This window comes from Sciurus vulgaris (assembly GCF_902686455.1).
Source record: "Sciurus vulgaris genome assembly, chromosome: 5".
NCBI classification, from domain to species: domain Eukaryota; kingdom Metazoa; phylum Chordata; class Mammalia; order Rodentia; family Sciuridae; genus Sciurus; species Sciurus vulgaris.
Window position 1 is genome coordinate 161,216,969 of NC_136465.1, and position 72,089 is coordinate 161,289,057.

The 72,089-nt window shown below is 37.5% G+C and overlaps 1 protein-coding gene across 1 annotated transcript; it reads right to left on the reverse strand.

Moving 5' to 3' along the window:
* Nucleotides 1–4,607: 4,607 nt before the first annotated feature.
* Nucleotides 4,608–50,959, reverse strand: LOC306661131 (sodium-coupled monocarboxylate transporter 1-like; the record flags this gene model as incomplete). Its single annotated transcript, XM_079139919.1, has 5 exons — nt 4,608–5,005; nt 7,310–7,375; nt 12,342–12,825; nt 46,594–46,648; nt 50,863–50,959. 5 exons carry the CDS (start codon nt 50,957–50,959, stop codon nt 4,943–4,945), a joined length of 765 nt encoding a protein of 254 aa, XP_078996045.1. The 3' UTR covers nt 4,608–4,942.
* Between the last annotated feature and the right edge of the window lie 21,130 nt (nt 50,960–72,089).

Genomic DNA, 72,089 nt, shown 5'->3' on the forward strand with positions numbered 1-72,089 from the left:
GTGCAACCAATATAAAACAATATGGACGAATCTTAGAAATGTGATATTGGGCAAAGAAGTCAAACACAAAAGAGAACACATGATACAATGTGTCAAAATGCATTTTACTGTCATGCATAACTAATTGGAACAAATTTTTTTTAAAAAGAGAGAGCACATGGTATTATTCCCTTTACATAAAATAAAGAAATAAGCAAAACTAATCAATCCAGGACCATAGCTATCCTGGATAGAGGTGGAGGAATGTGGATAATATTCTTAATATTTCTGATCTGAATGCTGATAATAAGATGCAACTTAGTTCATAAATATTCATCTACTATATTCACATGCAAAATAATACTACTAATAAAATTTATCTATTCTAATAATAAATTTTTAAATCATTGGAATTATTAAGAAATCTATATTCTGCATTTATCAGAGTTTCTTTTGAAGAGACCTGTGTATACAGTTGGAAGCAATATTTTTATGAGATGCTAGGAAGAAAGTAGTATAAGAGTTATTGTCTTGCCTTCCCTTCTTGCTCTTTTGGAGACAAAATCTCAGTTTTTCTTTGGATAGCTCTCTATTACATGATGAAGCTTACAAATGTAATATCCTTTCTCCTTCCCCACTCTATGGGTAGGCATGCCTCTCAAGTCAATCATTCAGGGAATCCTATATATCAGACGCAAAGATTGGACCTAATCAGGGCATGTATCCCAAAAAGTGTTAAATAGAATGCTTTTTAGTAGAACTGAGATTGGGCGTGCTTGGTACACTCAACCTTTCAGGTAGGCAAATCAATAAATCTTGTTTTTATTTAAGCTAGTTAGGGTGGGTTTCTTTCACTTGCAGCTCAAAGAACATACAAAATGGAATATTAGTCCGCCATAAAGAAGAATGACTTTATTATAACAGCCAGTAGATGGATGAATCTGAAGACTATCATGATAATTGAAATAACCCAATCCCAAAAAAACCAAAGGTCAAATGTTTTCACTGATATGTGGAAGCTAAACTACAATAAAGGGGGAAAAGAGAAGAAGAGAAGTGCAGTAGGTTAGACAAAGCAGAATGAAGGGAAGGGAGGGAGGATAGGAATAGGAAAGATAATAGAATAAATCTAACATAATTTTTCTATGTACACATCTGAAAATACCTAAGTGAATCCCACCATCTTGTCCACACACATGAATGGGGTCCTAATTAGAATAATATATATTCCATGTTTGTATAATTTTATCAAAATGAATTCTGTCATGTATAACTAAGAAGAACCAATAAAAAAGTGGATTGCAAGCCTTATTGATTTAACAATAGTTGATACCTGGTATGACACATCAAAGAATGATCATGTTTGTTATGAGATTATGCCTTCTTCATATACAGTAATTCACAGCTTTCTTATACTTTGTTTTAAATTAATATTAGTGTTTAAAATTGGTATTATAAAACTTATGTGTGTCATTATACTGGATAACTTCTTGATGTGATTTGACTTAGTCTTGTCTCAGCATGTTCTCATGGAAAATAAAATTGAATTAGACTGTTAAAAAAAAGTTCTGACTATAAAGATGGTGAGATCTCTGATGTATATGTTCAGCTATCACAGTTGCTAGCCAAATTATCTTTTGAAAAAGATTTTGTAGTTGTAGATGGACAGAATGCCTTTATTTTATTTGTTTACTTATTTATGTGGTGCTGAGGATCAAACCCAGTACCTCGCACATGCTAGGCAAGCGTTCTGCCACTGAGCTACAGTCCCAGCTCCCCAAATTATCTTTTAAAGAGTGTGTTTCTAGTTGTCTTCGTCTATTTTCTGTTGCTATAACATAAAATCACAGACAAGGTCATTTGCAAAGAAAACAAGTTTATTTAGCTCATGATTCTGGATGACAGGAACCCCAGGGCATAGCAACAGCATCTGGTGAGGACTTTCATACTGCATTATATCATGGTAGAAAAGCAGAAGGGTAAGCGAGTACATGCAGAAGAGGCAAAGTACAAGGGGCAGTACTATTTTATAACACACAATAACAACATTAATCCATTCATGAGTGTTCCGCCCCCATGACCCAATTCCTTCTCATTAGGCCCCTACCTCTCCATACCAACTCACTGCAAATCAAGCTTCAACACATGAATGTTGGGGATACATCTAAACCATAGTACTTGCTAACAATGAAGCTTTGGCTGGGTACTGCATGAAGCTTCCCCAATCCATACTTGTATTAATCTATCATTGTGTAGCAAAACTACCACAAATTTAATGGCTTAAAACAACACATACTTATTGCCTCCCAGTTTCTGTGATTCAGGAATCCAGGTATGGCTTAGCATGCACCTGGGCTTTAAGGGTGCTCACAAGACAGAATCAAGAGTCAGCTGGGGAGGGGGTCTTATCTGAAGGCTTGACGGGGGAAGGACCTGCTTCTAAGCTCACATACTAAATTCCCAGCTGGATATTGGCTGGAGGTCACCCTCATTTCCTTGCCATGTGGGCCCCTCTAACACATCTACTTATTTGATCAAAGTGCACAAACTGAGAAAGCATTGAAAGTGTCTGTTAGTAAGACAGAAATAAAAATTTTATGTAACAGAAGTGACATCCCATCCATTTACCATATTATAGAGGTTAGAAGAAAGTAAGCCAGCTCACATTCAAGAAGAAGCAATTGCACAGGAGAGGGGATACCTCCTTGACTATCAGGAAACATTGATGATTGGGGACCATCCTACAGTCTGTCCACCATAATGTTCAACTGTGTGATTCAAATTTTAACAGTAATAGTTCAAAGGCACAGCAAATTATTAGTCTATCTGGAACTTGTTTCTTGGCCTAGTATATAATCACAGCTGGTTTAAATATCTATTAATGTTGGTAGGGGGTCCAGAAGATCAAGGAACTTGTAAATAATGCATATTAAATTAAATTAAACTTCCTAACTAATGTGGAAAAGCACTGCGTAATAAAATATTCCTGTTCTCTGAAACCTTGAGAAGTCATAGGAGCATCATAAATTTTATGGGAGTTTTGCTATGACAACACTGTCAGTCAAACAATTTATTGGCAGTAAATTTTCTTTGCATTAGTCACTTATGTGGATTCCCCCCATCAATTCCTACTCATGCATCAGAAAAGATAAGACAAATTAGTTAAGATCACAAGTTCTTATACTCCAATTTAAAAACTTGAAAAGAAAGTTATGAATATAATACACATAATTATTTTATTTATGATGTAATTTATATATTTCTACAGAAATATATTGCACATTTTATATAAATTATATATATAAGGTTATATTTTATCCACATTGTATATAAATTATAGATATTGTATATATAGTATACATTACTTTATTTTATAAATTCCTTATTTCTCTTTTACCTCAAGTTTCAAGGTTATGGGAAGGAAGAAGGGAAGGAAGAAAGGAAAAACTTCTGTATCCATAGTCAAGTGGTTTAGGACAAGAGATTTCCTATCAGTCAAACACAGTGATAAGAACATGAACTTTGCTGGTAAGTGACCAATATGGCTTGTTTAGTCAGTTTAATACTGGAGTAAATTTCCAAGGTCACAGACAATTGTAAGTTTATGAAAAGACAGTGTTCTAAAAGCTCATTTGTAAGAATTCACTAAATGATGACTATTGATATTGTACACATGACCTACAGTAATTATGAGACAATTCTGAAGATATAGTTAGTAGTAGTGCCCTTTGTCAAATGAAGCACATGTATGTTCTGGAAGGTCTGAATCAACAATTTACGTGATCCCTGATACCATGGAGACCTTGGCACAGGTCCTTTGCACTAGGATTTACCAATAGTGTGATCTATCTGAAGTCCTGGTGTGGAATATCTATGAAATCCTATGCTATGAATCTACCTCCCCTCCATTAATTGAAAACCTGTTAAGACCAGGAGGTAAAGAAATAATGGTAGCAGGAATAGAGAGGAAAGAAAGGGGCACTGTACAAATCCAGGGTCTGTATTCTCATTCTGGTCTAAATGAATGCTACCCTTGGGGCAGATCCGAAGTTTTGATGCAGTTATAAAGAAAGGAAAAGTGAAAGAGAGAGGTTCTTTTTGGAGGCTTGTAATGAATTCCTGCTGTTTGCTTCCTAACTCTTCTTATAATGATAGTGTTGCACTTTGTAAGCTTAGGTGGTAATAACTATCAGACCTATCATAAAATCAAGAAAACAAAATATGGGCTTAGTAGGTTTTCTCTATATTAACTCCAGGAATTGCACCACATTAGAGTCCACGTGTCCATTTTACAAGGAAGTTTTAGAGATAAATTCACTTCCAACTGATAAGTATTCAAAGGACATAGGGTTTCCCCAAAGTCTTTTAAAGATAAGACTAGCATGAACCTTTGCCTCAATAAACTGTCCCAATATCACTATTTTTGTCTATCCAACTCTAGAGTCTAGGGAATCTGTTGATCAGTATGATCTTCACAGGTGTTTTATAATAATGGTATAACCATCTGTCTTCCATCACCAGGAGCCTGATATTTCAAACCACAGGGCTTTCTCTTCCAATATGAACCATATTAGAAGTAGAAAAGCTGCTCTCCCTGCCAGATTTTACCAGGAACCTGAGCAGTACACAGAGGCCTCTTGGAGATGGTTTAGGTAATAGACACAAAGGAAGAGTACAGTCATTCATGATTTAACCTATAGGGGGCGTTTGTTCTGAAGAAATGGCTGCTGGACACATCCCAGAGTGACACCAGCCACTGAGGCTGCCCTGTTACTGACTATAGACATTCTGGAGTTATCCATCCAGAAACCCAAAGAAGCTAGTATAGACACTAAACCCACCCCACTCCTCTCAAAAAGCTAATATGGTAACTGGGAAAATTGCTCTATCTCTCCATTTTCCCAAAGAGAGATCAGGGCTTACTGAAGATGAATCCCAAACGTGAGTTATGTGATTGGGTGATCTAAAATGTACCTTGATTCAAAGCCAGGGCAGGAGCGTAAATAACAATTCCAGTATAAAGAATCTAGGAGGAGAAAAAGAAACTCAAATAATTATATGAATTATATATGAACTATAGGACAAAATATTGATTATTCCTATAAAATCAATTAATTTAAAACAACAGTTTCAATATATCTAATAAACTTTCTTATAACTTGAAAAATTTTAAGTAAGGTTGATTGTTCTTTGGTGGTATAGTCATACAAAAATCATTTATGAGCGGCTTTTTAATAATATGATTTTTAATGTGGTGATTTGTCCAAATGTTCACTGACCCACCAACTCAAGCTTGGAATCAACTTCCCTAGATTTAAAACAATTAACAACAAGGAAAAACTATAAATTTAGAAGAGAATGCTCTTAATTCTCCAAACTATTGCTAATCGCCACCTAATTAATGTTTTAAAAAGTAACATTTTTGGAAACTGAATTTTAAGTTTGCGTGTCTATTAACTAGATAAAGTATAAATTTACACTAAAAGACCCTGAAAGCCAACAAAAAACATATTCCATCTTTTTTATATTACTTTTCATTCATACACTCAACAAATATTTATTGATCTTGTATACACTAGTAAGATAAATTTAGTCTTTTTCTCAAAATATCAGATTCATTGCATTTGATCTTTTAAATATATCACACAGAAGCTAATTCCAAGAGTATTGCATTAAATACACATTGATGAAAACATTATGTACCATCTGAATGCTTGATTGTAAGGGTAGATATACAGAAGTAAGTCCTTCAAGTGGGAAGTGATAAAACTCCCCTCTTTTTGCAAGAAGGAGCCAGCTTTCTAAAGTCATTATTCTGTCCAAGTTGAAGATATGAATGAGACAGACTGCCTTCCTAATAATGGTCCCCAGTTCTTATTTCTGTTGACATAGATTATGTAGAGGGAAATGAGAAGGGGGAGGGGGCAGGAGTATGAGAGATGGTGGAATGAGACAGACATCATTACCCTACACACATGTATGATTACACGAATGGTGTGAATCTACATTGTGTATGATCATAGAAATGAAAAGTTGTACCCCATTTGTATACAATGAATCAAAATGCAGTGTGTAAAAATAAAAAAAAAATTAAAAATTCATAGACGTTCTGAACAGTTGGCAAATGCAAGCTACCAGTCTCAGCTCTGTATCAGAATCCCTGCTAGATCCTAATAAGCACCTTCCTTTTACACTGCAAGTCTTAGAAATGGATGAAATTTAAGTTGCATGATTTGCAAAGATATAAAATGGAATTGAGTTAAGTAACTTAGAAAGGCGCTCTGTCCTGCTGGAGCAAATGCTTAAGAAGCTTTGGACTGGAGAAACGGAATTGTTAGGAATGAGAATGAAAACTCCTTCCTCAACCTCAATTAGCAAAACCAGGCTTTAAAGTGCTTAACTGCCAAGAGAAGATGTATGTAAATGATGAGACAATGATTATGAAAATCCTCCACAGCCGGATGTAGAATAGGAAGTATTCTCAGTCACTGACTGCGTGGCAAATTCTTGCTTTCCATTTGTGTCAATCAGTAAATCTATACTTGCATAATCTTGAATTACTGGATTGTGTATTTGTCTTTAAAAACTCCTCCAGATCTAATGATCACTCTGCTTTACATTCTGACTGCTTCATTTGGGTCTTACAGTTCAATATTTTAAAGAGCACTGATCCTTTTCTAAAGAATGCTTTCATAACAATCAAATTGTTTCCTAATGTCTTACTACCAGTTTTTTTTTATTTTTTGCTCAACATGTTTTTTTTTATTGCTCAAAAATACTGTGAAACATACAACTTATTTTCCCTTTGTTAGAATTCCTACTGTTACTCACCATAGCTCCCTCAAATATCTTTGCCCTTACTGTCAGCTTGGTTGAGTGTGAAAGGGGAAGCATATTTTCCTGAATCAACATAGCTATTGCTTGATCAATACAATATTTAAGTTCACTTAAATCATTCCCATTTTTCCACAAAGTAAGGCATTTGCTGAAACACCATTTAATGATTTTCAGGTTTAATGCTGTGTAGCGCTGAAGTTTTTTTCTTTTTCATTTCCTCTTATTTTCAACATCTCTTTTAGTTTATTTTTATTTTTTTAGTTGTTGATGGACATAATACCTTTATATTTTATTTTATTTATTTTTATGTGGTACTGAGGTTCAAACCCAGTGCCTTACATGTGCTAGTCAAGTGCTCTACTACTGAGCTACAACCCCAGCCCCAGCCCCAACATCTCTTTATTCTCATGTTTCCTAGAGGTTCACTAAAATGCCATGGATAAAAATATTTTATATGACAAGAGAGAAAATAAATTAATGGAGAGCTACTTACTGTTTGAACGATGAAGAGGACTGTTCCACAAAGGCGAACAAATCTGTTAAATCGAAGTTCTAAATACTATTGCCAAAAAAAAGAAAATAGTTATTATGTGAATCTTCTGGACATTTTTTAAAAATCAGCAGCTTAAGAGGTAAAGAGTTAGAAATCTGAAGCAATTTCATGATGATTTGTATTCTGTATTTTATTTTATTAATATTTTATTTACATGCAGCAAAATTAACTCTTATTTTAGAGTACGAGTCAATGTTTTAACACACATATAGATTTGTGTAAGCTCTGTCACAATTGGGATACGAAACAGCTCTATCACCCCAGAAAATTCCCTCATACTGCCCCTTTGTGGTCAGACTTTCCCCATGCCCTAATCCCTATTAGTCATTGATCTGTTCTCCATCCCTAGTTTAAACCTGGAAAGATTAGAAAAACTGTCACATAAATGAAATTATAGCCTTTTTTTTTTTTTAAGAGTAAGGAATCTTGTTTTCCCTTTCTCTTAGTATCCACTCTGTACATTTCCTTTGATTCACTTGGGGAATCAACCCTTTCCTATTGTAGGCAAGGGTGATGGTCAATAAAGGTTCCCAGCCTCTTTTGTGCAAGAGGAAGTCACATGATGCCAATGGCAGAAGAAACCTTCTGGTTCTGTCCTTTCCAAGACCTACTTACTCAGTTTCTCATTCTGTTTAATGAACTATCCTCATGCCCTTGCAACACACACACACACACACACACACACACACACACACACACACCTCTTTTACTTGTAGTACCTGTCAAATTCTGTTAAGAGCCAACAACCTGCCAATTTCTCCTACTCTCCTTGAAATCTGCCTATATCTTATAATATATCTGCTTATTTAAATAAGATATAGCAGATACTGTGTAGTATATTACAGAGTTAGAATTGCAGAGCTGAAATCCAATATATTTAACCTGAATAACATAACTACACATAGGGACAAGTTTAAGGCTGAAAATAGTGTTGTCACATACAGGAGAAAAAATAGGAAGGAAAACTAGCATTAGGTAATAATCTGAGGAAAGACATCGAAGATTTTTGCTCCAATCACAGCTAACACTATAGACTTGTATGCATTTTCCTCCCCATAACTCAATGAGGCAGGAACTATGTATAGGCCCAGGTTGGAGAGGAGGACGCGGGGCTCAGAAAGGACACCAAGATTGCAACCTAGTTATTAACCAATACACAACTTTAGAGTCCTCGGTGTTGGAATAACCACACTAGGTAAACAATCTGACCATGTGTTTAAGATTTATAGGAAAATAGGTGACACTGACACATAATAGGACCTTTAAAAGGTAACAAATACACAGCTCAGTGTAAGGGCTTTGGGAGGAACAGAGTTTCAGTCACTGACCCAGTCCCACTCCTGACTCATGAGCTTGAGGCAATCACTCTCCAAATCTCTGGTTCTTTCTCTTGAAAATGAGGATTATAGCAACTATTCTTTCCTCTCTTAGTTTGTGGGAGTTTAGAGACTATCCAATGATATAAATGGATGGTGAAAATACTGTGAACTAATGCATTCAAAAATCCAAATCCATGAACCTTATCAATTACATGTATCAAATTCATTCAAGGACCTTTTAGAAGACATTTCAGAGACTGGAAACAGGGCAACATTATTTCTTCAGAATTCTTTAGTAAACCTCTTTTTCATATATTGATATATAATTTTCCCCCTAAAAGCAGCTGATCCAGGAAAATCAATGTATTTAAAACCCATGTAAGACCAAAGCTAGCTGAGCATGGTGGTGTACACCTGTAATCCCAGAAGCTTAGGAAGCTGAGGCAGGAGGACCCCAAGTTCAAAGGCAGACTCAGCAACTTAGTGAGGCCCTGTCTCAAAATAAAAAAAATAAAATGGGCTAGAGATGTGACCCAGTGACCAACTTAACAAAGAATCAAGAAGTCTATCAGTAGACTTGGTCAGTCATCAGTGGTTACTAGAATGCAGAGGAAATACCTGGAGATCCAACCAGAAGCCCAAATCATTATAGGTCTAGGGTTTCCAGACAGAGCTACAGGATAACAATTTCGACAGTCAAATGACATTTCCAAGTCTCAGAACTTTGACTAACTTAGGAATACTACGACTTCTTTTAATAGAAATAAAATGTAAAAAAAAAAAAAAAAAAAAAAGTAGAGTCTGCACAACTCAGCTAGGGACACTCAGATTTGGCTGGATCCCTAAAGATACTAAAGATGTGGTGGATTGAATTAGATTCCTCAAATATACTTCTTGCTAGTCTATGGTTCTGGAAGTTGTTCAACACCTACCAGGCTACATTTTGAAGGCAGTGACAAGTAGAGATTAGAAATGCTTATTAACAGTCAATTTTACCGATAGAAGTGTAAATATGGAGTGATTTCCTATTTGAGCAAGAAATGCCAAGGTAACCAACACTCAGTGTTAAAGTGTACATTCTGTATATGTGACTCCATCTTTCAGCATAAAACTAAAAAATATTCCACAGGAAACCTATGCTGAGGCCAGTCAATAGGAGCACAGCATGCTGCCTAACTTACCTGTCCCTGATTGCCTAGCACTTCTAGTTGTGGACACTCACAGTGTACTCACTAGTGTCCTGTATTGCTTCCCTGGTTCTCCCTGCACTAAAAATATAAACCCTGCTTAGAGTCATAACAGACTCACCAGAGCCTGCAGAAGCAGCCAGTAGCTTCTAGGTGAGTGTCCACTTTGTTTCTTACTCTCTTACTAGCTTAACTTACTCTGGATTTCTGTCTGCAAAACAGGACTCTGAGAGGACCTCCCTTATAACGATGTTTTGAGTGTTGAGTCAGATAATGTATATAAAACATGTAGCCTAGTGCCTGGCATGTATTAAGCATTCAATAAATTGTTAGTTTTTGCCATTTGTAGGCTGGAATCACTGCTCACTTAGCTTCTATCACTAGAAATGTATGGGAAATCTGTTTTTTGCTTGTGTTAATATTGTAGCCCCAAAGAGGCATGGGTCAGTGATTACGAGAGCAGCAGTCATCTGCCAGGACTGAAATCCTCTTGCCAGATTATTCAAACACGTTCCAAGTTTGGAGTTGGTTAACTACAGATGAGAGCTCACAGACTTGAATGTGTACAGGTCCCATCAGGCAATACACATGAGTGACAGAGGCCAGGTTTCATAAGTTTAACATTCTAGAATATTCTTACATCTTGAAGAACTAACGCTCTTTCATGTCTCCTTTGAACTAATAATTTCCTTCTCCCGTATCCATTTTCCCGTTTTGGATTTTTGATAAAGACATAATTGCAGATAAGAATTTCTCTACCATAAGAAGTAACTGTGAGACAAATAGTCTGAGTCTACATCGTGTACAATCATAGAAATGAAAGTTGTACCCCATTTGTGTACAATGAATCAAAATGCAGTCTGTAAAAATAAAAAAGAAAGAAAGGAAAGGAAAAAAAAAAAGAAAGTAACTGTGAGAACACAATGAGGCCTCACTGTAGAAATGAAGACAGTGAGAGCACTGGTTTGTACCCTGGAGTCCCTGTGGCCACAGGGAATGTCACGCCAGCATTATCAGTCTTGTGGATTTTCAAAAGAAGTCTGAGTCTGAATTTTATTTGAATTTTCCCTCATCATTAAATGCTAAATTAATTTAAAAAAAAAAACACTAGAAGAGTTAAAAAAAAAATACACAATCAAACTGAGGACTGAATTTATCCAGTTTGTCACTTCCCAGCAAAACAGAAAATCCACCCTGCTCACTTCCCAGATGATGACTGAGCCCTTTTGGCGCTTCCAAACAAGGTGGCCAGAGAGAGGAGGCAATGCTTCCCTGGGGTGCTTCACTAGAGCTCAGGCAGAGTTTGTTGCTAACAATTCTCAGGCCATTGGGGTCCATCACCAGCACCAGGTGAACCAGCCTCACTGAGAAGTCACCTTCCAGAAATCCCAGGTCGGAGCAAACACTTCATAGACTCTAGGACAGTAGAGGTCACTGAGAGGAGACACCAAGCCCTCTGATAATGGCCTACTAGAGAAGAAACTTCTGCAGCCTGTCCATGGCACTGAGGGTCAGTGCTTGGGTGAAGGAGACCACTGAATGCACTGAATTGGGGCCCACCATTCCCTTGAGATTTTACCCCACCCTCCATTTAGCTCTCTAACATAAACCAACATTCATCTTTTTGTAAAACCCTTTCCTATAGACAATTTAAGAAAACCTATATCCAGGGGATCTGTGAAATAGAAGAAATGGTTTTCCTTAACCACTTTTCCATAGAGATGGAAAAGCTGTTTAAAAATCTTACTACTATTTTTTTCTAGTGATCCCATGACTACCACCACCACTGCACAACAATTACGGCCAACATCTGCCCAGCACGTACTCTACTCTAGGCACTATTCTAAATACTACACCTCGCACCATCTCATTTAATCCTTCCAACACTGAAGTGGATGGTACTATTTTCTTTCTGAGATGAGGAAATGATCATAAGAGACTAATTAAATAAGTGATCCAAGGTCGTCCACCTAGTAAGTGGTAGAAGTTGGTCTCATTGCAGGTACTGGGACAAGAGCTATATAGTACCTTAGCAATTTGACTTACCTGAGTTGGTGCAAATTCTCTACCAATCATCCTGCAAAAGTAATGGGGCCGAGTGAGGAGGAGTTGGAACGAAGAGATCCATTTGAAGAAGGAGGAGCTGGGACTTCATCGACTTAACCCACCCCAGCTCCTCATGCGCAAAGTTTTAAAAATCTTTCCCCTGACTGGGGATCAAAGATGTTAAAGGTAGAAAGGACCCTAGGAGCACAAGTCCAATCCACTCCATTTACTTTGGAAGACTCTATTTTTCACTGAGCTCAGGAGAATATATCTTGAGGTTTATTGTCATTACAACACTTTTCCCTCAAGGGAAGGGTGACAGATGATGAACCTGGAGAGGGAGAGATTCAGCTGTGGTGGTGACAATCCATCCCCCAAATTCCTCCAGGAGCCTGAAGAGTCCCCCACCTTCCCTTTTACCTCGTAGGTGCTGGTAATGCCCAGTCTGTAGAATACCGGCACGAAGACCTCTGCGCTGATGACCACCACAAAGAAATAGGTGAGGCCAAAGATGCTGTACATGATCCCAAATCGGTAGATCTCGGCGGGGGTGCCCAGGATGGTGACCGCCGACAGAAACTGGCGGTGAGGGACAGCGCCACCGGCACTGCGGTCATGCTGCGAACCGCCCATCAGAAAGTCCTTGGAGGTCTGCTGGCCGCCCCCCGCGAAGGCGTAGTAGAATGCCAATGGCTGCAGAGATGAGCAGCATGCCCGGCGAACACGACGTAGTCCCACACCACGAAAGTGCCAATGCTCCGCTGCGCGTCCATGGTCTGGCGGTGGCCAGCGCTCTGCGCGGAGAAACTGGTGCCCCACGACCGCGCAGCCCGCGCCCCGAGTTTTAGCTCTGCTGCCGGCGCTCGCTTCTATTTCCTGGGCGCCGCGGGGCGGGCGTGGCGCCCTACGGCGTTAGAGGCGTCCTCCAGGTGTCTGCGCCAGTCCCGGGCGTCCCGCGCAGGTAAGAGCAGAGGAACCAGCTGGTAGTGGTCCCAGCACAGCACCGATGCTAGCTGCGCCCCTGAAGTCTTGGACTTCGGAATCTGCCCGCCGCGCTGAGCGCTCACCAGGTGCCCGACCCGAGCGCCAGGGACACTCAGGCAGTGAAAACTGGGAGCCTTCTGCGCGTTCAGCGAATCCACAGAGAGCGCTCAGCACAACGTATATCAGTGACAACTCATGGGACGCACCATTTAAATAAGCAGGCGACGGGTGGGAGAGTGTGGGTCGAAGGGCAATTGTCACGCCTTTAAGTTTAGCTTTTCAGTTCAACAGTTCAGGGCCTTACTGGGAAGTATGCTGCAGTTTATTTTTAGATTGCCTTACTTGACAGGTTAATTGGGTGATGCGGTTGACAACTGCAGTGAGCTGAGATCATAGTCCTTGGACAGGTAAGCAATTATGAAGGAGAGGAAGAAGTCTGTGTAATCAGTCGCCTGCGTTTTCATTCACAAACACTTCTGATTCCCTGCAGTCTGATCCCCTACAGCCTGTGATGGAAATGGTAGTTTCTGCCAACATTAATAATAACAGCTCTGTTAATGAGACTTAGGATGTGACGCATGCATGACCTGAAACCTTTTCCATTAACTATGTAATTTTTACTATTACCTTTGAGATAGGGATTATCTCCATTTTCAAAGGAGGAAAACTGCTTTGGAAAGATGAAGTCACTTGCCCAAGGAAATGGTGAAGATAAAGATTCTCTTACTCTTTACAAAGCACAGTGGTGTGCTTTGTAAAGTCCACATGTAAATGGAAGTTAAAGGCAGGCACAAATGTACACATTAAATGAAGACACCTGAAAGCACATGGAAGAAAAGATTTGTTTGGGTGCCAGCACCTGGAACATATTTTTAAGTGTCTTGCCTTGAAAAATTGCTAACATTACATGTGTTACCTCATAAAGAATATGACTTTGATTTTCCTTCTAAAATAGGCCCTCCAGCCAAATGTGCCCAGTCATAGATCTATTTCAGGCCGTCCTTGCTCATTTTCATACATCTTATAATTTACCAGTTGATCCTTGGTCAACAATCACAAAATGGCCTTTAACCCAACATGGCATGTGAAGAAGAAGCTGTATCAAATTCTACTTTTATGAAACAGGTATTTTTTCTATATCATTTGCAGAGAGAAATAAAGAAGGAAATAGGCGCTAAATCCAAGTAATCCAATTATTTAAACAAATATGTGGCTTGGAATTAAGTCCCACCTGTGTGAAATTAACTATACCTTTATATCTTTGTGTGTACATGTGTGTGTGTGGGTGTGTGTGTGGTGTGTGAACCTGTAAGAAATAACACACAGAAGAGTTCAGCTCAATCCTTCTAGAAATTGAATCTGCTTCTGAAAAATTCTTTAAAGCCAATAGTTCTGGGTTGGAGCAAATATTTCATAGACTCTAGTACATAGACTCTAGGACAGCCTCTGAGAGGAGACACCAAGCCTTCGGATAATGGCCTAGCAGAGAAGAAACATTCGCAGCTTTGTCCATGGCACTGAGGGTCAATGCTTGGGTAAAGGAGACCACTGAAGGTACTGACTGGGTCCCACCGTTCCCCCTGGGCTTTATCCCAATCTCTCATTTAACTCTCTAACATAAACCAACATTCACCATCTTTGCAAAACCCTTTTCTGCAGACAACCTATGCCCAGGAGATCTGTGAAATAGAAGAAACAAAACTTATCTTCTTTTGGATCCCTAGCATTAAGGGCAGAGCCTCAGGTAGCTAATGATCAATACATGCTCTAGTCATTAGAGGTCACTAGGTTAAGGTTAAACCTGACATCCTGATTTTGCTGCCTATTAGCCATATTTTGTAAGCAAATTTATTAGTAAGCAAATGCTTACTTTCCATTTCTTGGTTTCTCTTATCTAAAATGGGGGTACTGATTCTCATTTCACAGAGCTGTAGAAGGTTAAACGAGATGATATGTATATAGCCCCTGACGCTGTTGAGTGCTGCCATTGCTGATTGTTTTAGCTGCTTTCCAGTTTGTTGAGAATGGGGCTGTTATAAGTTATAACTTGAAAGTACTGATTCTAGACACAGCCTGTGATTTCCCTAAGTATTTCCCCTTGCCTTATAAAATCTGCATAGTGCTATGAACTCTGTACAATCTATACTCTGTTCTTTTAAATCTTTCAGGTGTTCTGATGTATGTCATCAAATTATATTTCAAGAATAATACATGGATACTCTATTTTTGAGCCTTTGATGTATAAGGTTTTCATGTGTGGTGTGGAAGACCTTCTCCCAATCTTTCTCTTCAAAAATTTTATAGGTATTTATTGTTTCTTGGCATTTCTTTTTAGAGAAATTGGAGAGTTATTTGAAGTCAGCCAGACTTCTGTTTCTGTATAAGTAATTTGCTTTATGGCTGAATGTTAATCATTTTTCCCCATACTTTCATTCCCAAACTTTTGCCAGAATATTTCCAGAATAGCATACTTTTTATTGCTATCATCTAGCTATCATCTACAATGGTGAGTCCTTTCAATTGAATAGTCAGGCCTTTTTTTTTTTTTTAATTGTTGTCACTGTTCCAATTGTTCTGGCTTCTGATTTCAGTGACTCCAAGATATGCTACACTTAACTAATTTCAGTGTGGATTCTACTTGTGCTTCTACATTCATGCTTCTGCTCAAATGAAACCCCCTCTAAGAGGCCTTCCCTAACTTCTCCATCTATAATTTAAATCTATCATTTTCTACTCTCATACCTTGCATTGTTTTTCTTTATATATTTATATAATCTGAAGTGATATTTCTTTTTTTTTTTTTTTTTTTTTTTTTTTTTTTTTTGTGGTCTGTCTTCTCCCCCTGCAATGGAAGGCCTATGAAGGCAATGATTTTATCTGTTTTTTGCTTTTTTTTTTTTTTTTTCTTTTTCCCACCACTATCCTGCCTGGGTCTACAGCAGCTAGTACCTAGTGGGTATTTTTTTAATTTGATAAACAAGTGTGTGAGCAAAAGACAGGAATTATTAGAAAATCCTCTCAAATAGGTAGACAAGATCCTGATTGGCGATGATGTAAATTCCCTCCTTTTCTGCATTTTCATACACATTCTGGAGGACAAATGAGAGAAACCACATCAGAAAGTACATTTTATTTTAAAGCTGCATTTAAACTAAAAGCAGTTTTCTTTCATTTATAATCACGTTTTCCTTACCCATTTTTATCAAGCAGTATTGATTGACCCAGAGTGACAGAAACTAAAATAACAATGGCCTAAACAAGTTAACAGTGTATTCTCTTTCGTGATTAAAAAATGTATAGAGGTAAGTAGTTCAGGCTTGGGGCAAGAAAGGGAATGAGGTTATATAAGTTTGTTTGGGATCCCAAGTCCTTTCTCACAGTTTTTTCTATCCCCTTCAGGAAGAACAGGTCAGAATAGGACATGGCTATACTTTTATGGACATTTAGCATCAATTTTACATGATGGTTCCACTTATATCTTATTGGACAGAACTTAGTACATGGTCACATATACTTGCAAGGGAAAGACTGCTGGTCAGTCTCCAGTATCCCTTCTCCCCTTCTTTCCTAGAAAGAGGGCCCTCAGTTTTTAGTTGGGTATGTGGCCCTCTAGCATAGGGCTTCATTTCCCAGTGAGTATTTGTGGCTGAGAAAAGAACAACAAACTCTCAACTGTTGAAGTACATCCCTTCCCAAGAGAAGGCTAGATTATTTAGACATAACCAAAAATTGATAAGAAAACAGAACATTTCCCCATGAACAGCACAAGGGAGCTGTGCTGTTAAATCACCATTTAATTGGTTTCCCATCTGCTACCACTATTCTGGAATAGAAAGTTAGCACAGAATAGGTGGATTCTGAATTCAAAATGTAACTTATGGCCCTACCTGCCATGTCCAAGGTTGTCCTGGTCTGCATCCGTTTGATGGCAGTCTCTGATGTGGGAACTGACTAAAGCAGAGGGCACCTTAGTCCAGAGCCATCAATGGTTGGGGGCCTGACTTGCAATCCCTATGGATGCTCAGGGCCTTTTTGTCTCCATACATTTGTTTTTCCAGTGTCTAGGTTTTCTTCAGCAATGGCAGTTTCCTTGGGGCAGGATCTCCCATGGACAACCTGAAATCCATGTTCTTTTTCTCTTCATCCTGGTCTCAGATATAAAAGATTGAGGAGGCTGTTTTAATTAGATCTACAGCAGGGGTGTTAGGTTCCAAGCCCAGCTTTTGTAACTGTTGCCATATGCCTGGATTAGACTGGTTGATGAATTTATCATTTATAACTAATGCTCCTTCAGGATAGTTAGGGCTTAAGGTTGTATATTTAATAAGGACCCTCCTGAAGCTTCTTATAAAAGGCTGCAGAATTCTCATTGGGGTCAATTTGTTATAGTTTACAGGCTTTACCTAGCTCTGCTTTATACTTTCCAATAGACAAAATACCAGGTGGTTTCTTACTCGGGGGTATTGTAATCCCAGGGGGGATCAGATAGAGGAACAACTGTTGCTCCAACAGGATCCATTATATGGGTTCGATCCCCAAAGAGAACTGCAGCATGTTCCACTGCATTTCACTTTCTGTGTAGAATTTTGGTTTAAAACAATTTTTAGATCTTTCCAGGTGAGGTTAAAGGCAATAGTTAGCCTCTGAAACCCTTCAGGATATACTCAGGGTTATCTGAGAATTTACCCATCTGATTTTACCTAAGATTCTATAGGCAAAGAGAACCTAAACCCTAATAGATTGGCCAGTTGACCTTATGACCTCTTGCAGGTCCCAGAGGCTGTGGGGAGCTTCAGATTCAGTTGTTAGGGATTTTTAAGGCCTACTTGTAATTTATTCAATGAAAGAGCAGAAGGCTCTAATTTTATAGTTGGGGTCTCCTTGGCCTCTTGGGGTTGTTCAATTGGAGCTTTCTCCTTCTTTTCCACATTGGACTTTGAAGGAAGAGATGGAAGTTTTAAACAAGGCCATAGCACTTTGTCCAGTTTGCAAGTCCTACAGAGGTCTTATTTATTGCTAGTGTGTAGAAATACTACCGGTTTTTGTGTGAGATGTGATCCTGATTCTTTGCTAAATTCATCTTTTAGTTCTAATAGGGTTTTTTGTTTTTGTTTTTGCTTTTTGTGGAATCTTTAGGGTTTTGAAGTTATGTTGTTGATTTGAGATCTTTCTGATTTCTTAATATACGTATTTGCAGTCTAAATTTCCCCATTAGCACTGCTTTCTGCTGGGTTCCATAAATTTTAGTATGTTGTGTTTTTATTTTCATTCATTTAAATAATTTCTAATTCCCCCTGTGATTTCTTTTTTGAGTCATTTGCATTTAAGAATATGTTGTCTGGGACTGGGGATGTAGCTCAGTGGTAAATCACTTGCCTAGCACATACAAGACTCTGGACTCAATCCCTGGCCCTGCCCCGCCACCAAAACAAAGAAATAAAGAAAAAACAGTGAGATATTTAATTTCCACGAGTGCACAAATTTTCCCAGTTTTACTTTGTTATTGAATTTCTAATTTTATTCTGTCATGATTAGTGAAGATACTTTGTATGATATCTATCTTTTTCAAATCCATCAACCTAATTTGTGGCCTAAAATGTGGTGTCTCCTATAACATGTTCTATGTGCACTTGAGAAGAATGTATCTACTAACGTGTGTTTTTAGGTAGGATCTGTATGTGTCCTATTAGATCTTATAAGTTTATTGTATGGTTTAAGTCTTCTATATCTTTACCTACCTCCTTTCTGGGTTTTTTTTTTTTTTTTAAATCCATTATTGAAAAGATGGTATTGAAGTTTTCAACTCTTACTATAGAATTTTCTATTTCTCCCTTCAGTTCCATTCTTTTTGCTTCATATATTTTGATGACATCTATCATTCAGTGTGTAAAGGTCTAGAATATTATATCTTTTTGCTATATTGAAACTTTCATTAATATGCAATAGCCTTGTCTCTTTAACCTTTTTGGATTTAAAATATATTTTGCCTGATCTTAGTAACAGTCACTCCTTGCTTTCAGTTACAATTTCCTTGAATATTCTTTTTCTATCATTTCAGATCTAAACACAAAGGAAAATGTGTTTTGCATATTCAGATCTAAAGTGAATCTCTTATAACCATCATATGGTTGGAACATGTGTTTTTATCCACTCTTCCAATCTCTATATTTTAACTGGAGAGTTTAACTAACTTACACTGAAAGTAATTACTGATAAGGAGGGGACTTCTGTCATTATTTGTTTCTATATGCCTTATACCTTTTTGGTCATGCATTTGCTGCATTTTTATCTTCATTTGGGTTTAGTTGATTATTTGTAACAATTTTTTTAATTTCTCATTTTCCTTTGTGTATATTCTGGAACTATTTTCTTGTGGTTACAATGGAGTTTACATTTAATATCCTAAAGTCATAACGTGATAATTTGAATTTATACAAGCATAATCTCAATAACATATGAAAGTCCTGTTTTTTACAATTCCATCCTCATCTCTTTCAATTGTTGATAGCATGAAATTAACATAAGTTGATTTCAAGTGCACATAGGACATGTTCTAGGAGACACCACATGTTAGGCCACAAATTAGGTCGATGGATTTGAAAAAGATAGATATCATACAAAGTATCTTCACTAATCATGACAGAATAAAATTAGAAATCAATAACAAAGTAAAACTGGGAAAATTTGTGCACTCGTGGAAAATTAAATATCAACACTGTTTTTTCTTATTATGTGTGATGTCCCCCAAATATAAACTTGTAATTATTTAAATGCATCAGTCCCTTAAAAGCTATGTGGAATTAATACACTAAAATTGCAATAATACTAGTTTATAGACTGATAATTGACGTTTTAAAATGTAGGAGCATCTTAAATCATGTAGAAAACAAAAACTGGAGTTACAAACTAAAGTTATAATAATATTAACTTTTAATACTTGCCCATGTGTTTACTTTTATTGAGATCTTTATTGCTGCGTACAGACTTACGTCATTTCATTTCATCTTATAGGACTCCTTAAAGTAATTCTTGCAGGGCAGGTCTAGTGGTAACAATTCCTCAGCTTTTGTTTATCTGGGAATGTCTTCATTTCTCCCTCACTTTTGGAGAACAGTTTTGCTATATATAGAATTCTTGTTGAAAGCTTTTTTATTTTTTCAGAACTTTAAATATATTGGGTCTACTGCCTTTGGGCATTTTGGTATGTCATGGGCCACTTATCTCTTACTGTGTTCAAGATTCTTTTTCGGTTTTGGTTCCATGAAAGTTTGATTATAGCATGTCCCACAGTGGATTTATTTGTGTTCATTTTACTTGGAGTTTGTTGAATTTTGGATATTGTATTTGTGTATATCATCTAATTTGAGAAGTTTTCAGACATTATTTTATCAAATAAAATAATGCCCTTTCCTTATTCTTTTCTCCTTCTGAAACTAGCACATGAGTATATGTTTCTTCTACTTGATGCTGTACCACAAACCCCTTGAGTCCTTCAATCTTTTTTGTGTTCCTTAGACAATAGTTTAATTTTCCTGTTTTCAAGTTCACCATTCTTTCCTCTGCCTACACAAACTTTCCTTTGAAATCCTTCTAGTGAATTTTTCATTTCAGTTATTGTATTTTCAACCCCAGAATTGTTTTTTAGGTTTCCTATGTCTTTACTGATATTTACATTTTATCCATACACTATTTACTTTCTCCATATCTTCTTTTAGTTCTTTGAGCATCTTTAAAAAGAATCATTTTAAGGTCTTTCATAGCTCAGCCTTAGGTCTTTTGCAGGAATGGTTTCTTTTTAATATTTCTTTCCTTTGAATAGGTCATACTTTCTTTGTGTGCCTTGTGCTTTTTTTGTTGAAAACTGGATATTTGAGTCCAACAACGTGGTACTCTGGAAATTAGATTCTCCTTTCTTCAGGTTTGCTGGTTTTTGTGGTTGTTATGGTTTTTAGTTGTTGTAGGCTATCTTTGGGTCAAGTATAAAGTATAAGCTTCAAGTCTTCTTAGGGTCTTTTCTTAGCCTTCACTTTTCCTGGATATGCAGTTGTTTTTTAATACCCTAGTCTTTAATGTCTGGCACCCAAAAGAGGAAAAGAAAAATGAAGGGGAAAAAAAGGTGTCAGCCCTTTAAATCTCCTAGAAGTCACCACAGCTACAGGAAGAGAGGTTTGCATCAATTTGGGAATGTGAACAAAATTGGTTGCCCAGGCTTTTTGTCTGTACCTCTGTGACCAGAAGCAGTGATCAGGACACAGATTTCCAGAATTTGGTGGACAGTCCTTTCTATCCTGTGGTTTCCACAAACTGTAATGCTAGATGATCTAGGAACAGAATGTGGCCTGTTTTAATGCCAGAATTGAAATATGATGTACTTTAAAAAAAAAATTTGCACTGTTTTATAAAAACACTTGACATGTATGATAGAGTCGAAATTCATTAAGGCATTATCCCAATTCTTTTTTATGTAAACTATAATATTTTAAGTAAGAAAATATTCTATAATATTTTAAGCAAGAATCTCTTCATGATACAGCAAATGTTGCAGTGATATCTATTATAAAAGAATTATATCAAGTGTTGAACAGTGAAGGAAGGACAGGATTTGAGCATACAGAAGTTCTAAATGCAAGGCTATGGTACAAATTGGTTTGGGGAGTAATTAGTATTTCAAAATGTTAATAAGTCAATAGCTAAATGAGTAACATGAGTTGCCTTCAAATGTAAAATTTTCATTGTCTTGCTATCTAAAATTATTATAGTATAAAAACCACATCTTACCTCAATAAGTTAGATAATATTAGCTTTACAGTATAAATGCTTACTTTTTTGTTTCTCTCCAAAACTTTCCCACTGAGTTTAGCTTTATTCATCTTACTAATCGATGTACTTGTAAACATATAATACAATAACATATGCCTATTTATGTTAATACCTTCTAACTGCAAGGTTCTCCCAACTTTCAGATATATTCCCATTTAATATTATATGAAACCTGTCAGCTTAAACCAAATTTTTGTTCAGTGTCATGTTTTGGTATGTTTTAAAAAGTTTGTCAAACATCTTTCTCCCAGAAAAAGTAATCTGTGACTTACCTATGAAAGTCAAGATATAAATATTGATAAGAGGCCAACAGAGTCAAACAGGTTTTCCTAGAGTGAAATTAGGTTTGCATTTCCTATAAATCAAGTCTCATTACTTGGAAATATTTATTTACCACTTATCCTGTAATAAGAAAACGGGGATAAAGTTTATATAGAAAATTACAGCATTGGCACTATAAATTAATTCACATCATTTTGGAAGAGGTTTTTATTTGTAGAAATATAGAACTCTTTCTGAATGTCCTCTTTCAATGGGAATGACTGGTAGTTGGTGATAATTATTTCCAAGTGGAAAAAGGACAAGGATGTGTTGATTTGTGCCATTGCTTATGTAAGGATAGGATTCAACTCAAGAGCTCTTAACTTTCACCAGAAAATGGCCATCTCCATTTTATTATAGTCTCCTCAATTTCTCTCTCCCAAATATTTTTAAATTAATGTTCTCAACCCATCATTTAAGATCATTTAAGGCAGACTCAATTGTCAAAATTTTCATGAAATATTTTGCTATCCCTAATCCTACCTACTCCACAACCAATGTACTCCCCTTCTTCGAACCCCCTTAGCATGTTTGTATTCATTTATTAGCCTTCATAGTGGGGACAGTATTAGAGTTGTTTTAGGGTTGAGGATGTAGCTCAGTGGTAGAGTGCTTGCCTAGCAATGCCTTAGACCTTGGGCTTTAAAAAATCCTTTAAAAGTACTTGTTTGGGGGCTGGGGTTGTGGCTCAGTGGTGGAGTGCTTAGCTTGCATGTGTGAGGCACTGGGTTAGATCCTTGGCACCACCATAAAAAAGAAAGAAAGAGAGAAAGAAAAGAAAAAGAAAAGAAAGAAAGAAAGAAAGAAAGAAAGAAAGAAAGAAAGAAAGAAAGAAAGAAAAAAAGAAAAGAAAAGAAAGAAAAATAAAGGTATTGTGTCCATCTATAACTAAATCCTTTAAAAGTACTTGTTTGAAGACTCTTCATGCAGGATTAACTCATGGGTCCCTGAGGCCAAAAGCAGCACTCTGCCTGCCTGCTTCTTTCTTCCCCCTGGCTCTCCAGGTCGGTTCTCTGCATTACCATTGATATGTGAAAAGAAATGTCTGAGTGAGTGCTTATATGTTTTTAATTCAGTGGACAGCAGATAACTTTGGATTCTAACTCTAAATCCTTTGGAGAAGAAATTCAGTTGATAGTTATGGACCGCTAATCAAATCAGCAGTGGCCAGGAGAGAGCACTCATTGTGGTTGCCCTGATTGACCCTGAGGGTGGGGAAGGGGGAATGAGGTATCCATGTAGGAGGGTGATGAGCTGGCAAGACAATGAGAGGTGTCCCTATTAATCACCTGTGTCATTTTATCGTCTCCTGTGAGTGATCAGAAACTCCTTGGGAAAGGGGACTGTTGTTTGCTCATCCTTGTAAATTCCCAGACTGCAGCACTGTGTGTTGCATAAATAAAGTGCAAATGCGAAATCAAGAAATTCCCAAAGTTTCTAAAAGCAAAATTTGGAAATCTAAGAGTGATCTTATTGAGTCCTGTACCTAGGCTTATTTGTGCTTTCCTCTAAGAAAAAAATAGAAAGCCTCTTTTGTCTCACTTTGAGAGGAAAATTAAGAAAACATACTCCCCAAATAACCTCCTATTGTCAGATTCCTTGCCTAGAAATCATGATCATAGGAGTCTAGTATGATTGATACATGGTCAGAAATATCCAGGTCATTGTTTATATACCTTAATTCAGTGGACAGAAGAGCTTATAAAAACATAGGATTGCAATCTCTCTCTCTCTCTCCCCCCTCCGTGTGTATGTGTGTGTGTGTGTGTGTGTGTGTGTGTGTGTGTGTGTGTGTGTATGTATGCAGAAACAGGACTTGGCACAAAGTATGCATAAGGATTATTAATAGTATTGTGTTCTTCTTTTCTCCCACATATCACATGTAACTCAAAGCAGATCCTGTTAGCTTTATATTCAAAACGCAACTACAACATTACTATTTCTCTCCGCACCAGTGTAACCCTGACCCAAGCTACCTTTGTCAGTTAAATGATGGTCTCCTAATTTATTTCCCTGATCTACAGTCTGTTTTTCCATATGAATCTGTGTCACTCCTTGCTCAAAATCTTCTATCTCCTAAGTACTCAGGTCTTGAGCATGGCAACCAAGGTCCTCTGGCCACCAGGCAAGCTTCGGCTTCTTCCACTTTGTCTTTCACTGGGCCCTCTCACACCAAAATTCTTGCCATTACTTGAGCAATCCAGCAAGTCCTGTCACAGGGTCTTGTACTTACTGTTCTCTTCCCAGAATGCTCTCTTCCAGATAGTCCTGTGGCTCCCTTTCTCATCACAGCTGTCCTGAGTGTCGCTTGAGGTATCGGACCTTTCTTTTCTCTGATTATTCTGTATAAGATACGCCCCTCCTCACTCTACCCCCGTGCTCTTTATCTGGTTAATCTTCCTGCCACTGTCATAACCTTCTTTTACACTATTCAGTTCTGCTGAGAGGAGTGGCGGCAGGTGCTGAGTGATACGAGAAGTTTGTCAAATCAGTTTACGTCATACCTCAACTTCAATTCATGAGACATTCTTCACATTTAAGAGGATGGAGTTGGACTTCCTGAGCTTAGGAGGCCACAGAGCACATTCAGCCTGTTACTACGCATACTAAGTTTAATATGGTCACTTTGTGCGCATAGCTGTAGGTCCTATGAGATAATTTTCACTATTTTAATGTGGTTGGTGTTGTTTCAGGATACATGGGTGTTAACTTGGGGGCTCGAGAAGAAAAAAAAAATTTTTCCTGTTGAAATTTATGTGAGGTACATTTTTAGCCTATGATAATGCACCCGACAGGAGCCATTATTCAGGAACAAATCATCCTCATTAATGGGAGAGCGTTATTCATTACATCTTTATTTACATAGTCTATGTCTACTCCATCAGAATGTTAGTTCTGTGAGGATAGTGACATTGTTTTATTTAGGAAATATTTGGTGTATGTAGACATTCAATAAATAAATACGAATGAATATTAAGAATTCACTTAAATTGCCCTAGTAGGGGTGGGTAGGGAAGAATGAAAGAACTTTGGATTATGCAGAGGGGAGTGAGGGGAGAGGTGGGGCAATGGGCATGGGAAGGACGGTAGAATGAGACAGACATTATGACTCTACATACACGTACAGGTACACTGCTGGTGTGACTCAGCACCATGTACAGCCAGAGGAATGAGAGGTCATGTTCCATTTGTGTACAATGTGTCAACATGCATTCTACTGTCATGTATAACCAATTTGAACAAATTAAAAAAATTTTTTTAAAGAATTTACTTAAATTGTCAGTGAGAAAACAATTTTTGTTTTGTTTTGGAAAAAGAAATGATTATGACGGTGGTTAAGTTAAATGTATGAAAATAAATAAATGTTGTATGGAAAGATAAAAACAATAATAGTTATTAGAAGGTTGTATGTGTTTGATTTTGCTAAAATTTTTGATTTTCAAAAAATAATTGAATTGTTTTATTTTATATTTTATTTTTTTATAATGTATTTTTTTTTAATTGTAAACAAATGGGATACATGTTGTTTCTCTGTTTGTACCTGGCGTAAAGGCATACCATTTGTGTAATCATAAATTTACATAGAGTAATGTTGTTTGATTCATTCTGTTATTTTTTTCCCTTCCCCCCACCCCTCCCACCCCTCTTTTCCCTCTATACAGTCCTTCCTTCCTCCATACTTGCCCCCCTCCCTAACCCTAACTCTAACCCTAACACTAACCCTTCCCTCCCCCCATAATGTGTCATCATCCACTTATTAGCGATATCATTCGTCCTTTGGCTTTTTGAGATTGGCTTATCTCATTTAGCATGATATTCTCCAATTTCATTCATTTGCCTGCAAATGCCATAATTTTATCATTCTTTATGGCTGAGTAATATTCCATTGTATATATATATACCACAGTTTCTTTATCCACTCATCAATTGAAGGGCATCTAGGTTGGTTCCACAGTCTGGCTATTGTGAATTAAGCAGCTATGAACATTGATGTGGCTGTATCTCTGTAGTATGCTGATTTTAAGTCCTTTGGGTATAGGCCAAGGAGTGGGATAGCTGGGTCAAATGGTGGTTCCATTCCAAGTTTTCTAAGGAATCCCCACACTGCTTTCCAGAGTGGCTGCACTAATTTGCAGCCCCACCAGCAATGTATGAGTGTACCTTTCTCCCCACATCCTCGCCAACACCTGCTGTTGCTTGTATTCTTGATAATCGCCATTCTAATTGGGGTGAGATGGAATCTCATGGTAGCACATGATTATAATTCCAGCTACTCAGGAGGCTGAAGAAGGAGGATCACAAGTTCAAGGCCAGCCTCAGAAACTTAGTGAGAACTTGTCTAAAAATAAAATATTTTTTAAAAGGATTGGGGATGTAGTTCTGGGGTAAAGTGCCTCTGGGTTCAATCCCCAGTACCAAGTGGTGGGGGGAAACCACAGTAAAGTCATAAATTAAAGCATATTGAACTGGAAGCAAAACCTGGATTCTAGTTCTGACTGTTGAGTGATCTTAGGTAAGTTTTTGAACCTTTGTTTTAGCCTCTGTTTCCTCTTTCATAAATGGCAGGTCATGGGACTCTCCAGCTCTAAAATGCTTATTCTTCTTCCTGCCAACATCAGTTGCTACTAGTCCTTCCCTCTGTAGTTTCTACTCCTCACTCTGACATTCTAGAATGTCAGTAGGCCAACTTAAATAGGTGGGACTGTTTTCATTACCTGGAGTTTTTATGATTATTTTCTTTAAATCAATAGATTCTGTTGTACTTGCAGTGACTGCTCTCTTTACTTGTGGTGGTGGGACCTGTTCTCCAGATTCCATTTGTTCTGGATTTCAGGGACATATCAGGAAGCCCCAAGTCCAGCTTGTGGGAGGAAAAACAACACATTCCATTACACTGGTCTCCTGCTTTTCTGGTTTGGGCGGGGTGACGGGCTGGCCCTGAGTTTGTGCTGTCTTCTCTTTGCTTTCCTTATGTATGACTTTTGTTTCCCTGGAACAATAGAGAATCCCAGACAGGGTAAGCCAGCTTCTGCTGCCCATCTGATGGGAAAATCTACAGAGCTAAACGGCCAACCCCATAAACCTTGTTTGTCACAGGTTGTCTTTCACTTTCAGTAGAGCCAATCCAAGTTTGCATGTGTGATCACTGTACTTTATAAGATGACTGTGTTAGGCAGGGAGGTACTTTGAGAATTCCCATCTAATGAGCAAGTTTTTTTTTCATGCCACATGGGCAGTGGCCTCTCAGTTTCAAAATCTCTAATCAGAAAAAAAAGCTTTTTTAGTTCCTCTGACCCTCGACTGTGACACATACAAGTCCCAATTTTGTGATAAAGGCACTACACCTTTGTGCCAATATGTCAACCATTTCCTGAAAGTGTTTCAAATGAATGTACAAGTGTTATTGCACCATTCCAACTAGGATCATAGAGTAAGTATGTCAATCTGCTTGCACAAAATCAATAAATAACCTGATGTTTCAGCACAGGATGAGTTTTGTAGGACAATGTTCACATATCTGTGACTAAGAGAATAAATTTTAGGATGAAATGAGCTAACATGTCTCAGTTGCTTAAAGTAGTTCCTGGTGTACAGCAAGTGCTTGATAAAAGTTAGTTTTTCTTGTTTTATTAATTATTACTATTATTATTATTATATTCAAATGCATATGTGGCTCCTTTTCCCTCTAGCAATGAAGAGTGTTGTTCAGGACAGATTTGCAACTAGCCTAATCATTGTAGAAAACATAAGTATACCCTATGTTAAACCCAGGTTTTTGTGATGTATATTCCTTGTTATTTTATATAAACAGAGGAAAAAATTTGTAAATGTCATCAATAGGCAGTATATATCAAACACCTACTATGTATAAGTTCTGGCATAGGAATTGAGGTAAAGAGAAATGTGTCACACAAACAATTCTTGACTTCAAGGATCTTATATTTTAGATGTGGAAACAGGACTTCATGAGGTTAGTAAAAGAAAAATTTCTATATTAGCAGAAAATCGTCCATAAGAATAATTGTTTTGTTGCTGTTTTGGTTTGTGTTTTGTTTTAGCTAGCATATATACCCAGCCCTTGAATTTTTGTTCTTTATAATACACATATGAAAAAAAAATGTATTGTAACTTAAATTTCTAACATTCTACTTTTTAAAATTAGTGTCCTGTGGATACACCCGAAGCCAAGACACACTGTGCCACACTCATGCACACACATATAAAAGCCTGGTCAGATTCATCCACTGCTCTTTGTTCTTCCCACAGCCGCTTTCTCCTCCTCGATTCCCTTCATCTACTCTACTCATCTGTCCTCTGTTTTGATAAAATCGCCTCTTTTTCCTTTCACTCTTTTTGTCTCTTGAAATCTTTCTAATAGTTTAAGTAGTTTTGTGATGAAACGTTCTGTAAAGATTCCTTACCTCTTCTTTAATTTACTTTGTAATTCAATGTTTACATTTCATGTTTAAGGCAAGTTGTGTTTCTACAGACTTAAGACTAAGAAATGTAAAGATTTGTAAGTTCTTTATAAATTTTGGAGATTAGCGCTCTATCTGAAGTACGTTGGAAAAGATTTTCTCCCACTCTGTGGGCTCTCTTTTCACATTATTGATTGTATCCTTTGCTGAGAAAAAGCTTTTTAGTTTGAATCAATTCCATTTATTGATTCTTGCTTTGATTTCTTGTGCTTTGGGAGTCCTGTTGAGGAAGTCTGACCCTAAGCCAACATAACAAAGATTCGAGCCTACTTTGTCTTCTATTTGGTGCAGGGTCTCTGGTCTAATTCTTAAGTTCTTGATTCATTTTTTAATTGAGTTTTGTGCAGGGTGAGAGATAGAGGTTTAATTTCATTTTATTGCATATGGATTTCCAGTTTTGCCAGCACCATTTGTTGAAGAGGCTATCTTTTCTCCATTGTTTTTGGTTCCTTTGTCTAGTATGAGGTGACTGTATTTATGTGGGTTTGTCTCTGTGTCTTCTCTTCTGTACCATTGGTCTGCCTGTCTATTTTGGTGCCAATACCATGCCATTTTTGTTACTATTGCTCTGTAGTATAGTTTAAGGTCTGGTATTGTGATACCTTCTGCTTCACTTTTCCTAGAAGATATACAGGTGATTAATAAATATATGGAAAAGTGTTCCACATCTCTAGTAATTAGAGAAACGCAGGTTAAAACAACTCTAAGAGTTCATCTTACTCCAATTAGAATGACTGTTTTCAAGAACACAAACAACAATAGATGTTGGTGTGATTGTGGGGGAAAAGGCTCACTTCTACATTGCTGGTGGAGTTGCAAATTGGTGCAGCCACTCTGGAAAGCAGTGTGGAGAATCCTCAGAAAACTTGGATTGGACCCACCTTGTGACCCAGTTATCCCACGCCTCAGTTTATACCCAAAGGTCTTAAAATTAGCATACTACAGTAATGCAGCCACATCAATGTTTATAGAAGCTCAATTCACAATAGCTAGATTGTGGAACCAACGCAGATGCCCTTCAACAGATGAATGGATAAAGAAACTGTGGTGTATATACATAATGGAATATTATTCAGCCATAAAGAAGAATAACATTATGGGATTTGCAAATAAATGGATGGAATTGGAGAATATCATGCTAAGTGAAATAAGCCAATCCCAAAAAAACCAAAGGCTAAATGTTTTCCCTGATAAGTGGGATAATGATATATAATGGGAGTGGGGGAGTGGGGAGTGAGAGAAGAATGGAGGAACTTTAGATTATGTAGAAGGAAATGAGAGGGAGGTGGGGTATGAAAAATAGTGGAATGAGACAGACATCATTACCCTATGTACATGTATGATTACACAAATGGTATGAATCTACATTGTGCACAACCATAGAAACTAAATGATGTACCCCATTTGTGTATGATGAATCAAAACGCAGTCTGTAAAATTAATTAGTTAATTAATTTAAAAGACTAAGAAATGCCTAAGGGAGTTGTCGTATCAATGTGGCACCAGAGCAGCAAGGGTGTACTTGATTCTTGAGCTCTACGTGGCATAGGAAGCTGTCTCTAGAGATTCTGGCAAGAGTCCAGTCCAATCCTCTCTGTGACAAAACTAACTTTCTACTGCAGCAAATGGGCTCAGAACTTCTAAAATGAGAATGCCAGTGGTAGAGAATGAACACTCAGAATTTCCTTTTATCTAGCAGTGCAAGGGAAAGCGTGTCCCCCTCATGGGAGGAGCTCTGCTCACTGGCATGGTGGGTGTCCCCCCTGCCCTTTTCTTCTCCTGAGGGAAACCCAGACCAGGTGTCATTGGAACTCTTGCTGACTAATGGGTGTTTGATACCAAAGGATAATTGATTCTTGGTGCAAACTTGGACTAACACATGGAAGAAATGCTTCCAGATCAGCCCTGGTTGCTTCTCAAACTCTAGCATTTGGAGAGATTTTGCTACCCAAGTAGAAAGCTACCCAAGAGGCAGACTGATCTGAAGTCAGTAGACTTAGAACTTTCTTTACCTCCAAAGTATGAAGATTTTGGCTTGACTGAAGAATTCGGAAAGTTTGCAACATTGGACTATGCTGAGTTTATTGTCAATTTTCTTTATCTTCTGTGGCACACTGTGTGCTTAATCGGGCAAATCTCTCCCCAGTACATGGCATTACAAACCACTCACCTCCTTGAAAGGAGCAGTTCAAAGGAAAGAAGGAAGTTTGAGTTCCCTAGGTCATTTTTAAATGAGGAAAGAGTCCAAGAGACCTTAATTCCCATGGCTGTCTCTAGAAAAATCAAGTCAGATAGATCTAGAAAAGTCAACTCTGTAAACGCCAGAGCTTTAGAGTGATCTAAGAGGCATGCAGTTCACCCAAACATGTAATGGGGAAAAGCTGAACAAGGGGGTAAGATGGGAAAGCTAGGCTATGCCTAGAATCTCCTAAGGCAGATAGATATCATATCATTATTGAGTATGAAATGCAGAAATTTCCATCTTTACAAACAAGTTATGTTCCTAAAGTTTACTCACTTAAATATTTGTATGGAACTAAAAATATAAACCACACCCTGTCCCCAAATAATCATAGTTTGCTTTATTATTATTATTTTTTAATTTGACAGTTTGGGGGTGATCTTAGTTTGGAGGGGCATTATTTTATTAAAATTTTAATTGTATTAAGATAATACATGTACATGTATTAAAAAGCCAATTAGCATTGCAAGACTTTTCAGCTAAAACAATAGTGCCTCATCTTCAATTTCTAGTCCCCAGAAAAAACACTATTTCTTTTTTTTTTAAGTGTTCTTTTTATTTATTTATTTATTTATTTTATTGTAAACAAATGGGATACATGTTGTTTCTCTATTTGTACATGGAGTCAAGGCATACCATTTGTGTAATCATAAATTTACATAGAATAATGTTGTTTGACTCATTCTGTTATTTTTCCCTTCCCCCACACCCCTCCCACCCCTCTTTTTCCTCTATACAGTCCTTCCTTCCTCCATTCTTACCACCCTCCTTATCTCTAACCCTAAACCTAACCCTAACCCTAATGCTAACCCCTCTCACCCCCCATTATATGTCCTCATCCGCCTGTCAGTGAGATCATTAGTCCTTTAGTTTTTTTGAGATTGGCTTATCTCACTTAGCATGATATTCTCCAATTTCATCCATTTGCCTGCAAATGCCATAATTTTATCATTCTTCATGGTGGAGTAATATTCCATTGTATATTATATATATATATATATATATATATATATATATATATATATATATGCCACAGTTTCTTTATCCATTCATCAACTGAAGGGCATCTAGGTTGGCTCCACAATCTGGCTATGGTGAACTGAGCAGCTATGAACATTGATTTTGCTGTATCTCTGTAGTATGCTGATTTTAAGTCCTTTGGGTATAGGCCAAGGAGTGGGATAGCTGGGTCAAATGGCGGGTCCATTCCAAGCTTTCTGATGAATCTCCACACTGCTTTCCAGAGTGGCTGCACTAATTTGCAACCCCACCAGCAATGTATGAGTGTACCTTTTTCCCCACATCCTCACCAACACCTGTTGTTGCTTGTGTTCTTGATAATTGCCATTCTAATTGGGGTGAGATAAAATCTTTGGGTAGTTTTGATTTGCATTTCTCTTCTTACTAGAGATGTTGAACATTTTTTCATATATCTGTTGATTGCTTGTACATCTTCTTCTGTGAAGTGTCTGTTCATTTCCTTAGCCCATTTGTTGATTGGATTATTTGTATTCTTGGTGTAGAGCTTTTTGAGTTCTTTATAGATTCTGAAAATTAGCGCTCTATCTGAAGTATGAGTGGCAAAGATATTCTCCCACTCTGTAGGCTCTCTCTTCACATTGCTGATAGTTTCCTTTGCTGAGAGAAAGCTTTTTAGTTTGAATCTATCCCAGTGGTTGATTCTTGCTTTTATTTCTTGTGCTATCGGAGTCCTGTTAAGGAAGTCTGGTCGTAAGCCAACAAGTTGAAGATTTGGACCTATTTTTTCTTCTATAAGATGCAGGGTCTCTGGTCTAATTCCGAGGTCCTTGATCCATTTTGAGTTGAGTTTTGTGCAGGGTGAGAGACAGGGGTTTAATTTCATTCTGTTGCATATGGTTTCCCAGTTTTCCCAGCACCATTTGTTGAAGAGGCTATCTTTTCTCCATTGCATATTTTTGGCATCTTTGTCTAGTATGAGAAAGTTGTATTTATTTGGGTTTGTGTCCATGTCCTCTATTCTGTACCATTGCTCTACCTGTCTATTTTGGTACAATACCATGCCGTTTTTGTTACTATTGCTTTGTAATAGAGTTGAAGATCTGGTATTGCGATACCCCCTGCTTCACTCTTTCTACTGAGGATTGCTTTAGCTATTCTGGGTTTCTTATTCTTCCAGATGAATTTCATAATTGCTTGCTCTATTTCTGTAAGGTACGTCATTGGGATTTTAATTGGAATTGCATTGAATCTGTATAGCACTTTAGGTAGTATGGCCATTTTGACAATATTAATTCTGCCTATCCAAGAACATGGGAGATCTTTTCATCTTCTAAGGTTTTCTTTAATTTCTTTCTTTAGTGTTCTGTAGTTCTCATTGTAGAGGTCTTTCACCTCTTTTGTGAGATTGATTCCCAAGTATTTTATTTTTTTCGAGGTATTGTGAATGGGGTAGTTTTCCTAATTTCTCTTTCTGAAGATTCATCTCACTTATGTATGAAAATGCCTTGGATTTATGAGCATTGATCTTGTAACCTGTTACTTTACTGAATTCACTTATGAGTTCTAAGAGTTTTCTGGTGGAATTTCCAGGTTCCTCTAAATATATAATCATGTCATCAGCAAACAGGGATAGTTTGAGATCTTCTTTTCCAATTCATATCCCTTTAATTTCTTTGGTTTGTCTAATTGCTCTGGCCAGAGTCTTAAGAACGATGTTGAATAGAAGTGGTGAAAGAGGGCATCCCTGCCTTGTTCCAATTTTTAGGGGGAATGCTTTCAGTTTTTCACCATTTAGAATGATATTGGTCATGGGCATAGCGTAGATGGCCTTTACAATGTTAAGGAATGTTCCCACTACCCCAATTTTTTCTAGTGGAAAACACTATTCTTTTAGCTATTTCTTCTAGAACTGACCTCCATGTTTCTAATTAGCTACTCTTTATCTTTAAAGTTTAGGTGTTTTCTTTGTATATTTATATTTTTAAAATTATTATTTTACATTATTATTTAAAAAAATGTATGAGTACCATGTTATAATTCAGAACATATATAGTGTGTGTGATAATCAAATTGGGGTAATCCAGCTCCTTAAACATGTTTTAAAATTTTTAATTAACACATAATAATTATACATACTTATGGGGTACAGTGTGCTATTTCAATCCATGTATACATGCACTGATTAAAATATAGTAATTAACTTTTCCATCTTTTTATCACTTTGCATTTGGAGCCTTTGAGCTTCTAAAATCTTAGATGTAGTCCATTAACTTCCTACTAGGATAACTAGAGTTTAGATCTCCTACCCAGGACCCTGCTTTCCCCACCTTCACACACATGTACATACTTCCCACTCCCAACATCCACAATACAGATATAATTTTTTGTTGGAGAAATTTTCTGCATGTATTTCATTTCGATTATAGAAATATTATTCACAGTTAAATCACAGAGTGTACTAAGAAGAAAGTAGCTTTTAACCTTTTGTTTTCTTAGAGTTAATAATTCTTTCTCTATTCTTTTTCATTCGCTGGTTTTCTTTGAACCTCTTAGCAATTCTTTAATTTTTAATGTCCTAATTATCTTCCACTCACAGGCCAAGGCTCAGATTTGCTAAATCAATAATAATTCTCAACTTTCTTTCAAGTTTAAAAATCTCACTTTTTACTCACTGAGATACAATTCTGGGGGTTGGAGTTGGGGGGAATGGTTACTCAAACAGAGCCTAACTATTGAAGAAAAAAAAATTTTTTTGTTATTGACAGAATGAGAAATGAGAAAAGATTCCTTTCTGTCAAAATTCTTCTATTGAATTCTTCTATGGAAAAGTAACTTTTCCCTTTTCAAAATAAAACTGGAGATTACTGAAAACACAAAGAAAACTGTCTTCAAGGAAATTCATGTTTTTACAGAAGGTATAAGCACCAGGAAAACACTGACTATATAATGAGCTTTATTATGATACTTGAAACAAAAATACCTGTTCTCATCCATCATGGCCTCAAGCCTACCAATTCTATAAGCCATGTAAGTGCTGCTGGTGTTTTACCGCTTGGGTTTTAACATAATGACAAGTTGTCCTTGCTAGATAATGGTTAAACAACAAAGCCATGAGGAACTAAGGTGCTGCCTTAGAAATTCTCAGGCCTCTCCACCACTGTAGCCAGAGAAAACAAAGTTAGGGCCAGGGCCTCATAAACCAGTCTTCAGCGGGGGAATTTCCCTTCTCACTGTTGTGGTAATACAACTTTTCTATTTTTCCTCATTATGTTCCTTATGATATTTGAACAAAACTAGTTGATCTGGCTCATATTAAATAAGCAAAAGTTGATGTTTAAAAGTTTACAAGGAACTGTTTCTTTGCTAACTTAAAAAAGATTGGAATCGAAATGCAATAAATAATGAATGCTGATGAAATCCATGTACATTTTATGCTTATTATCTGTGATTGCATGCTTTTCTTGCCTATAATGTTTTTAAATAGACAATATGGTAATGCGGTTCCTTAAAAAGGAACCTCATAATTTAGATGTGTAAATGAGGGTTATTCCCTTTGAGACAGTAGAGACTGTATTCTAATTCAGTTATGCTCATGATACGAAGTGGTTTCAGAAACTGACTACTGCAGAAGAAATTTCTAGAATTATTCTCAGAACCTGGGTAGATTGCTGGACAAAATACAGGTGCTCAGTTAAATGGGAATTTAGTATAAGCTTGTGAAATACTCATCCTAAAAAAAAAAAAATTGTTGTTGATCTGAAATTCAAATCTCACTGGGAATGTTCTGTTTTGTTGTTGTTGTTTGTTTTGTTGTTTTTCTTACTGGCAACCCTATACTCAGGCACTTCTGAGTAAACAACTTGAATGATGTCAGTTTTGCTTAGAAGACGATTGTGATCTTAGACACACTCTAAAACCTTTCAAAGTGAAGTATGATGCCAAGAAGGATAGAGTCACTTTTGGTTAAAAATAACATTATAAAGTAAGCAGACAGGTTTTCTGATGGGTCTTGTGAACTGGTGCTGGAAGAAGTGCTTACAGAGTTTTCCAAAATAGTTTTAATGAATGGCAGGATTTGAAAGAGTAGTCTCTCATAATAGTGAAAAAGATACTCAGGTTCTGAGCAGAAGCTAACATAAAGAGAGCCGTAGGTTTGTAAATTGTATAAAATGTGGGTGTCACAGTAAAGACTGGCGTTCAGCGAGTGAACCTTTTACACACTTGGCTCTGCTCCCTGGCTTGGTTTTATCATTAGCATATAACCTACAAAGCCTTTTGCTTTGGAAGAAGTGCACAAGAAAGGAAACTTCTCCAGAGATGACAAATTAATTTATTCCCTAGTGAATTAGCTTTCTCCAGGAAAAGTTCTGATCATCTGTGACACTTTTCCTGTCACCTCTGATAGGCAGTGAACCTCAGATTCTGTTTCATACTCACTCTTATTTGCCAGCATTCTTGGCAGTGGGATACGCCGTAGAGGACTGGGGCATCATAGGCACTTTATCATTGTGGTGTTGTTATTATTGTCACATTGCTTTCCGAACAGCACCATGATGTTGACATGGCAGGAATTATTCTCTGGCTTCTGCAGATGCAATTATAGTGTATCAGAGTAAGTGATTTGCTATTAAACAGCATTAAACAGGCCCATTGTATTAAATGGATGCTTTATTCTTTAGGCTAAGCCATCTCTGGGAAAAAAAAGGTTGAATAAAGAACAGTTGAGTTTCCTTCAAACATGGGAGTTAAGGTGACTCCAAAAAATAAATAAGACAAAAACAATATTTTATTAAAATGTGGCAGCTCAAGGCACATTTGTTGGTTATTAGGTTCTACCCAGAAATTAGAAAATCAGGGCTCCTACAAAAGAAACTAAAATTTTAACCTTATAAGTAACCTGGACGTGTGTCCCCAAAAGTATCACTGAGATACGATAAAATATCACTGGAATTAAGTTTGCAAAGTTTTCAATGCTTTCTTAAACAGCAACACACACACACACACACACACACACACACACACACACACAAGGCCCCACTAAACATAAAATGAAAAAAAATGGATAGATTATGTTAAAATTGAGAACTGTGTTCATCAAAAGACATCATTACAAGTGAAAAAGCAACCATAAAGTTGGAGAATTATTTTCAATTATAGTAGATAGATATCTCATATCCAGAATATATAAAGAACAATTACAAATAAGAAAAAGATACTCAATAGAATGATGGTTCAAAGACCAAAAAAATTCACATAGCTAATGTGTTTATCAAAAAAAGATTCATCTTCTTCAGTCATCAGGGGATTAACAAATTTAAACCACAATGTGATATTAATACTTTGCTAAGAGAATGACTAATATGAAAAAGATGGAAATTACGAAGTCTTGACAAGGATACACAGTAACCACGGGCCACATACACCACTTGTGGAATTGATACAACCTCCTGGAAAAAAGTTTGGCAATATTCACTTAAGTTTAACATATACAATGCCCAAGACCCAACAATTCTGTTTCTAGGTAAATACCCAAAAGAAATGTGCACACATGTGTTCAATGAAAGACAAGCACCACCATGTTTATAGCAGCACTCTAAATAACTCCAAAGCAAATTTCCCAAGTACCCACCCACAGTAGAATGGATAAATATATATCTACACAATGAATTCTATGTAAAAGTGCAACCAATATATAATAACAATATGGACGAATCTTAGAAATGTGATATTGGGCAAAGAAGTCAAACACAAAAGAGAACACATGATACAATGTGTCAAAATGCATTTTACTGTCATGCATAACTAATTGGAACAAATTTTTTTTAAAAAGAGAGAGCACATGGTATTATTCCCTTTACATAAAATAAAGAAATAAGCAAAACTAATCAATCCAGGACCATAGCTATCCTGGATAGAGGTGGAGGAATGTGGATAATATTCTTAATATTTCTGATCTGAATGCTGATAATAAGATGCAACTTAGTTCATAAATATTCATCTACTATATTCACATGCAAAATAATACTACTAATAAAATTTATCTATTCTAATAATAAATTTTTAAATCATTGGAATTATTAAGAAATCTATATTCTGCATTTATCAGAGTTTCTTTTGAAGAGACCTGTGTATACAGTTGGAAGCAATATTTTTATGAGATGCTAGGAAGAAAGTAGTATAAGAGTTATTGTCTTGCCTTCCCTTCTTGCTCTTTTGGAGACAAAATCTCAGTTTTTCTTTGGATAGCTCTCTATTACATGATGAAGCTTACAAATGTAATATCCTTTCTCCTTCCCCACTCTATGGGTAGGCATGCCTCTCAAGTCAATCATTCAGGGAATCCTATATATCAGACGCAAAGATTGGACCTAATCAGGGCATGTATCCCAAAAAGTGTTAAATAGAATGCTTTTTAGTAGAACTGAGATTGGGCGTGCTTGGTACACTCAACCTTTCAGGTAGGCAAATCAATAAATCTTGTTTTTATTTAAGCTAGTTAGGGTGGGTTTCTTTCACTTGCAGCTCAAAGAACATACAAAATGGAATATTAGTCCGCCATAAAGAAGAATGACTTTATTATAACAGCCAGTAGATGGATGAATCTGAAGACTATCATGATAATTGAAATAACCCAATCCCAAAAAAACCAAAGGTCAAATGTTTTCACTGATATGTGGAAGCTAAACTACAATAAAGGGGGAAAAGAGAAGAAGAGAAGTGCAGTAGGTTAGACAAAGCAGAATGAAGGGAAGGGAGGGAGGATAGGAATAGGAAAGATAATAGAATAAATCTAACATAATTTTTCTATGTACACATCTGAAAATACCTAAGTGAATCCCACCATCTTGTCCACACACATGAATGGGGTCCTAATTAGAATAATATATATATTCCATGTTTGTATAATTTTATCAAAATGAATTCTGTCATGTATAACTAAGAAGAACCAATAAAAAAGTGGATTGCAAGCCTTATTGATTTAACAATATAGTTGATACCTGGTATGACACATCAAAGAATGATCATGTTTGTTATGAGATTATGCCTTCTTCATATACAGTAATTCACAGCTTTCTTATACTTTGTTTTAAATTAATATTAGTGTTTAAAATTGGTATTATAAAACTTATGTGTGTCATTATACTGGATAACTTCTTGATGTGATTTGACTTAGTCTTGTCTCAGCATGTTCTCATGGAAAATAAAATTGAATTAGACTGTTAAAAAAAAAGTTCTGACTATAAAGATGGTGAGATCTCTGATGTATATGTTCAGCTATCACAGTTGCTAGCCAAATTATCTTTTGAAAAAGATTTTGTAGTTGTAGATGGACAGAATGCCTTTATTTTATTTGTTTACTTATTTATGTGGTGCTGAGGATCAAACCCAGTACCTCGCACATGCTAGGCAAGCGTTCTGCCACTGAGCTACAGTCCCAGCTCCCCAAATTATCTTTTAAAGAGTGTGTTTCTAGTTGTCTTCGTCTATTTTCTGTTGCTATAACATAAAATCACAGACAAGGTCATTTGCAAAGAAAACAAGTTTATTTAGCTCATGATTCTGGATGACAGGAACCCCAGGGCATAGCAACAGCATCTGGTGAGGACTTTCATACTGCATTATATCATGGTAGAAAAGCAGAAGGGTAAGCGAGTACATGCAGAAGAGGCAAAGTACAAGGGGCAGTACTATTTTATAACACACAATAACAACATTAATCCATTCATGAGTGTTCCGCCCCCATGACCCAATTCCTTCTCATTAGGCCCCTACCTCTCCATACCAACTCACTGCAAATCAAGCTTCAACACATGAATGTTGGGGATACATCTAAACCATAGTACTTGCTAACAATGAAGCTTTGGCTGGGTACTGCATGAAGCTTCCCCAATCCATACTTGTATTAATCTATCATTGTGTAGCAAAACTACCACAAATTTAATGGCTTAAAACAACACATACTTATTGCCTCCCAGTTTCTGTGATTCAGGAATCCAGGTATGGCTTAGCATGCACCTGGGCTTTAAGGGTGCTCACAAGACAGAATCAAGAGTCAGCTGGGGAGGGGGTCTTATCTGAAGGCTTGACGGGGGAAGGACCTGCTTCTAAGCTCACATACTAAATTCCCAGCTGGATATTGGCTGGAGGTCACCCTCATTTCCTTGCCATGTGGGCCCCTCTAACACATCTACTTATTTGATCAAAGTGCACAAACTGAGAAAGCATTGAAAGTGTCTGTTAGTAAGACAGAAATAAAAATTTTATGTAACAGAAGTGACATCCCATCCATTTACCATATTATAGAGGTTAGAAGAAAGTAAGCCAGCTCACATTCAAGAAGAAGCAATTGCACAGGAGAGGGGATACCTCCTTGACTATCAGGAAACATTGATGATTGGGGACCATCCTACAGTCTGTCCACCATAATGTTCAACTGTGTGATTCAAATTTTAACAGTAATAGTTCAAAGGCACAGCAAATTATTAGTCTATCTGGAACTTGTTTCTTGGCCTAGTATATAATCACAGCTGGTTTAAATATCTATTAATGTTGGTAGGGGGTCCAGAAGATCAAGGAACTTGTAAATAATGCATATTAAATTAAATTAAACTTCCTAACTAATGTGGAAAAGCACTGCGTAATAAAATATTCCTGTTCTCTGAAACCTTGAGAAGTCATAGGAGCATCATAAATTTTATGGGAGTTTTGCTATGACAACACTGTCAGTCAAACAATTTATTGGCAGTAAATTTTCTTTGCATTAGTCACTTATGTGGATTCCCCCCATCAATTCCTACTCATGCATCAGAAAAGATAAGACAAATTAGTTAAGATCACAAGTTCTTATACTCCAATTTAAAAACTTGAAAAGAAAGTTATGAATATAATACACATAATTATTTTATTTATGATGTAATTTATATATTTCTACAGAAATATATTGCACATTTTATATAAATTATATAAATATATAAGGTTATATTTTATCCACATTGTATATAAATTATAGATATTGTATATATAGTATACATTACTTTATTTTATAAATTCCTTATTTCTCTTTTACCTCAAGTTTCAAGGTTATGGGAAGGAAGAAGGGAAGGAAGAAAGGAAGAAAACTTCTGTATCCATAGTCAAGTGGTTTAGGACAAGAGATTTCCTATCAGTCAAACACAGTGATAAGAACATGAACTTTGCTGGTAAGTGACCAATATGGCTTGTTTAGTCAGTTTAATACTGGAGTAAATTTCCAAGGTCACAGACAATTGTAAGTTTATGAAAAGACAGTGTTCTAAAAGCTCATTTGTAAGAATTCACTAAATGATGACTATTGATATTGTACACATGACCTACAGTAATTATGAGACAATTCTGAAGATATAGTTAGTAGTAGTGCCCTTTGTCAAATGAAGCACATGTATGTTCTGGAAGGTCTGAATCAACAATTTACGTGATCCCTGATACCATGGAGACCTTGGCACAGGTCCTTTGCACTAGGATTTACCAATAGTGTGATCTATCTGAAGTCCTGGTGTGGAATATCTATGAAATCCTATGCTATGAATCTACCTCCCCTCCATTAATTGAAAACCTGTTAAGACCAGGAGGTAAAGAAATAATGGTAGCAGGAATAGAGAGGAAAGAAAGGGGCACTGTACAAATCCAGGGTCTGTATTCTCATTCTGGTCTAAATGAATGCTACCCTTGGGGCAGATCCGAAGTTTTGATGCAGTTATAAAGAAAGGAAAAGTGAAAGAGAGAGGTTCTTTTTGGAGGCTTGTAATGAATTCCTGCTGTTTGCTTCCTTACTCTTTAGTAACAGCAGTTCAGTTCTTCTTGGGCATCTACCCACCCATGGTCTCAGATCAGGAAGCTCAGGTAAGACCTGAGCTCTTCAAAGTCCTCTTTATCCAGATGGTTAGCTATGTCCTTATATATTAGAATTCCTGATAACCTGCCTGTATATGCCAGTATTAAGGGAATGTGTACACAGACCAGACTTAAGACTTTAAAAAAAAAAAAAACTACCCCAAATAGAATGGGATGTTTAACAAAGCTCCGTGTCATTGGATATATTTTGTATCACTGACTCAGTGTTCTCATATGGTAATATCTGACTTGGTAAGGTCAAGCACACTATCCAAAGTAACACAGCTGGCAAATGACAAAGCAAAATTATAACCATATCTATCTGATTTCAAAGGCCATGCTTTTTCCATCATGCTTTCCTAGTCTCTCTGGTATATAAAGATGCGCAATGATGTTTGGGCTTTCTTCTGTCTCTTAGTTCTTTTCCATGATCAATGTGAATCAAACAACATTGCCCTATGTAAATTTATGATTTTTAATAAAAAAAAGAATTCAAGTCCAGTGTTTAGAAATTATTTAAACTTCACACTTTAATAAAAATATTGTTTACAATAAAAAAAGATAAATGTGTACATTTTCAAGATGGAAATATGATGATTAATTTTATGCTCAACTTTACTTGGCCATGGGATGCCCAGATATTTGGTTAAACATTGTTATAGGATGTGTCTACATGGGTGCTTTTGGATGAAATGAACATTTGAATAGGTAGACTGAGCAAAGCACATTACCCTACCTAATGTGGATCCTCATCCAGTCTGTTGAAAGTCTGGATAGAATAAAAGGCTAAATAAGAAAGAATTCTTTCTTCCTGAATATCATCAGGCTAGGACATCAACCTTCTCCAGCCTTTGGACTTCTTGGACTAGAACTTGCATCATTGATTCTCCAAATCTCCAGCTTGCAAACAACAGACTTTGAACTACTCACCATAGGTGTGAGCTAATTCCTTGTACTAAATCTATGTATATCTGTGTCATATATATCTATTTCTATCCTATTGGTTCTTTTCCTCTGGAGAATTTAGAATGAGACCAAAGAAAAGTATAAGACTAAATTACAAATGGAAGAACTGAATTAAAATCATGCTTAATACAAAGCATAAAACCACAGAATCTGTTTCTCCTTTGATAAAATAGGTGTAATAAAGGATCAAAGTACATTTTTCAATGATTACTGCCTATTGACAAATATTTGGTATATTAATATATTTCCAATCCATTTATAAACCCATTCAAGAAAACAAAACTCCTGATTCTAAGGTTTCACATTTATGAACTCAGTTGTTGATACATATTTATAAGAGTCTGCATCTCTGTTCTCTTATGGTAATAACTAGAGACTATGGAGAATTTCTGGCATTACCAGCCCAGGTAACGAGGCCCAACTTGACTGACCTGTGGAAGAAATCAGTGACAATTTTCCATACGTACCCTTTCCACAAGATGGAACTGAAGATCTAATTGTACATTTTTAAAGAATCTCCTAGGATTCCTAGAAGTAATAAAGCTGAGTGCAGTCTCAGAGAAGATTTTATAGAGAATAACTGTGGCAATATTGTCAGATTTCTAATTTGTGACCTCTTATTATGGAAGTTAATATACATTTAATGGAACTCCACTCTAAGGATCTGGCTATGGATAATCCATAATTCTCTATGAAGTGAATGTCCATAGCCCTTACCCTGAAGTATCCACGAACTGAAGGAAGCAATGTGAGACATGAGTTGCATCAAGGAGAACCACCAGGACCAATCTGGAAAATGCACTAACAGTTGTAAAGAACAACTTAGAAGACCGCTGGGAAGAAGAACTCCTTAGGTCTGAAACATCAAGATTCTGTGGATATGTCTAAGAGAGATCAATCTAACCATTCCTCCCCTTCACCCCAAGATGGTAGATGCTGCTATGAAAGAAGTCCTCCTCCCCAAATAGTAAAGGACATTTGGACTAAGATGGGGCATTGGTCCTTTATTCCCATTAACTTTCATAGTATTGATTGCTTCTAATAAGGCCCTATCTTTCCTTTTCAGAGGTAGAGAAAGGATGAGATATTGTGGTCAATGTGCTTTTAACTGGAAAATTCCTACTAGACATATCAAATTGAAATGTGTCTAAACTTCTGCATGAAAGACTACATCTTCCATTTTTCTTTTTGTTTTCAGATTTTATTTTTTACTTCTTGCATTTTTCATGACCAATGTTTCTAAACCGCCCCTCCCCCCCACAAAAGAAGTGTATGCAATGGAAGTCAAAATTGTGAGAAGTTTTTCTTCCCATTAAGTATTTTGCAATGTGTGGGATAATGTATATTGGGTTTTTTTGTTTGCTTGTTTGATTTTGGGGGATACTGGGGATTTAACCCAGGGGTGCTTTAACACTGAGTCACATCCCCAGCCCTTTTTATTTTGAGACAGGGTCTCCCTAAGTTGCTTAGGGCCTTGCTGAGTTGCTGAGGCTGGCCTTGAGCTTGTGTTCCTTGTGCCTCAGCCTCCCGAATTGATGGGATTACAGACGTGCCCCACACCTGGAAGGATAATGTACATTATGGATGTTTATTTTGGTTGGTGGCTCAGACAAATGTTAAACTATATTAAATTATTTGGGGAGAAAGTTATTTCTCTTAAAATGCACTTCATTCCTTCTGATTACCTCCAGGGTAAACTCTTAGTTTTCGGCTGGGTTTTTAATCAGTCTTAGTAGGGAGCATAGCTTAGGTTTGAGAGCTAAAGACAAGGCTTAGCTAGAGTATTTTTCTAACTTTGCTTTCATTAGATTTAATTTTATAGTCATATTCAATTTTTAATAAATGATGCCTCTTTCCAATTTATTGGTAGTGATATGGAGTCCCTTTCCCAAAAGAAAATTATTTAATTTTAAGAAATTGACAGAATGGTTCCCACAAAGAAGGGTGCGGGGGCGCCTGGCGTATAGAACTCATGCCAGGGGAATGTGCCTAGCGGATAACAGTCCATGCCAGAGGTTGGAAACTTCCTCTGGAAGACGTTGGCAAGGACTCGTCGTAAGTTGGGCTCTGCTAAGGCTTTCCCTGGAAGACGCTGGCAAGGACTCGTCGTAAGTTGAGTAAAGCTGGAGCCCCTTCCTCAGAGTGTTAATCTCTCTTCCTTTTTTGTTTTTCACCAGAACTCACAATATCACGTGGATTAATCATGTTTAATAAAGTTCTTCGGTTGAGGGATGATGGGAACACAAACAGTTCATATGAGTTAACTCAATTCCAGTAAAATAAAGTTCATTTGTTTACACAAAGCTCTAATAGTCCTATAGGGAATGGTGGACATTCTGAAGCAATATGTCTTGTGATGTTTTTGTTAACTTTTACAAGATTCCCAGACATCTAGTTGCATATAAGTGATTCTCTTAGCTTCAGTGATCAACATATTTATTACATCTGGTTTCTTCTACAAAGTAATGAGCCTCCCACAGAAATGCATTATATTTAGTTCAAAAGAAAAGTTTTAGTTCTTTTAGATGAAGATTTTTTACTCTGAAGACAATAACTTGGTTCTTAATAGTATAATATGATTTAACATAGCATAGACATGTAATTATAGTCATGAAAAATTAATAACAAATTACTAGAAGTTATAATTAGTCTTAGCGGTAAGAGATCAAATAGAAGTTAAACTTCAAAGAAAAAAGTGGTATACATCAACTTGCTTTTGTAAGTTTCGAGTCAAGGATAGTTCATTGTGGGGAAATGTCAAATAAGATGAATGTGCCAGGTGGCGCTAATTGGCTAACTGTGCAGACCTAGCTTCTGTTATCTATTGATAAACTTCTAAGAACTTTCTTCTTCATATGAAGTCATAAATATTTTTAGTGAAAAGTGTAAGGGTATAAAAACTGTAAGAAGAATTCAATAAACTTGTCAGCAACCTAACACCGACCTGAGTCTGTGTGGTTGCTGTCCATCGCCGACGCTGCGCCGCCTAATCTTTTGGGGGCTTTTACATTTCAGGCCATCAAGGACCCTTGGACTCTGCTGCTAGGGCTGGTCCCCGGCAGTTTGGCGCCCGAACAGGGACCTGATTGGTAAGTGTCTTATTCTTTTCTTTTCTTTTTTTCAGGCGGTTGGCAGCTAGGATACTGCCCGGGGAGCCGCGGTCCCCTCAGTAACAGAGACTGAGAAAGAAAGGGCAGGGATTGGATAGGATGGGTAATACAGAATCTAAAGAGAGAACTTTATTTCTTGATATAGCAAAGCATTTATTAAAGAAAGGAGGTGTTACTGTAAGTTCTGCACAATTACGTCACTTTTTTCAGTTTATACAGGAATGTTCACCATGGTTTCCAGACAGAGGCGCTCTTGATTTAAAAATATGGAAACAGGTCGGTCGTGATATGAAAAGTTATTATAAGTTATATGGAAATGAGAGAGTTCCTGAGGATGCTTTTGCATTATGGGGTTTATTTAGGGATTGTTTTGATACAAAACCACCAGCTGAGCAATTGGAACGAAAATTACTGTTGTCCCCGACCAGTGATCAGGAGCTTACTAATGATCAGGTCATAGCAGTCTCTGCTGAAGATAATCAAGAAACACAGGGTGAGAATCGTGATACTAATGAAGCTGATGATGAGGGAATTCAGGAAGGCGATGATCCTGATCAACTGTCACCCTCAGATCAGGAAGATTTGGAGGAGGCTGTTTTTAGATATCATAATGAGGACTATCCTCCTTTTGTGGCCCCTGTTACTCATAAACAAAAATCACCTAAACAAAATTTAGCAGCAAAAGTAGGATTTTTAGGGGCTGTAGCAGAGGCACAAAAGGCTGGAGATCTTAGTCTTTGTTGCCCAGTAATTTGGGCTATCGATGAAGGAGGAGAACCTCAATGGGAGCCTTTATCATTCAAGATAATTAAAGAGTTAAGAACAGCTGTGAAAGATTTAGGACCAACATCTCCTTATGTCCTCCAGTTAATAGAAAATATTGGCTCCCAGTGGCTTACGCCTTTTGATTGGCAACAAACTGCTCGTTCTTGCTTAACTCCCGGGCATTATTTACTATGGAAAACCGAATATGAAGAACAGGCAAAAATGACTTTACAATCTCAATTGGCTAAAGGTCTTAGAGATAGAAATAGAATATTGCTGGGACAAGTATTAGGGACTGATGATTGGGCTTCCCCAGCTGCTCAAATTAGATTACCAAGAAAAGTGTTGGAGGAAGTTTCAAAATTGGCTGTAGCTGCCTGGAGACGCCTTCCGTCCTCTGATACAAAAACATCCTTTTTAAGTAATATTAAGCAAGGAGGTATGGAACCTTATGAAGATTTCTTAGCCAAATTGGAGGAAAATATTTCAAAAATAATTACTAATCCTGAGGCTGCTGAAATATTGTTGAAACAATTAGCATTTGAAAATGCTAATCCTACTTGCCAGGCTCTCTTAAGGCCTATTAGAAGGACAGGGACATTATCTGATTATATAAAAACCTGCATGGACACGAGTCCAGCTCATATTCGAGGGATGATTATGGCAGCTGCTTTTCAAGGAAAAACTTATGCCCAATATTTGAAAGATATCAATCAGGGAAAACCCCAAAACACTCAAGGAAATCAGCCAAGGTCTTCTCGCACTCCAGGAAACTGTTTTTCTTGTGGCCAATTAGGTCATTTTAGTAGGGAGTGTCCCTCTCGGCCTCCTAATATTAATTTTCAACCACAAAATAAGCCTGCACTTAATGCTGGAAATCCAAAAACTATTTGTCCCAGATGTCAAAAGGGATTTCATTGGGCCCAAGAGTGTCGCTCCAGATTCCATAAGGATGGATCAATACTTACTGCTCCAGGGTCTAATCAAGAAACTGTCCCTGTGACGCCAATTGATAATTTTCAGCCAAAAAACGGGTTATGGGGCCTTCCCCAGGCCCCGAAAAACAATTGGGGAGCTACCAACCCGTTTGTAAAACAACAGTCAATGACCTGGCCAGAGGGACCCCAGGGAGTGCAGGGTTAGATTTACCTTCCTCTGAACATTTAATTTTAACATCAGAATCAGAAGTGTCCTTAATACCTACAGGAGTTTATGGTCCTCTTCCAGAAGGACATATGGGCCTCATTATCGGGCGCAGTTCCATGGCAAAACTAGGCTTACAAGTTATTCCTGGTGTTATTGACTCTGACTATCAAGGAGAGATTAAGATCATGGTTTCGCCTCCTACTAAAACAATTCAGATTTTCCCTCAACAGAGAATAGCACAATTACTGTTATTGCCATACTTAAAGTTGCCTAATCCAGTTTTACAAGGAAAAAGAACTGACGGTTTTGGCTCTACTAACATGGTAGCTTGGATTCAAAAAATATCAGAGCAAAGACCTATGAAAGTTATTAAAGTTAATGGTAAGGAATTCAAGGGGTTGTTAGATACTGGAGCTGACGTTACTTGCATTGCAGCTCATGACTGGCCTCCTTCGTGGCCGACTACTAAATCACCATCTACGCTAGTGGGCTTGGGACTTGCATCTAACGTAGCTAAAAGTGCAGAGATACTTCATTGGGAATCGGAAGATAAAAATAAAGCAGGGACTTTTCAACCATATGTGATTCCCTCCCTCCCTTTTACATTGTGGGGTAGAGACTTAATGGAACAGTTAAATATTACACTGACTGATGAATCAGACTCGCCTTTTTCCTAGGGGCCTCTGTTACCAGACAGGCTGACCCGATAATCTGGAAAAACAACATTCCAGTGTGGGTGGAACAGTGGCCCCTGTCTAAAGAGAAATTAGCTGCAGCTACTCAGTTAGTTAAGGAACAACTTGCTCTGGGACATATAGAGCCTTCCACTAGTCCTTGGAATACTCCTATTTTTGTTATAAAAAAGAAATCAGGAAAATGGAGACTTTTGCAGGATCTCAGAGCTGTTAATAATACTATGGAAACTATGGGAGCATTACAGCCTGGTCTCCCATCTCCAGTAGCTGTTCCTAAAGGATATCATATCATTGTTATTGATTTACAAGATTGCTTTTTTACCATTCCTCTGGCTCAACAAGACAGATGGAGATTTGCTTTTAGTCTGCCTTCTCCTAATTTACAAAGACCTTATCAAAGATATCAGTGGAAAGTATTGCCTCAAGGAATGAAAAATAGTCCAACTTTATGTCAGAAGTTTGTAGATCAAGCCCTGATAACTTGTCGAGAAGCCTACCCAGATTGTTATATGATTCATTATATGGATGATATTTTACTTGCTCATCCCCTTATGGATATTTTAAAACAGATTTTAAAGACTGTCATTACAACCTTACAAACTTGGGGTCTTGTAGTCGCCCCTGAAAAAATTCAACATGAACCTCCATTTAATTATTTGGGAAGAACAATTAAAACTGATAAAATTATGTCTCAAAAATTACAAATTAGGCAAGATAAATTGCAAACTTTAAATGATTTTCAAAAACTTCTAGGAGATATTAATTGGATTAGACCTTATTTAAAATTATCTACAGGGGATTTAAAGCCATTGTTTGAAATACTAAAAGGAGATTCTAACCCAACTTCCCCTAGGACTTTAACTGATCAAGCAAAAGAAGCTTTACGTGTTGTTGAACAGGCCATTTCTCATCATTATTTACAACAAATTAATTATGCCTTACCATGGTATTTTATTATTTTAAAAACTAAGCATACTCCAACTGGATGTTTGTGGCAAAATGATCCTATTGAATGGATTCATTTACCTGTTACTGGAAAAAAGATTCTCCTAGCTTATCCTACCATGGTTGCTTTATTAGTACTTAAAGCTAGACAAAGAAGTAAAGAATTATTTGCTCAGGAAATGCATGAAATTATTATTCCTTATACAAGGGAACAATTTGAACATTTAATGCAAATTGATGACAATTGGACTATAGCTTTCTGTAATTTTTTGGGAAAAATTTCTTTTCATTTACCGAATGATCCTATTTTACATTTTTTACAGGAAACTAACATTATTTTTCCAAAATGGACCTCTTCTTTCCCTTTATCTAATGCTATTACAATTTTTACAGATGGATCTTCAAATGGCAAAGCAGTAACTTTAATTGATAATCAACCCTTTGTTCAATGGACAACAGAAACTTCAGCACAGAGAGCCGAACTAGAAGCAGTTATTTATGCCTTCAGTAATGTTAGTCAATCATTTAATCTTTATACTGATTCACTTTACATTGTAAAGCTGTTTCCTGTTATTGAAACTGCAACCATCTCAGATTCCTCAATCATAGCGCCTAAACTTTCTCTCTTACAAAAATTAATTCAAGAAAGACATTTACCTTTTTTTATAGGTCATATTCGAGGACATTCTAAATTACCCGGACCTTTGGCTGAAGGAAATGCTCAAGCGGATTTGCTGACTAAACCCTTTATTTTAACAGTTAAAGAGGAAGCCATTCTTTCACATAAGAATCATCATCAAAATGCCTCTGCTCTACAAAAGCAGTTTCATATTTCTAGGGAAGAAGCTAGGCAGATTGTTCGTTCTTGTCATGTTTGTCCTCAATATTTTTCTTCTCCACAGTTTGGAGTTAATCCTAGAGGCTTACTTCCTAACATCTTGTGGCAAATGGATGTTACTCATATCATAGAATTTGGAAAATTGTCATTTGTGCATGTTACAGTTGATACCTTTTCTCATGTTGTTGTTGCTTCTGCTAGGACCGGAGAAGCCTATAAAGATGTCATTCAACACTTATTCCTATGTTTTGCTATGTTAGGCATGCCTAAAAAGATTAAAACTGACAATGCTCCAGCTTATACCTCAAAAGCATTTAAGGATTTTTGTTCACGTTTTAATATTAGCCATTCTACAGGTATACCATATAATCCTCAAGGACAAGCTATTGTAGAAAGAAGTCATCAACGTCTAAAACAACAGATTAATAAACTTAAAGAGGGGGAATTAAAATATTCTTCCCCTCATCATATCCTACAACATGCTCTTTTTGTTCTTAATCATTTAAATGCTGATAAACAAGGAATAACTCCTATGATGAGACATTGGGAACAACAAAGTCCCAATCCAGCTGTTATGGTTAAATGGAAAGATTTACTTACAGGACAATGGAAAGGACCTGATGTTCTTTTAACATCCGGTCGAGGCTATGCTTGTGTTTTTCCACAGGACGCAGAAACACCGCTGTGGATTCCTGATAGATTGATCAGACACATCAATGCAGATGAAGTCAAACAAAAGACGTCACCCGAGAAGGAGGAGGAATTCTCGAACACCCTACCCGACCAGTTCGACCCCGGATGATGTTTTAACACGAAGATTGGACGAATTGCGTCTTCCCCAGGCTCACTCCACTCGTCATTCTCCCTTTCCATCATGGGGACAATTAAAACGTTTAACTTCTGAGGCTGAGCATATGGTGACTAGTTCGGGTAAAACTAAAACACCTGAACTGGTTTTTTTGGCTATGCTTTCCTTGCTCACTGTTCAGGTGTTGCCTGTACATGCTATGAATGACCAAATTGACGCCGAAAAGGCTTATTGGACCTATTTTCCTAATCCGCCATTGCTTCATGCAAGCTCGTGGGGTAGACCCAACGTAAAAATATTTACTAGTCATCCAGAACTCATGGGAGGTGTATCTGATTCTTTTATTCCTCATAAGATGGCAGATACAGTTAATTTTCATGGATTAACGGAAGAGACTCCTTTGTGCTTTTCTCTGGATAATATACATTTGCCATTAGGATGTCTTCCCCTCAGTTATAGAACTTATTTGACTGACTCTCCCAAGTCTGACCCAATTAAAAGATATATTTGGACTTTAGAAATGATATCAATTGGTTATAATAATTATAATGAAACTTATATAAATGAAAGTCTTCCTGAAATGGTTACAAAATGTGAACCAAAGGCTAAGCATCCAGATGGTTATTGGAATACTATAGACATCCATGTTGATTTTCCCAAATGGATTACTTGTGGGTTTTCACAATCAGCTGTAATATTTAACCCAAGGGATTCTCATACTTTAATCAAAAATTTTTCTGTATCTTCTCCCTGGACTGATTATAAACCAAAAATACTTGAGGAAAATCAAAAGCTAGATGGAACGTATACTCTTTCTGGATCAAAAGAGTTAGGTTTTGGAGAGCCCCTACATAGGTGGTTTACTCCCGGCTGGGTAACTCCGGCTTTTCAATCTGTTCTTAAACATGACAAACGTTCATATTTTCCAGATTTATATAGATTGCTTGCAGCCATTGATGTAGTGAAATTAAATAGGCCTGAGACTACTAAGGTTGAGTCTTATAATATTAGAGCTTGCATTAATGCTCCTCATGCTATCTTATTAGGTTCTGTTTCTAATGTTAACATTACAAAAAACAATGATGCCTATGACATACGATGTAAGAATTGTGTGTTAACTAATTGCATTAACTCTACATTTGACAAGGATTTAAAGGTATTCTTTATTGTACATCAACCTCCTTATGTTATTCTACCTGTAACTTTAAAAGAGACTTGGTATGATGATCCAGGGACTGAAATTCTAAAAAACCTAAATGAATTAATGAGACCAAAACGTTTTGTGGCAGCGCTAATTTTAGGAATTACAGCTTTAATCAGTATCATTACAGCATTAGCAGTTTCAACTACTGCTTTAGTACAGCAAATCCATACTGCTTCTCATGTTAATGATCTCTCACATAATGTTTCCGTGGCTCTAGCTACCCAGGAGCAAATTGATAAGAAATTGGAGATTCGGATCAATGCTCTTGAAGAAGCAGTTCTTTTTATAGGGAATAAGATTCAGAATATACAAACCAGAATGACCACTAGGTGTCATGCTAACTACAAATGGATTTGTGTTACTCCTTTAGAAGCTGATAACACTACTCATTGGTCTGAGGTTCAAAATCATCTTAAAGGTATATGGAATAATACTAATTTAGCTCCGGATATCTTAGATTTGCAACAAAAAATAAAAGATTTGAGTCAAGCACATCTTGCTGTTGCTCCAGATGCCAACCTTCCCATGGAAATTTTTACTAATATTAAGAAAACTATTACTGATAGTACCCTTTTTAACACTATTCTACAATTTGCTCTAATTGGATTTTGCATTTTTATGATGATTCTTTGTCTTCCAGTCATCCTTCGACTTTTAACAAGGGCTATTAAGGGCCTTCAAATTCAAAAAGGTCTTTTTGATCTTCAAAACAAAAAAGGGGGAACTGCGGGGGCGCCTGGCGTATAGAACTCATGCCAGGGGAATGTGCCTAGCGGATAACAGTCCATGCCAGAGGTTGGAAACTTCCTCTGGAAGACGTTGGCAAGGACTCGTCGTAAGTTGGGCTCTGCTAAGGCTTTCCCTGGAAGACGCTGGCAAGGACTCGTCGTAAGTTGAGTAAAGCTGGAGCCCCTTCCTCAGAGTGTTAATCTCTCTTCCTTTTTTGTTTTTCACCAGAACTCACAATATCACGTGGATTAATCATGTTTAATAAAGTTCTTCGGTTGAGGGATGATGGGAACACAAACAGTTCATATGAGTTAACTCAATTCCAGTAAAATAAAGTTCATTTGTTTACACAAAGCACTAATATTCCTATAGGGAATGGTGGACATTCTGAAGCAATATGTCTTGTGATGTTTTTGTTAACTTTTACAAGATTCCCAGACATCTAGTTGCATATAAGTGATTCTCTTAGCTTCAGTGATCAACATATTTATTACATCTGGTTTCTTCTACAAAGTAATGAGCCTCCCACAGAAATGCATTATATTTAGTTCAAAAGAAAAGTTTTAGTTCTTTTAGATGAAGATTTTTTACTCTGAAGACAGTAACTTGGTTCTTAATAGTATAATATGATTTAACATAGCATAGACATGTAATTATAGTCATGAAAAATTAATAACAAATTACTAGAAGTTATAATTAGTCTTAGCGGTAAGAGATCAAATAGAAGTTAAACTTCAAAGAAAAAAGTGGTATACATCAACTTGCTTTTGTAAGTTTCGAGTCAAGGATAGTTCATTGTGGGGAAATGTCAAATAAGATGAATGTGCCAGGTGGCGCTAATTGGCTAACTGTGCAGACCTAGCTTCTGTTATCTATTGATAAACTTCTAAGAACTTTCTTCTTCATATGAAGTCATAAATATTTTTAGTGAAAAGTGTAAGGGTATAAAAACTGTAAGAAGAATTCAATAAACTTGTCAGCAACCTAACACCGACCTGAGTCTGTGTGGTTGCTGTCCATCGCCGACGCTGCGCCGCCTAATCTTTTGGGGGCTTTTACATTTCAGGCCATCAAGGACCCTTGGACTCTGCTGCTAGGGCTGGTCCCCGGCAGAAGGGTAGTATAATTCAGGGTTGTTCAATCATTGATGAGGTGAACTCCTGAGAACAGACCATCAACATCAAAACATGTGCACAGAGCAGCCTTCAAAAAGACCTTGGGCACTCAAAGTGATCTGAAAATGTGTCATGAAGGAAATGAGGACTCCAGATGTGTGCATGGATACCAGGCTCAACATAATAGATTTCTGGGCCAAAAGAAATAAGGAATATCCCATATCGCATCCATGTGCAGTGGTCCAGAAAACATAATAAGAACAAAGAGTCACCAAACAAGCTCTATACTTTGGTAACTTATGTCTCTGTTACTACTTCCAAAAATCTGTCAATGTGGATAAGAACTAATCACTCATTGTCAAATAAAGTTACAAACCAGCAAAATAAATAAAACCAGTACTAATACAGTTGATACAAATGTGTAGCAAAAATGGCGAAGGTATTGGATAAATGACTGAACTTTGGGAATCAGTGGTCTAATGTATTTCTAAAACACTACAAGGTACAATTAATTCATAGAAGATGATGTCTCCAGTTAGTTAACCTCAATTCTAATTCCTGACCTGAAATACCTAAGGATGATAGGGAGGGGTAAAACGAGATGCCAAGATACTTTCTCCTGTGTCCCACTGGCTTCATCTATTTCTCCCCACATCCAACTTTCCAATACGCAGCTTTCTCTTCAACTCCTCTTCAATGTCAAAATTTCACCATAAGATAACAGGGGAGTCCTCTTTACGAGTAAGTAAAACTAATTAAATTTTATTTTTCACCAGACCCACAGACTTATGCAATCCATGTTAACATGAACAACTTTGAGTTCCACGTTTTATTTTATGATAATGGGTCTATTACAGATATTTGCTCTGTGGTTATGATGAGGTTTACAAAAAATATCCTTTGATTATGAGCTATTTCAAAATGATATCAATGTAATATGATCATAAAGATAAGAAATAAAAAGGGAAGAGGAAATATACTAATAGATCTCTACACGTGCACCTCATTCCTCCTAACATTTTGAATATTTTAATAGTTGGTGGACCTTTATTTAATTTATTTATTCATATGTGGTGCTGAGAATTAAAGCTAGTGCCTCACACATGCTAGGCAAATGCTCTACCACTGAACCACAATCCCAGCCCACAATTTGAATTTTTGATGTTCCATTTTATATCTATCTCTTAACATATTAGGATAGTTATTATTTTTAATTGTTTTGTTTTTAGGCTTCATACTAAAACAATGAATAATTTATGTGCCATGTTCACAGTACTAGAGCATTCTGAATTTGTCTGCATAGTTACTCTTACCAGTGAGTTGTTTAACTTCTTATGTTTTCCTCTTATTCATTAACATTTCTTTCTTCCAGTTTAAAGAACTCCCTTTAGCATTTCTGATAGTACAGGTCTGGTGGAGCTTGTTCTCTCAATTTTTGTTGGGGAATGTCTTTATTTCTCCTAATTTCTAAAAGATAGTTTTTCTGGGTATAGTATTTTCAGTTAGCAGGTGGTTTTTTTTCTTTTTCTTTTTTTTTTTTTTGGTTTTGTTTTTTTCCCCTCCAGTACCATGAAAATTTGGTACCACTCTCTTCTGACCCATAAGTTTTTGTTGAGAAATCAGCTGTCAGGCAAATTGGAATATATTTATGTGTTATTTGTTTCTATTTTCTTGCAGCTATTTATTTACCTTCTGCTTCTATTTAACCTTTGAGAGCTTGATTATAAAATGCCTTTGGGGCAGGCTTCGTTGTGCTAAAAATGATTGGTTATCTTTGACTCCATTGCCTGGATATTTGTATCCTTCTTTAGGTTTTAGGAATTTTTGTTTTATCTCTTTGAAAAAGCTTTCTGCCCCTTTGGCATTCTCAAGTACCTCTTGAACCCTAATAACCCAAATGTATTCTTTTAATGCTGTTTCAAAGTTTCCATACGCTTTCTTCATTCTTTTTTTCTCCTCTTCTGATAGTGTATTCTCATATAGTTTGTCTTTGAGCTTACTAATTCTTTCGTTTGGTCTATTCTACTATCTTTATCTAGTATTGCATTTTTAATATCACTGGTGTTTTTGAGTTTTTTGGGGGGGTTCTTTTTTTAAAATGTATTTGTTCTAATTAGTTAAACATGCCAGTAGAATGCATTCTGACACATCATACATGAATAGAGTATAACTTCTCCTTCTTCTGGTTGTACATGATGTAGGATTACACTGGTCATATAGTCACATATACACATAGGGTATTAATGTCCAATTCATTCTACTATCCTTCCTACCCTCATGCCCCGCTTTGCTCCCCTCTGCCTAATCCAAAGTACCTCTATTCTTCTCTAGCCCCCCACCTTAAGAGAAATATAAATCAAAACTAAGATTTCATCTCACTCCAATCAATTATCAAGAATACAAGCAACAATAAAGGTTGGTGAGGATGTGGGGGGAAAAGTACATTTTCATACGTTGCTGGTGGGACTGCAAATTGGTACAACCACTGTGGAAAGCAGTATGGAGATTCCTCAGAAAATGTGAAATGGAACCACCATTTGACTCAGCTATCCCACTCCTTGGTTTATAACCAAAGGACTTAAACTCAGCACACTACAGTGAGGCAGTCACATGAATGTTTATATCAGCTCAACTCACAATAGCTAAACTATTGTTTGGCTAATCCAAAAATTTTCACTTAATTTTTTAAAACTGCCTCTATTCCTCTATAATATTTCTCTGTTAGATACTTAAATCATTTCTGTTTTCTTGAAGTTCATTGAGTTTCTTTATATGGCAGTTGTAAATTCTCTGAGAGGTCACTCATATTTGGTTACTATCTGGTTTTTGAGCACCTTATTTTGAAAGGATAGGAGAGGTCGCAGTTTCCTGAAAGTTCTTGATACTTGTAGGTGTCTGACATTGTGTGTGCATTGAAGGATTAGGTATTTATTCCAGTCCTCATAATCTGCCTTTTATGTGCCTGTCCTTTCAGAAATTCTAAGCAATATGCTTACTTTTTCTGAGCCTGTGGTCTTTGCTATTTTAGCATACGATGCCACACTAAACCCAGGTTTGCTGTTAATCTGATGTAGGTGTGTTCTCACTCTTTCAACACTATAGGGTGCTCCAATCCCAGGTTTGTCCCAAAGCCACAATTGGTATCTTGCTCCCCAGGAGTTAGGGTTGACCCAGACACCTCATCCACTGTCACCAGCCTATGGTCAGGAACTATGCAGGGAACAGCTCCAGTCTTCTAATTCACTGTAAAGAAACAAATCCCAGGTTCCTATGCTATGCTTGTGGCCACCATATTGTTCATACCCTGAGCCTACAGCCTGTTGAGGCCAGTGCAGCACTGGAACTATGCTGGTGTAGGGTGTCTACTGCTGAGGTGGATGCATGGCAAAAGACAGATGCTGCTCAGAATAGAAATCTTATAGCTTTAGGCATGTGTCTTAACCTGGCACCAGGGCTACTTCAGAGACTCCAGCCATGAGCACTGGCCTATGGATGGGAGCCATTGGGGCATACCCAGAGTTAGGTTTCCCTGGCTTGGCACTGAGTTCCAAGGTGAAGTCCTATGACTACTACTACCCTGTTCTATGCCCAGTGAATGAAGTCTTGTCCATGATATGCTATCCAGGGTTGGGGAAGTGTTGGTGAAAACACCAAGGCTGATACTAAACTAGGTCATACCTGATTCTTATAGTCACAAGGATTTGCATAGTCTCAGAGATATATCCAAGCTTACATCAAATCTGGCAGTAATGCAGGTCAAGACACAGGTCCAACCCCCAACCCCCGCCTCCAGGGTACAGGTCTCTGCCTGTTTCTGGGACAAGTCTAGAGCTCTATTTGAACAGCTATGTAGCCTGAGGTTGAGGAAGGGGTAATGGAAAAAGCCTCTTGACTGACAAGGCTGGGTTGCATCTGAGTCTCACAACTATAGGCACCAGTGTAGTCTGGAGGAGGTATGCAGACCCATTCCAAGTCTGACAACTATGAAGGACAAAATTTGCAACTATCCCACTAGGGTGCAGGTCTCACTTGATGCTGAGACACATCTAGGCTACATCTGCAAATTCTGGCCTGGGCATAGAGGCCTCTATTTTTTACTTGGTTTTGGGTCTCAGTCAGTATTCACTGTGGGCCTGGCACTGAGCTCCAAGGCAAAGTTCTGTGCAATTTTTGTACCCTGCTCCTTATTTAGTTAAGTCTTGCTTTTTGTTTTAGTTACCTTTTTTTGCTGCTGTGACTAAAGGACCTGACAAGAACAATTTTAGGGGAGGAAAAATTTATTTTAGGATTCATAGTTTCAGAGGTCTCAATCTATAGATAGCTGGCTTCATTCCTCAGGGCTCCAGGTGAGGTAGGAACGACATGGCAGAAGAGTGTGGCAGAGGGAAGCAGCTCACAAGGTGATCAGGAAGCAGAGAGAGAGAGAGAGAGAGAGAGAGAGAGAGAGAGAGAGAGAGAGTCTCTCCACTCTACAGATGTAAAATATACACCCCATGGCCCCAGCCCCAGTGAACCACTTCCTGCAGCCACACCCCACCTACTTCCAGTTACCACTCAGTTAATCCCATCAGGGATTAGTTCATCGATTAGGTTAAGGCTATAACACAATCATTTCTCCTCTAAACATTCTTGCATTGTCTCACATGTGAGCGCGTGGGGGACACCACATCTAAACCATGACACTCCTGCTCCACTGCCTAAGTTTGGAGAGTGGTGGCAGAGGCAGTTCCTTGGCCACCTAGCTAACACAGTTCAGTGGATCAGTCTGCAGGTAATAGCCTGAGGGTCACGGGATTTTGCCTGGCAGTTAATTTCCCTGTGGTGGGCCTGGTACTGGATTTCAAGTCTACATTCTTGTCTCTTGCCAAGCTGCTTGGAGTTAGGGGAGAGGCGATGCAGGCAACTCTCCTTCCTGCCTTCTTCAATGTTCCTTTTCTTATTGTGATACTAAGACCAGGAACTTCCGTCTCTCAGCTGACTTCCTTAGGTCTTGTGAAAATATTGGGGTTTATGAACAATTGTTCGAATTGTTGTGTGCGGGGGCGGGGGGGGGAGATAGTTGCGGAAGGATCTTAGTCATTCTCTTACTCAATCTCCTCAGCTTAAATCTGTAATTTTAAATGTTATGAGCTTTAGCTAAGATTAAATAGATGAAAAATAGATCATGTGCACCCATAACATGTATAAATTCATATAATTCAACAACATGGAGCATCTAGCATACAAAGGCAGTGTGCTAGTTGTTGTAACAGAGATAGAGCTAGAGACAGATAAATAAAAATGTGGTACCTGACCTGTCAGATTTCAGTCTCATTTAGGTTCCCCAAACAATAAATATAAACCTACTGGCATAGAATAAATGCTCAGTAATGATTAGTTCTCTTACCCCACTCTCCCTCTTCCATGTTCTTATCCTTAATGCAAAGTGAAAGGGCCCATGACTTCCTTTTATGTAAATGAAAATGAACACACTGCAGGAGACCCTTGGTCCTTCTAATAATGCAAATCATCTAACATGCACAAAAGATTTAACTCTGGAATAGAATCAGAATTTTCAGAGTAAATAATTTGCAACCTCATTATCCTGGCTTTAGAGTAGTTAGAGGAAATGGAAAGGAAGACGAAGTTATCCCATGTGGAGACAACAAATTCCAAGACCTGCATCTTCCCACACCAGGTCCTCCCATGATGTCCCCATCCATTAGCAATGGTCACAGCTCTGACCACTGCAGGTTGACACACATGCATGCTCAAGAGGAGCTGGCATAGAAGAATCTCAATGTGCTCCCCACATTATTCATTCTTGCTAAGTGACAGAGCTCTTTGCGGGTAAGCCACAGAACATGATCACACTGTCAAGCATCCTGCTCTAGATAAAAGAACCTGGAGACCCTGGTCACAAAGATTCCTGAGAAGGCATGAATAGACAGTTTTTCTTATTAAGAAAAAGGTAAATGGGCAGTTTCTAGTTGCCCAGAGTCTAGCTAGTGACTGACATGTATAGCTATCCAGAATGTCCTCTGTTGTTTAAATAATGAATGAAGTACAAGTGTGACTCTGGAAATTTCCAGTTATGATTGACCTTCTAGGACTTAGTAGAATGGCAATAGCAAACATGTACTTTCTTCATATATACCATGCACTGTTCTAAGTGTTTAAAGATATTACTTTTTAAAATACTTTTAACCTTTTGCAACAATCCTGAGAGGTAGATATAATTATTAATAGAAACAACTATTATTATTCTCATAGTACACATTGGAAAATAGAGACCCACAGAGATCAATTAACATGCCCAAGATTGTCCAACTAACAATTTAGCACAGCTGAATCAAGCCCAGCCAGTCTTGCTCTAGAGTCAGTACTGCTAACCATTAATCAACACTGTCTCACAAGAATAGTAGAAAAAAAAGTTTCTACTTTTTCTGCACGTTTCCTACAAAGGGATATTTGAATACATATATAGCCACATGTGCTTTGATAAATATGTACATACATCCTGTGAAAGCAGCACAATCTAAAATCTTGAATCCTTCTCTATCACAAAACTTAAAATACACAGTTCCCTTCAACTGAATTAAGAATAAAAACTTCACAACGAAATTTGACAATAGTTTACAAATATACCTCTTTATATACTGGTATAGTTTAGATATAAGTTATCCCCTAAAAGTACCCATTTTAAAGCAGGAATATTCAGAGGTGTGATGATTAGGTTATGAGAGCTAAAACCTTAATCAATCCATTCTAGTTAGAATGGACTAACTGGGTGGTAACTGTAGACAGGTGTGGATGGCTGAGGAGGTGGATCACCAGGGGTGTACACAGGAAAGTTTCATCTTCCCTGCAGTCCCTTCACACAGATTGAAGCAGACTGACTGGGTTTAAATCCTGGTTCTACCATTTCTTAACCCTATAAAGATAAGTAAGTTATTTAAACTCTCTTTTCTGTTTTCTCATCTGTAAAATAAGGAAAACAAAACCATCTTATAAATTCAAAGGTGATATGTTGGTCTACTTTTCATTTTTATAACAAAATACCTGAGATAAGTTACAGCTAAAGAAAAGACATTTGTTGCCAGGTACAGTGGTGCATGCCTGTAATCCCAGTCACTCAAGAGACTGAAGCAGGAGAATCATGAGTTCCAGGTCAGCTTGGTCAACTGAGCAATGGATTAGGATAAATCTAAGTGGTAAAGTATCCCTGGATTCAATCTCTATTATTGTGGGTAGGGGGAGAGAATTAAGTTCTACATTTTGCAAGTTGGAAGTCCATATAACATGGCACAGACCTTTATAAGGTCCCCTTTGGCTGCATCCCATCATGGTGAAAATGTATATATATTCCTACTTGTGTGATCTTCTCCCTCTCCTTATAAAGCCACTACTAGAATTCAATCATGGGGGTTCCAGTCTAATGACCTTATCTAATCTCATCACTTCCTGGAGGTCCCACCTCTAAAGACCAGTCAGCTTACACTCCCACCCTCTTAGAACTTGGGGATTAAATTCCTGGGTGAATGAGGAGGGGAGGGGACAACCATATTTAAGCCGTAGCAGGTGACCACAAATTCTTCCCTTCCTCCCATGTATGCCTTTGTATTACAATGTTGTTGATACTCCCATCGAGAAGTGGAATCCATTTCTCATTCTTTGAGAAACACTCCACATCATTGCATTGGACAACAACACTGGTAAATGTGACACAAACATTGGTTGTAAAGTACTTGCTGAGACAGAGTGCCTAACTGAACCCAGTTGACGACACAGATGTATGAAGGTGAGGCTAGCAGAAGAACTGCCCCAGGATCCCAGCCCAAATTGCTGAACATGATTCTTCTACTTCCTCAATCATGTCTGAGTTTTCTTTCAGAATTTCTTCTTCCGTTCACCTTAAATATTAGTGCTCCACAGGGTTTTATTTTCTTCTAATCTACTACAGTTTCAATTCAGGAAATCCCAACCACTTTCATATCTCAACTATTACCCATATACTTATGACTCTAAATTTATATCTGAAGCCTTCACCTCTTTCCTGCACAGGCAACCATCTAAGGGACATCTCAAACTCAACATGCCTAAGTGCAAAGATACCACCTTCACCCATGAATCTCTCCCCTGCCCCTGTATTCCTATCTCAGTTATTGACTGGGCCTGGAAGCCTAAGTGATAAAACTAGAATTATTCAGATGCCAACTACTTTTATTCTGTGTCTTAATTGCTCTCAAGTCCTCTTCTGTCCTCTTCACAAGCATATCTTTGCCTCAGTTTAGTCTCTGGTCATCTCTCATCTTACTTCCACCTTCCATCTGCACTTCCACTCCAGAAAAAGTATTGCAAACTGAAATGCCTACAGACACCAGAAACAGGCAACTTAACTTAATAAAATAGGTTAGTAGAGATATTACAGTCTGGTGCCAAACTGAAGAACATAAGCTTTATCTAAAGTACTTCCAGATCTTTAAATTAGGTGCAGAACTTGAATTGCATATTTAGCAAATAAAAACTCAGAACTTTTACAGTACTTGGGACATACTTCACTAAGAAATTATTCATTGCTCAGCTGAAACTGCAATTTAACTGTGTATTCTGTTTTATCTGACAGTCCTATCTAAGCTCCTCTTCCAGAATAAGAGGGAGGAAGGTAAAGATGATTGATAGTATGTGAAAATAGATAGTAGATTTGAAAAGTTAGCCTTTGATTCAGGAAGGTCTCCACTGGATTGCAGGAGGTCAAAAGTCAAAGCAAGCTTAGGACCAGTAGAAGGTTTGAAGTCTGTGTAGTAGTTGCTGATTGGGTTGTCTCCTTTCTTTTGTGAATTGAATTGCCTCCCCACACACCAAAAAGAGAGAGAGAGAGAGAGAGAGAGAGAGAGAGAGAGAGAGAGAGAGAGAGAGAGAGAGGGGTTCAAGTCTAAACTCTGGTACTTATAAATATGACCTTACTTTCAAGTAAGGTGTGCTGTGGTTTGAATACTTGTGTCCAAAATTCAAGTTGAATCTTAATCCCCAATGCAAGAGTATTAAGTGGTAGGGCTTTTAGGAATAGGCCATGAAGGCATTAATACTTAATACAAAGGCTGAAAGGAACTAGATAGGTTCTCTTGCCACTCTGCCTTTTTCTGACATGGTAAGGTGCCACAAGAAAATGCAATCTGTGTAACCAAGCACTAAATCTGCTGTTCTCATGAGCCTCCAGAACTGTGAGAAATAATTTTCTGTTGTTCACAAATTACTCAGTCTGTGGTATTTTTGTAATAAGCAGGAACAGACCAGGACAGGGGCTTTGAAGAGGCAACCAAGTTAAATGATGTCATACTGCATTGGGGTGGGCCCTAAACCTAGGACTGGTGTCTGTATAAGAAAAAGAAAATTTGGACAAAGAGACGCAGAGATGACACACATGCAGAGGAGAATGCCATGTATAAAATAAGCAGAGATTGAAGTGATGCAGCTACAAGCCAAGGAATGCCAAGGATGCTGGCCACACAGGACACCAAAAGTAATGAAGAAAACAGAGGGGACATGACCCTGCTGACAGCTTGGTTTCAGACTCTTAGCCTCCAGAACTATGAGAGAATAAATTCTTGTTTTAAGTTCTCAGTTTGTGGTCATTGTTATAGCAGCCCTAGGAAACTAAGGGGCCTAACCCTCCCTCTGCAATCCACATGGTTACAGGGGACACTTGCAGCAGTGATGTCTGTACATGATTAGTTGGAGGCACAGACAACAGGAGTAAAATCAGTGACCACAGTTGAGTCAGTGTGTCTTTCTCTGGTTTGGTGCTATGAGAATTTTGATCATTTTTCAGGTAACTGGATCTCAACTATATAAACTTAGGAATCCATCTGTGTGTCCCTCCACAAGGTCTGAAGAAGACTGAAAGCCAGTCTATGGGCAGAGATGTGACCATCCCTGAAATAACTGAGTTCCTGCTTCCAATCTGTCTCTGAGGCTTAGCCTTCACTTTTGCACTTGGGTTCTAAGACAACATCTGCCCTTATGTAACAAATACCCATTTTTCACGGAAATAGCTTGAGTCAGTTTCATTCAAGGTCTGTACCTGCTACCAGAAAAACAGAACCATGCAGTTTATAATTGCCTCTGTGGGAATGGGAAAGGGTCATACATTAGTGTCTAGGGCTTCCATAGCAAGTACCATGAACTACATGCCTTAAATGACAGAAAATGTATAATCTCACAGTTCTAGGAAAGAAGTACAAAAGCAAATTGTTGGCAGGGTCGGCTCCTTCTGAGGGCTGTAAGAAAAGGATCTATTCCAGGTCTCTCTGTGGACTGTGGGTAGCGATGTTCATGTTCACAATGGTATTCTTGTTCAAATGGTATGTATGTCTGCCTCCAAATTTCTTCTTTTCATAAGCACTTCAGTCATATTGGATTACAGCCCAACTTAACAACCTCATTTTAACCTGTAAAGACCCTCTCCAGATGAGCTCACATTCTGAGGTCCTGGAGGTTTGGGCTTTAGCATATGAGTTTGGAGAAGGCTGAAATTTAACCTGTAACTTCATCACTCCACAAAATTTAACATTTTATACGCAATATTCAAAGGGCAAGTTGTCTTTGGCAATGGTCCCTACTTGTTTGTGAAAATATGCCTGGGATTCAGGATGAGAGAAAACTGTTCCAAATCTAATTGCAGAAACTTTATGTAATTCTCTTGTGGTGGATCACTACCCGTTAAAATGTCCAATTCTCTTAAAATATCCCCGGAGTTTGCTTTTCTAAACTCAAGTTTTACTTTGCTTTGGTCATTATCTGTTATGTTGAATTATGTTCCCCCAACATGCACATGTTGAAGCCTCAATTAATGGGTGCCTCAGAATGTAGTGGGGGGAAGGGAAAAAAATAACAGAATGAATCAAACACCAGTACCCGATGTAAATGTAGGATTACACAATGGTATGCCTCTCCTTCATGTACAGAAAAACAGGTTGTACCCTACTTGTTACAATAAAAAAGTTAAAAAAACAATGTGCTGATTTTGAAGACAGGGCTTCTAAAGCTGCGATTAAGTTAAACAGAGGTCATTAGGATGTGTCCTAATACAGTCATTGTAGATGAGGAAATTTAATGTATAGAGAACCACAGAGATGCATCATATAGGAAAAGGACATATGAGGACACAGTAGAGAAAGCACAGCTGTCAACGTGTCAGGGAGAGAGGTCTCAGAAAAGCTGCCGACACTTTTTTTTTTTTTTCGGGTACTGGTGATTAAACACAGGGGTGTTTACCACTGAGCGACATCCCCAACCCTTTTATTTTTTATTTGAGGCAGAGTCCTTGCTAAGTTGCTGAGGGCCTCAATATGTTGCTGAGGCTGCCCTCGAACTGTGGATCCTCCTCCTGTCTCAGTCTCCTGAGGGTGCTGGGATTACAGGCATGAGTCACTGAACCCAGCTGACATTTTTGATGTTGAGACTTCTAGACTCTAGAACTATGAGAAAATAAATCTCTGTTATTTAAGCCACCCAATCTATGGTATTTTGTTATGCCATTCCTAGAAAATTAATATACCGTCTTTGAGCTTAGCATGTACATTTAAAGAGATTATCAATGAAGGAGGGGCCAATTTACTATTTGGGCAGAATTTTGCAAGTTACTTTCAGGGTCAAGAGTTGTAGGGAGTTTCTAGTCTAGAGTCTAATTTGCAGAAGTTAAACAATGAGGCTTGTACCTTCATCTTTTCTATAATCATTTTAATTTGCTCTGCAGATAATGACATTTTAAAGAAAGTTCTTATAACTCAGGAAATGGCAGGTTTCAGATAGCTAAATTGAGTGTTTTCCAAATGTCTTCAAAGGGTCTCTAAATTTCATGCAGGCTCTCTCAGATCCCAAATCTTGTTTTCAAATTTAAGATTCCAAAGACCCACTTAGACAAAACCCATATTCACTAAACTGACAAAAGAATGAGGTATAAACTAGGATGTCAAACTTTTTCTCATGTTGGGGTATAGGCCTTTTAGGGAAGAGTGTACTCATCTCTGCTGTTCAGGAACCCCCTTTATATGAAGTAAGTGAATCTTAGCATCACCAGGAATGGGTCATGGTAGACACTGGGATATACCCCTGTTATGGTTTGGGATGAGGTTTCCCCCAAAAATTCATGTGTGAGACAGTGCAGGAGTGTTCAAAGGTGAAGTGATTAGATTATGAAAGCTGTTACCTAATTGGTGGATTAGTCCCATTAAAATAGATAAACAATTTAAATGAATTAGTGAATGAGTTACAGCATGTATATTACTGGGATTATGCCTTTGGGAATTATATTATACCTGGCTCTTTGCACTCAAGCTCTCTCTACTTCCTGACTGACAAAAAGTGAGCAGCTTTCCTCTGCTGCCGCCTTTCCACCATGATGTCTTGCCTCACCTCAAGCCAGAGCAATGGAGTCAGCCAGGGAATGAAACCTCTGAAATTTGAGCCAAAATAAACTTAGTTTCCTCCCAACCTAGTGTCAAAACTCCATGAGCTCTCAGGTCAACAGATAAGGGTTTAAATTCTGGCTTATCATATATTTGTTGAGGATATTTGTTGGGGCATCTCCAAGCTTCATTTTATGTGTCAGGCTCATTTTATGTATCCCATCTTACCACATGATCTCTCCATTACACGTTCCCACCTGTTACCACCACCATGAGATGAAGTTACAGGGATCCTCACCAGAGCTAAGCAGGTATCAGTTGCCATGCTCTTGAACCTCCAAATTTGTAAGCTAAATAAACTTCTTTTCTTTACAAATGACTCAGTCTCAGGTATCCATCTAGCAATGGAAATGAACTAACATATTGAGAGGAAGCCTTTGGTAACAAAAGAAGGAAAAATTAAGACCATTTGCATAACAGAGCATGGAGGACAGGAAACTAATGAATATGAAGCGTTTTCTAAATGCCAATCCACTGTTAGGTGTGTTACATAGGTCACCTCATCTAATTCTCTTCACAACTCTATGATGGAGATATAAGCTCAAGAGCAGTCCTACACAAGCAATTCCACCAGAATATTCTTACATGAAGAACAGAGCCAGCTTTCATCCCTGTGTGGTTAGGTGTGTAGCCATGAGCAGATGAGACAAATGAGAAGTGTTTGGGTGGCTTCATGTGTCATCTTTAAATTTAATTTAAACTTTAGGTGTGGCTGTGATATAATGTTTAATTTTTAAAATTGATATTCTTCCCCCTTAAATCTTTGAGTGAATTGACATTCTAGAGAGATAGTCCCTTTTATGTTATGACTTCCCTCATCTTGCCTCTGATGCATCAGAAAAGTGGAAATGTAAGAGTCATCAACAATGTTTTTAAATGCATCTTATGTTGGTCTATTTCAGAAAATAGTAAGATGTAAGTTGAATGGAAAGAGAAAACTTACCTGTCTTGTTTACCATACCATGTCTCCCAGGACCTTAAATAGAACCTGCAACACAGTAGGTACTCAATAAATAATACTTGTTGAATGATAATGAGAGGCAATCACTAGAAAGTGGGCTTTCTATCAACAGTTGGATCACTTTCTTAGCCAATTTTTTCTTTTGTTCATCTAAATATTTTAATTCTTATATCAAAAAATACATTTCTTTTGTAGTAATATGAAATGTTTCAACTGCTAAAAGAATACAAAATTCAAAAGAGCTACAGTTTCTGATAGTTTAGCACTTATATTCTATACCTCCAGAAGAAACGTAATTTTATTTCAGACACTTTGTCTGTTTCTTCTATTTAATCCTGTGATTCTGCAAAGTGGATAACTTTTATTCCCATTTTATGGATGTAAAAACTTGAGACTCAAGGAGATTACCAAGTAGTCTAAATCACATACCTAGTACAAAGTGGCTGGGATTAGACCAGATTCATCTGATCCCACTGTTCATGTTCCCTTCACTTGCACTTGACTGGACAGCTTCCTGCTCTGAGTGAAAGGAAGTGTAGGAGCCCTGGTTCTACTTATCACCCTCCATGGTGCCTTGTACACAATTAGTCCACAATACTGGCTGCACCTGAGAGAATCGAAGTCAAGTTACTTTCTTATAGGTCAGAGGAGGAGTGCCATGTCAGGCACTCACACGCCACTATTCTCTTTATTCATCCTGAGTCAAAGCCAATGGCTCTAAGCTTCTTTAACAACTACAGTGCAAAGAGCTGCATCTTTTAAGACTAAGTGTGCACTGCATTCTCTATGCTGGTGGTAAAGGTTATTATGAGGGTGATTGAGAATCCTTTAGTAATTTTTAAGGGAAGCGCCTGTACATTATGGTAAGAGGACAATTGGTCTCTTATTTCAACAACTGGCCAAGCATCATGGTTTTCCTCAATTGCTCTTTGTTTTCCTGTCCTGTTGGGTTATTTTGTTAAGCATTAGTAGGACTTTGATTCCCCTTTACACCAAGGAACTTCAGGTAATTTATTTACAATCTCTCCTTGCTGTCACATTTCTGAGAAGAACACAATTGTTAGACATTGTTTTTACATCATTAAAAGTGACACAGTAAGAAATTATATACTGCACCTTACAAAATAAGTTGGGCAGAGTGACAAATGGTGAGCATTGGCAAGGAGTCAACATTACAGCAAAAGAAGCAAGTCGAACATTGTGGATGTGCACTGAGCAGAGGAGAAAAGTATGTTGGAAGGTGTAGTAATGGAGGGAAAAGTCCTCTACTAACAACAACAAGGACTCTGTGACACTCTTATAACAGGCTAGACCCTGGACTGCACTTTGGCATGTGATTCATTTTCACAATCCCCCTTTTGTGAACAAACCTTGGATCAGCTTTGTGGGGCTCTGAAAATTATCATTTTGAGGAGTGGGGGAAATTTTTAGACTACAAAATTACAAACACATGATCCTAAGGCTCTCCTGTGAAGGACACGTATATATGAGGTGTTCTGAGGCTTACGCTCTCCGAGATTCATGGCAAATCCCCAAACTCTCTGAAGCATGTATTATCCATTCTACATATAAGGAGCTCAACAAGGTTAAGTGATTCATCTAGTCAAGGAGTAAAGATGCTAAGCAATCTTCCAAAATCCTTTAAGAACCTTCCAAAGTCCCCAAATAGGCAAACTCTTATTTGTTATGAGGACAAATTCTGTTGAAGCAGCACCACAAACACCTTGATGTGGTTCTGTGAGTTTCCTGGAAAAGCCCAGGCCCTGTTATAACTTGCAGAGCTTGCAGGTGTGGAAGCCTGCCAAGACCTCTGTAGGAATTTGTCTCTTTCAGCTTCACAGAGCCTATACAAAAAGCCACTGTTGAGGGAGAGACAGGTTTAATGATTCTTTTACAATCACTGTGAATATTTTAAGAATTAAAATAGAGTCATTTTGTCAAACTCTATAAACATAACAAAATAATAACAAATAAACCCAAGAGGTCATGAAGGAGAGGATCTCATGCACAATACCTGATAACAAGATCGAGCACAGACTATTAGATCCACAGCCTTGCACAAAGGCTGCCACAAATGTACACACACACATACCAAAACTTTTGCAAGGACGTCTGACCCTCACCTGCCTCTTCAACCTTGGAATGAAGCCATCTTTATTACTGAACCTTGCAGCCAAGCATAAGTGATTCCAAGCACTCAAGAAAAGCCTCCTCATTTTACCTCTAAATATTTCCCTTACCTCAACCTCTTTGAGTACACAGGTTTCTTTGACACTGCAATGCTCCTGCTTATTCCCAAATAGATACCATTATTTTGGGACTCTGGTTTTTAGTTTGATAGATGCCAACCCCCTCACATTTGCATGTTGCATGTGTGAAAGCCAAAATATTTCTGCAGGTCTCCAATGAATGGCATGAGAGCTGCCTGAGGACAGAAAGACATGCAGTGTAGCTGAAGTGAGGCAACAGAGCTTCGCTCCCCTGGCATCCCAGTGCTGCAGGAACGGCTGCGATAAGGGTAGGCCTCAGAGAATGTGAGGCAATGTACAGGAGGTGTCTAACACAGAACACAAAGGCTTTACAATGGCCCTGGTCCCTAGTGACCTTCTGGGACCTGGAGCACAGCGACTATCAAGCGTGTATGCAGTTCACCAGGCTGACATTTTAGGAATGTACCCATGGAAAGATCAGTGGACTCTTAAGGTGGCTTTCCTTCCTTCTGTTCTCCCACTCCCCACCCTCCTTTCCTTCTTTCGTCACTTCTTTTTCTATTATTTTTTTAATTTTTAAAATTTTTGTTCTAATTAGTTGTACATGACAGTAGAATGCATGTATACATTTTGATAGATCATACATAAATAGGGATGATCTCTTATTTTTCTGATTATACATATTGCAGGAGCACAGTGGTCATGCAGTCACACATGTACTGAGATAACAATGTCCGTTTCACTGTATTATCATTTCTTCCCCCACGCCCCTTCCCTTCCCTTCACTTCCCTCTTACCTGATATAAAGTCACTCTATTCTTCCCTATCCCTCTCCCCTAATTATGAATTAACTTCCTCATATCAGAGAAAAACTTGGCCTTTGGTTTTTTGGGTTTGGTTTATTTCACTTAGGATAAGTATTCTCTAACTCCACTCATTTACCAGGAAATGCCAGAATTTCATTCTTATTTAAAGTTGAGTATATTCCATCATATATACATATACATGTAAAAATATATATGTGTGTGTGTGAAATATATATGAATATATATATATCATATATATTTATATATATATATGATATATATATATATATATAGATATCACATATTCTTTATCCATTCATCTGTTGAAGGGAATCTACATTGGTTCCATAGTTTAGCTATTGTGAATTGAGCTGCTATAAACATCGATGTGGCTGTGTCACTGTAGTATGCTGAGTTTAAGTCCTTGGGTATAAACCGAGGAGTGGGATAAGCTGGGTCAAATGGTGGTTTCATTCCAAATTTTCTGAGGAATCTCCATACTGTTTTCCATAATGGTTGCACCAATTTGTATTCCCACAGCAATGTAATGAGTGTACCCTATTTCCCCACATCCTCACCAACATTTATTGTTGCTTGTATTCTTGATAATTGCCATTCTGATCGAATGAGATGAATCTTAGTTTTGAATTTGCATTTCTCTAATAGGATATTGAACACTTTTTCATATATTTATTGATCAATTGTATATCTTCATCTGTGAGTGTCTGTTCAGGTTCGTTAGCCCATTTATAGATTGGGTTATTGTTTTTTTTTTTTTTTTTTTTGAGTTCTTTATCTATCCTAAGATTAATGCTTTATCTGAGGTAAATGTGGTAAGATTTTCTCCCAATCTGTAGGCTCTCTCTTCACTTTAATGATTGTTTCTTTTGCTGAGAAGAAGCTTTTTAGTTGAGTCCATTCCATTTATTGAGTCTCGATTTAACTTTTACACTTTACGGGTCTTAGTAAGGAAGTCAGGTCCGAAGCTGACATGGGTGAAGATTTTGGACTCCTTTTTCTTCTAGTAGTCACAGGGTCTCTGTTCTCATGTCTAAAGTCTTTGATCCACAGTGAGTTGAGTTTTGTGCAGGGTGAGAGATAAGGGTTTAATTTCATTTTGTTACATGTGGCTTCTTTCTTTCCTCCTTCAACAAATATTTAGCAAGAACTTGTGATATGTGAGAGAGTATACTAGGTACTTAAGATATAAAAATAACTAAAAATAATCTTTGCTTATAAAAATAACTAAACACAATGCTTGCATGTCTAGGATGTTGAGGATGGACCAGCCAGAAAACAAACAGTTCTAACATAATACCCTTTGGTAGAGAGAACATGCATGTGGGAAAAAAGGAAGAAGATACAGTTCACATAAGAAAGTAACATATAAGCTGTCTCTAAGGATTGCAATAAAAATAATAGCAGATAACTTAGATGGGATGCCAGGCAATGTTCTAAGGTCTTTATAATACTGTCATATGCTGCATAACTGTTCAGTCAACAATGAACCACATATATGATCATGGTCCCATAATGGAGTTGAAAATTCCCATTTCCTAGTGATACTGTAGTTGTGGTAATGCCATAGTGCAACACATTGCTCATGTGTTTCTGATGATGCTGGTGTAAACCAACACAGCACTGACAATTGTGTAAGATCATAGCACATATAAATATGTACAGTATATAATGCTTCATATAAAGGATTGTTACAGCTTTATGTA